This window comes from Mustela nivalis (assembly GCF_964662115.1).
Source record: "Mustela nivalis genome assembly, chromosome: 7".
NCBI classification, from domain to species: domain Eukaryota; kingdom Metazoa; phylum Chordata; class Mammalia; order Carnivora; family Mustelidae; genus Mustela; species Mustela nivalis.
Window position 1 is genome coordinate 147,072,616 of NC_139026.1, and position 61,917 is coordinate 147,134,532.

General features: G+C 49.5%; 1 protein-coding gene, 1 long non-coding RNA gene and 1 pseudogene across 4 annotated transcripts in view; all 3 read left to right on the forward strand.

Annotated features, from left to right (window-relative positions):
- Positions 1-17,162, forward strand: part of DIP2C (disco interacting protein 2 homolog C) — a 347,914-nt gene extending 330,752 nt beyond the window's left edge. For both annotated transcript variants that reach the window (XM_082739775.1, XM_082739776.1), the window contains 5 exons: positions 5,942-5,999; positions 7,585-7,659; positions 9,285-9,459; positions 11,037-11,160; positions 13,843-17,162. In XM_082739775.1, coding sequence (XP_082595901.1) covers positions 5,942-5,999; positions 7,585-7,659; positions 9,285-9,459; positions 11,037-11,160; positions 13,843-14,095 — 685 coding nt within the window. In that variant the 3' untranslated portion in view covers positions 14,096-17,162. The remainder of the gene's footprint in view (positions 1-5,941; positions 6,000-7,584; positions 7,660-9,284; positions 9,460-11,036; positions 11,161-13,842) is intronic.
- Positions 17,163-34,204: 17,042 nt separating this feature from the next.
- Positions 34,205-37,103, forward strand: LOC309869598. The gene is made up of 3 exons (XR_014314282.1): positions 34,205-34,249; positions 34,575-34,661; positions 36,740-37,103. It is a non-coding gene; the product is annotated as an uncharacterized lncRNA (long non-coding RNA).
- Positions 37,104-50,189: 13,086 nt separating this feature from the next.
- LOC309869170 (metallothionein-1E pseudogene) lies at positions 50,190-50,629 on the forward strand (annotated as a pseudogene). The gene has a single exon. The product of its transcript is annotated as a metallothionein-1E pseudogene (transcript).
- Positions 50,630-61,917: the final 11,288 nt, after the last annotated feature.

The window sequence follows — 61,917 nt, forward strand, 5'->3', positions numbered from 1 at the left end:
AGAGTCGCCCCCCTCGGAGGACGTGATGGACTACTGAGCAGCAGAAGGTCCATTGGAAGCGGCGTCCCCCCCTCGCCTTCAGAAAGACACACACACCTGTGTGTGTGTGTGTGTGTGTGTGTAATCCTGACGAAGGGATGATAGAAGGTTCTTTGCACTCCTTTCATTTTTGCAAGTTTTCTATAATTTTGAAATTACTTTCAGAGACATTTCCAGGAAATGACGCTCATAACGTATCAAGTCCAGACACTGTTCTGCAGGCCTTTCTGTTCTCAGGAAGGGAAGGGAGGTGTGCCCTAGTGGGACCGTCTGCTGGGAGGTAGCAGACCCAACGCCCGCTGTCTGGGGCAGATGCGCACCCACGTAGAAGGGAACAGGGTAGGTAGAAGCAAACACCAGAACACCCTGCGGGGCACTCCACACCGCCCTGTGCGCCCGGCACGGGCTCCGCTGGACGTCTCCATAGAGGCTCTTTGACGTCCTCGGAGGACGCCGCCAGCCCCAGCCGGGGTGTGGACAGGGGCAGGGGTCACACTAAGGGAGACACCTGATGGACATTCTTTTGGGAGAGAGGTCGGGCCAGCACAGAGGGGTACGTTGTGTTGAGTATGTGCCCTCGGCCGGACGTGGTAAGAAGGGCTTCACCTCCGTGGTCTTCCTCGCCAAACGCACAACCTCCGTCCCCCCGGGAGAGACACCAGATGGTCCCACAGACCAGCCCGCCTGGCTCCGCATGGCTATTACGGGCATTAAAATGGAAGTTGTGAGTGGCTGCACCGGCCCGGGGGGGCTACAGAGACGTGGGAGCTGGATACCCCGTGGGGTGCAGGAGAAGGTCATTGGCAAATACGATGACTCATGCACTCGAGGTGACAGAAAAGTGTCGATGCGGCTGGTTCCTTAGTGGGAGCGGACGTCTGTTCCCTGCCGCGCGCACCTCTGTGTCCAGGACTGCGGTTATCACTGGGAGCCTGGCGGGGCCACCCTGGGCATTCGGGTTTTTTGTGAATCTGAGACTGGCCTGGGGCACCTGGGGGCTCCGTCGATGAAGCCTCTGCCTTCGGCTCAGGTCATGATCTCGGGGTTGTGGGATAGAGACCCCTTTTGGGCTCCTTGCTCGGCGGGGAGCCTGCCTCTCCCTCTGCCTCTGCCCCTCCCCACTACTCACGTGCACGTCTCTCGTTCATGGTCTCAAATAAACAAAACCTTAAAAAATAAAATAAAACTATCCCAAAAATAAATGCTACTAGTTAAAAGGAAAAGTCTAGATGTCTGAAAAACAGACATTTTCCCTAAATTTAATTTGAATGAGTTTGCATCAAAACCTTAGGAATGGACACGGGGCCGGACCCACGCCCCGTCGAGGGTGCACAGACAGACACCAGCAGGGAGAAGGGGCCGCAGGGCTCCTTCAGCCTGAGGGGAGACGAGCACAATCCGGACGTCAGGAGGGCTGCCGGGGCAGGAGCACGCCAGGCTTGTGATTTTGCGGGAGGAGAGGCCGCGGTCACACGTAGGTACTCGGACGGTGGCTCTAGGCTGTAAGCGTGCTCCTCTGTCCTGCCCGCTGTCCCTCGTTTTGGGGTGACTTCTGCCAGGTTGGGGCTTCCGGGACCCCCAGGCTGCGGGGGGGGGCTGGAACCCTTTGCTGTCATCAGGGGCTGACCCGGGGGCTGAGCTTCCCTTAGAGCACCACGGCCTTTGGTGTGTGCCGCGGCGTCGCCCCTGCCGCGGGTATGACCGCGGCATCCCCGTCCTCGGATGCACTTCACCAGCCGCACAGGCTGCCGCAGGCTATTAACCAGCCAAACCCGCACAGTAAAACGGGTCTCCTGTTCCTCCCTCCGCCTCGGCTTCCGGGAGGCTGAGGACCAGACTCGGCCACGGCCCCAGCAGCGGGGCCCCACTTCCCGGAGCACCCATCCCCCATCGTTAGGGACCCCTCCCACCCGCCGTCTTCTGGAACTTTAAAAAACTCGTGCCGAGGGTGTCATGTTCCGTTCAGTCTCGTAGCTGCTTCAGACGCTGGAAGGATGTTCTGTGAAAGCCCTGGGCTTTCTGGTAGCACGTCCATGGCACGGGGGCAGGCGCAGAGCCACGCGTTTTCCCCGGCGACGACGCTGCGTCCTGTCCCTCCTCTGCGTCGGCCGTAGCCGAACGGGTTGTGGCAATTGAAGGTGCAGACGGTGCTCACTTTCCAGGTCACGGCGGCCACCAGGCAACCCGAGCTGGGCAGCAGCGTGACGGGCAGGAACGGGGACCCTGTCCGGACGCTCCTGGCAGCCCCGGGGCAGGTGGTGTGATGTCGCGCTTGGTCCGCAGGTGGCCAGCTGCGTGGGGCAGCGTTGGTGGGCCTGGCCCGGGGCAGGAGTCGTGGTCCACAGATCCATGGCAGATGAGGAAGGGGCGAGTGTGGGGGAACTCGGGAGGCTGTGGCGGCCCCCCCAGGGCACCCCCCGAGGCCGGAGGAGGTCCTGAGGAGGACCCATTGCAAGCGATGTCTTGCGGCAGCGACCCTGTGTCACGCGGACAGCTGCAGCCTGGCAGGGCAGAGCTCAGGTCAGGGCCAAAACGGTCCAAGTTCAGAGCACAAGGTGGGGTTTCATCGGGATCATAAGCCGGCCCCACGTTCACCGTCTTCCTTATAATCTCTTCTGGTGGAAGCCTGAGCGTCGCATCGTTAAGAAAGACTAGACAGAAAACCGTGGTTTGGGGAGCCCCGGCTTTGTTCTTGAGCTTGGGAAGGTCAGCGAAGAGCAGGGCTCCTCCCCTCCCGCGGCCCGGCCAGGTTAGAGGGGACGTGAGCCACCAGTGCCCCGAGCGAGCTCGTGAGCTGCTGAGAACCCGCGTTGGTTGGGAAAGGGGCTCGCGCCCCTCGGGAGCCGGCTCGGTGCACCGGGACGGCCGTGAGGGCAGCAAGGGCACCGGCAGGACATCCGCGTCCCGGGCCGGCGGGTCGGTCGGTGGCTGCGTCGCGCCCGGAGACTCTGCCGCGTCCGTCAGAATCCCCCCGAGAGGGTCTCCGCTGTGGGCTCGGTCTGGGCTCTCTTAGGAGACAGGACCACTTTCTCCGCCTGCGTCGCTGTGGAGGGAGCCAGGCCGCTTGCTGGTAGACAGCCTGTCCACACAGCCCCTCGCGTGTCTGCTGTGCGGCTGTCACCTTCCAGACCCCTGGGAGAGGCAGTGCCCACGGCGGCCCCACAGCCACGGGCAGCAGGCAGGGGCCCACGGGCACGCGGGGCTCCTCCGACCCGACGCCAGCCGGCCTCGTGAGCGGCGCCCTCCCGCGCCGAGGGGGCCGGAGACTGAGCCGGGCTGCACCCACACAGGCCGCCCTCCTAGCTCGCCGCGGGTCTGCCTTCATCTCTGCGTGCGCAGAAAACCGTCCCTTCCCGCGCGTGTTGCACACGCAGGTCGCAGCATGTTCAGGAGGCGGCGCTGCCTGCTGGTCCCGGGGGGCTGGGCTGGGTTTGGTCCCCTGTCGTCCAGTCTCTGGATGCCCCCCTCCCATGTGGACGGAGGGCCGTCTTACGTGGCATTAATGGCTGGTTCGTGAGCGATGCCGGCACCCTGTCCCTGCTCCCACGGGGCCCGGACACAGAACGCCGTTTCCATACTGGCCGGAGGAGAAACTTGCGAAAGAGCCTCTGACTCCACGTGTGGGACGAGGTCCCTCCTTTTGCATCAGACAGGGAAGGACGGGGCATAAGTAGTCCCTTCGAGCAGGACGAGGGCAGAGGAGGCTGACGTGTGTGTGGGGCCAGGAGCTCCGCTCGCGGGAGGAGAGCCTGCCCTGGTGCTGTCCCCTCCGACTGGCCAGGCCCAGGCCCGGGTAGAAGCCTGCAGGGACGGGGAGCAGGTCCTGAGCCCCCGAGGCCAGTCCGGGGACTTTGCCCTTTGTGTTCTAGTTCCACCCTTGACACCAGGTTGTCCTCTCCCACGTCCTCACGGTCCTGATGCAGTGGGCAGAGCTGCTGCGGCCATCCAATGTGCCCGGCAGGGCTTTCCGACGGCCTGAAGCAGCGACGGCTGTGCGTGCACAGGGGCAGAGCAGACGTGTGTCTGAGATGGCCCTCCTCTTTGGGTCAGAGCCGTGTTCCCGAGCCTGACTCCTGGCCTTGGGGGGCACCTGCCCTGGGTATGGCCAGCTGTGGACCCTGGACAGCAGCCCTGCTCCCACAGAGACTGGGGTGCGTCTGTTGACCCCGTAGCTTTCTTTCTCCATGTGCAGCAAACTACTGCTGTCCAGACGCCACTGTTGGGCAGCGAGCTGCCGGACACAGGCGCGCCCACGTCACCTGGCGCTCACTTGGCACCAAGGCCTGGACTCCCGACCCCATGAGAGCGGCGCGTCTGTCTGCTGTGCGCTGCAGCGAGGCCGGCCCCCGGGCCGTCAGTGCTGTTGCGAAGGCAGCCCTGAGTCCTGGCGCGGCCTACCTGGGCCGGAGGAGGGTCTGTGTCCCGCAGTTCTGGATGACTGCACCGAGCGCTAGCTTTGGACGGTAATGTCACTGGGCCTGACGGCGTATTCCAGAACTGTGCCTGAGGTCCAGGCTGGTTTTCTCGGATGACTCCTCATCTCCCACTTAGGTCTCCCCTAAGACAACCACCAGAGATCTGAGCAGTTCCCGTCAGATCCCAAATTGGAATGCTGAGTTTTCCGCCTCACCGGGTCACTGCCGGCTCCGGTCTGGCCCTCGCTTCCCTCCCCAGGGCTGCCGAAGAGAAGGTGTCCCCCCTCCTTCCTGCCCCCAGCCCCACGACTCAGCCCCACTCACCCCACGCCGGCTCCTTCCACCTGCGGCAGCAGAAGGCACCACACCCGGCCTGCCCACTGCCACCAGGTTTCCTCCTGCGGTGCCCCGGTGCCTCTCCCCCGGCCCCCTCTGTCTCTGGGGTACTTGCGAGTTAGGAGGAGGGTCTCCCTGATGGTGTGGGGGCAGGGGCAGGCGTGCCGAGCCCCCCTTCTCCCTGGCGTGGAGACACACGACATCCCCCCGCTCTGTGCTCCCAACTCCGCTCCACAGTGTCTGGCCACGTTCTGCTGTGCCTCCCTCTCCTGCAAGAACAACTGCCCTTTAGATGAGTGAACAGCGTCGCAGCCCACCGGACGGGGGCAGAGAGGGACCAGGCACTTAAGAAAACGGTGGGAAGGATTTAGCCAGCTCGGGCTGGGGTCACACCAGCGTTGTCTGTGGTTCTTTGTTGTTGTTTTTAAGATTTTCTTACTTGTTAGAGAGAGAGCATGAGCAGGGGGAACGGCAGGCAGAGAGAGGAGGAAGCAGGCTCCTCACCGAGCAGGGAGCCCGATGCGGGGCTTGATCCCAGGACCCTGAGATCATGACCTGAGCTGAAGGCAGAGGCTTAACCCACTGAGCCACCCAGGCACCCCCGCCCACAGTTCTTTAGACTAAATCGCCATTAAGTATTGTTTTAATGGAAAAGAGTTTCTTTTCTGAAAGACGTCTTTGCTCTCTGAGTTGGCCGGTCCTGTTCCCCCTGGGGCCCAGACACTCTGGCGTCAGACTCCTGCAGTCACCGACTGGGGCCTCCTGTCGCCTCAGCCCTGGGCAGCGCGGTCCCCACAACCGGCCCTGGGTTCAGCGCCGCGGCGTGACGTTGCCCTGTCCTTTTCTGCAAGTGCTGCGCTCAGTCCCGCGTCCTCTGGGTGCAGAGTCATTTTCCCAGCTGTTGTGCAGACTTGGTGGCTGGGGCGCGGCCTCTCTGTGGCCTGTGCCGTGTCTCCGTCTCCCCACCAGAGCCCAGCAGCCGTTTGCTGCTGGACCACTTCTTCTTTGGTTTCTGAGCTGTCTTTGCATTGGACGGTGCTCGCCAGCCGACCAAACGTTCCCCCGCCCGGCCCTGAGCAGGTGCCGACTGGAGGACGGGCGTCGTCGGCTCCCGGCACGCACGTCATCACACCTTCTCTCTCTGTTTGCAGAGTCCGCTTGGTGGAAAGAGGCTCTCCTCACAGCCTGCCCCTCATGGAATCGGGAAAAGTAAGTGCTGACGGAAGAAAGATGGATTTCTGCCGAAGTCTCGGGCTCAGCATGTGTGGGCTTTGACATTTCAAGAAATCCATCTTCTAGAATATTTTCTCCAAAAAGCTTTCTTAAATGTAGTATTTCAGAACTGGGTTTGGCCATGAGTCCAGAAACTCCAACAACAGTGTTTTAAACAAGTTAGGTGATTTTTTTTTTTCTCTCACGTAAAAGAAATCATGAAAACTCCAGAGTCCTTGCCCCCTTCTGTCTTACTCGAGTTTGCACGGATTCCGTTCCCAAGGGTGCCTCAGGGTTGGAAGTGCCTGCTGCGGCTCCAGCCATCACTTGCACATTCCAGCAGCAGCAGAAGCAGCAGGAAAAGGAAACTGCAGGTCCAGAGCTCAGCAAGGCTCCTAAGCCGCCTCACACCCACTTTGATACCCCTGGCCAGAATCGGGTCACACAGTCACACTGGCTGAAGGACAGTTGGAAACGCAGCATTAGTTCTGAATGTTCTGGGCCTGGGGGAAAAAAGCCAGGACCGATTGCCATGGAAGTGAACGAAAAGGGGCGGTCAGGGGACAGTGTAGTTCCTGTCACAGTGGGTGTGTTTTTTATGTGGGTTAGAGGGCAGGACCTGTATCTATGGTAAGTGAAGACCTTTTCCTGGTTTTGGCCCCGGTGTCCGGACTGTCCTCCATGTGGCGTAATTCCAGGAGTGCCTTATGTCGCTTCTGGACCTTTTATAATCTTCGTCTACATGAGCTCCACTGAGAGTTCCCAGGGGAGGATGCCGGGCTTGCCCGCCCTAAGCCAGCCGTTAGCGGGACGAAGGGGCCAGAGCTGTCATGTCTCACGTCAGACTGAAGGGACAGGAACGGGACAGGACAGGACGCTCACCACCGACGTTTTGCCGGATCTCAGTGTCTCCCGTTAGCTGCACACGGGCAGTCTCTAAATTGGCAGAACCAGCTTGTGCTGCCGTATGCATGTGGTTTTAGTGAAATTTGAAATGTTTCCAAACTTCCGCTGAGAAGGAAATGCTTGACACAAACATTCGGACACAAGACCCTGAGTGCCGGAGGGTGCTGAAGCGTCACCGAGAGCGAGAGCAGGACGGGCCTTCAGGTCAGAACACGCGGGACGCGCCAGCTCTGCCACCGTCCCTCTGTGGCGCTGCGCCGCACCCTCCTGCACTTTCAGGGCACATGGGTCTCTGAGAACCTGACCCGTGATGTGCTTGCCTCCGGGCCGGCCGCAGGCCTGCCTCCACGCTGGCGTCCCCTGACATCACGCAGTGTTGAGCGTACGTGGAGAGTCAACCGAGAGGCCTGCCAAGGTCCTGCGAGCTGAGTCACACCGTTTGTCCTGTTTTCATTCAGATGCTTGATTTTAAGGTCACATTAACACAGGCTCCGTCACCGTAGTAACAAATGCGGTAAGACGCAATGGCCGCGTGGTGATTACGTCATGCTGCGGTACGGGATTTTGATTGAAAGCCATAGTACTTTCTAACCCTGAAGGCAAGGTCAAGGTCAGGTCAGCTGGTGCACAGCCCGTACCTCTGTGTCCACTGACCAGAATGTCCTTTCCCACATAGATCCTTCCAGGGGTTCGGATCATAATTGCGAATCCAGAAACAAAAGGACCGTTGGGTGACTCCCACCTGGGTGAGGTGAGTTACTAGTTGCCCCCGGGAGAAGTGAGCCGCGGGGTGTCCCCCGGGGAAGCAGGACATGGGCCCCCCCGGTGAGGTGTGGGGTGTGCGGATGAGCGGGTCTGCCCTCCTGCTCTCCGCTTTCCGCCCTGCTGACACCAGCAAACGCCTCCCACCGCTAAGCCACCATGCGTGTGATCGGACTGGCCGGGAAGTGACGGGAAATGAGCTTTACTGCTTCGAGGGGTTGTGCAAGTTGAGTTCGAGAGGGGATCTTCTCTTGGAAGAGCTGGGGAGGAGAGACAGCGTGGGCTGAGGTTGCTCACGCCGAGGCTCGCGTTTCCCGTGGCCCGGCCGGTGCTGCCGAGAATTCATCGGAGGGGATGGAGCAGTGCGCACGGAGCCCACGGCCACGGCCACGGCCACGGCCACGGCCACGAGTCCTACGGTTCCGTGTCCGTAGCAAGCGGGTTCGGAACGACGGGTGTTTTCCGTGGTCGGAAGCCCTTCCGCTCGCTCACGTTCACCACGAGACATTTCCCCGCCGACCTGCCACCCGCCCAGCGCCCGCCCAGCGTGGCCAGCCATGGAGAACGGAGGGGACATCGCGGCCCAGTGCAAACACCCTCCTTCCCTCCCGCTCCTTCCCTCCCCTCCTTCCCTCCCCTCCTTCCCTCCCCCTCCTTCCCTCCCGCTCTCTCCGAGACCGAGCCCGCGTGTGCCCCGGGCAGCCCCTCTCCCGGCTGCGGGGTCACCTGCCCCGTAGGCGCTGACACCCCATGAGAAACCCCCACGCTCAGCAGACAGGGAGCCAGCTGGCAGTTGGCACAGGGCAGGAGGTGCGCAGGGGGAGGGGAGGGAGAGGAACGCGTGCGGCTGTGAGGTGAGTGAGGACGGGGAGTGGACAGTGCGGCTCGGGGAGTGCGGCGACGGGAGGCCATGATGTGCTGTGGGACTGGTCATTGCCCCGTCACGCAGACAAGGGTCCGGTCGCTCCACTGTGCACGGGACACTCCGGTGACCTCGTGGCTCGGGACCCTTCAGGGGACGCCTCTCCCGGAGGCCGGTGCCTGTGTATAAAGGGCGGCGTGAGTGTCGGGCGCTGCCCAGCTCCGTTTCTCTGAGGCTGGGCTTGGGCCCTCACTGCACATTCCCGGTCACAGGCGAGATCAGAGCGGAGGTGACGGCACATTCCCGGTCACAGGCGAGATCAGAGCGGAGGTGACGGAACTGCACCGGAGCCGCATTCGAGGATGCTTTTCCCGATGAGACAGGAGGACGGCGCCGCCCTGGGCGCCTGAGCGAGCCCCTCGCTATTGCTTTCTGCCCGGGGCTGTGTCTTACTGAGAAGACTGTGCGCAGGACAGCCGGGCGGGGTTCGATCTGCCCATGGGCCGTGTCGCTTCTGTCCCTGCTGATGCAGGCGCCCGGTTGGCAGCGGGGGCCCGGTGGCAGACACATTTGATGCGCTCACTTTAAAAACCCTCCAGGCGTTTTCACAGGCTCCTCGGGAGGCAGACAGACAGCGTCACTGTTTGATTAGTGGCTCTTGTCCAGGAGAAGCGGTAGCATCCGCGTCAGGCTCCTGCAGACCCCCCGGGCGAGCCCCCAGGCGAGCCCCGGCTCTGTCGCTTCCTTCACAGATCTGGGTTCACAGCGCCCACAACGCCAGTGGCTACTTCACCATTTACGGAGACGAGTCCCTCCAGTCAGACCACTTCAACTCAAGGTTAAGTTTTGGAGACACGCAGACGGTCTGGGCGCGGACGGGCTACTTGGGGTTCCTGCGGAGGACGGAGCTCACGGACGCAAACGGAGGTACGAGCCTGGGCGGTGAGTGGAGAGGCCGGCTGCGGCCCCAGAGCATGCTGTGTGCTGCCCAGAGCCCGGGCGGTGAGTGGAGAGGCCGGGCCGCAGCCCCAGAGCACGCTGTGTGCTGCCCAGAGCCCGGGCGGTGAGTGGAGAGGCCGGGCCGCAGCCCCAGAGCACGCTGTGTGCTGCCCAGAGCCCGGGCGGTGAGTGGAGAGGCCGGGCCGCAGCCCCAGAGCACGCTGTGTGCTGCCCAGCAGCGGGAATGCAGCCGAGCGGGAAGGAGCAGAGGGCCAGCGTGAGTCCACACGCTGAAGCCACATGTCCCAGACTCTGCGCTGTCCTGGAGCCAAGGACAGGTTTAAACCAGGGACAGGAGCCAGGACGCTGCCCCATGCAGCAGACAGACCCCTCGCCCACCGGGCAGCCGCCCCGTCCCACTGAGGGCCGCCCGGGACCCAGGCTGGACAGCGGCCGCGGGGGCTGTCCCGGGCCTGGCTTGTCAGGAAAGGGAGGTAGGGGGGCACTCAGGCCTTGGGCAGGCGGGTGGAGGCTGCTGCCCTCTCCCCCGAGTGGGGCTGGTGCTGGGCAGGAGAGTTCTGGAAGGTGAAATGCAAAGGCCTCGCGCCGGGGAAGCCTGAGCTGCCAGCGCCGCTGTGGTCCTCCGGGCTTGAACCTGGCCGAACTGGCATGTATTTAGGGGAAAACACAAAAATATTTTGGCATCACATCAGCAATTGGGGAAAATCATAGACTGTTTTATTTGAGCGCGGTCTCTGGGATTCCTGTGACGTCCCAAGTGAGTCCGGGCCGTGGCGATCCGGACCCCCAGGAGGTGGGACTGGCCCCATCCTGCCAGACTCGGGGGCTCTGGGACAGCACTGCTGCGGTTTCCTCACTTCGGGGACCCCCCAAAGGTGGGACACCTGCCGCAGTAGTAGAAAACAGCAAATCAACGTCTCCGTCTCATCCGACCTGGACTCCGGGTCTCCTGTCTGCCAATCACGTCTTCAGACTCTTCCTGATACACCTACTACCCTAAAGACGAAGGGGTCTGCTTAGCTTTAAGGGAAGATGGACTGACGTCCCATTGTCGTTGTCCAAGGTTTGCATGAGGGATTGCGTGAGCTAAGGGGTCTCTGTTCGTGGGCGTTACCAGAGACTGCGCACTCGTCCCACTCGGAGCCGGGTTTCTAGCAGCTCCGACCTCATGGGACGCCGTCCGAGGGCACGGGCTTTGGTTCAGGCCGTGCTGCGTGCTGACCTGTGGCCCTGGGAGAGCGCAGTGCCTGCCGGCACCCAAGGGGCGGAGGGGCCCAGAGGAGTAGGAGACAGTGTCCTGGTGTGCAGAATTGGGGCTGGATGCGCACAGGGCCCCGTGGTGCCAAGGTGCACGGCTGGCCAGGCTGGTGCCCCGGGGACCCCGGTGGTCCCGGTGGCCCAGACCCATGAGAGAAAGGGACGAGCAGCCTGCGCTCAGCAACCCCGTTCCTCAGCCACTGTGTCTGACTCGGGTGGTTGAACCTTCAGTCCTCACGACGCAGCTGCGTGGTGCGGAGACTCACACACGTTCCCCGCCCCCGCAGAGCGCCACGACGCCCTGTACGTGGTGGGCGCGCTGGACGAGGCCATGGAGCTGCGGGGCATGCGGTACCACCCGATCGACATCGAGACCTCGGTCATCCGAGCCCACAAGAGCGTCACGGAGTGGTGAGTGCGGCGGGCACGGCGGGCGTCCCAGGGCCCCGTGCGGGCAAGCAGGGTTTGTGCTCCACTAGCTCTGGGATTAAGAGCTCGGCCGGAAGGGAGTGCTGTTGGCCCGCAGGCCGTGTCCCACGCGTCCCTGGAGGACACGGTACTGACCCCTGCGGGGCAAGGCCCAGGAGGCCAGGTGGTCGCTGTTTGAGTTTTGTTTCCGAGAGCCAGACGGATGTGTACACACAAGCGGGCCCTGAAACGGGCGCACCCCATGGACGCCTGTTCCCCTGGGAGCTGTGACCGGTTCCCACAGGAGAAGGCTGAGCTGTGGAGAAGGGAACCCGCCCGAGTACAACCAGAGGCCAGTCACCAGGCAGGCAGGGCCCTCGGGCACATGGGGCTCGCCGTCCCAGAGCTCGGCTTCCTGCCTCCTGCTGCATGGGGCTGGCCTAGGGGCCTCGCGGGCCCTCACGGCCCATGCACGGTGGCCCTGGTGCAGGACACTGGTGCAGAGCGACTCCGTGCCCTCTGCTGTAGGTTCACTGGTCTGCTCGACCCCAGAGCTGCCGGGACCCATGTGCTCTCGGGCTCAGCTGCCAAGGGAGCCACATGCCAGAATGTCCCCCGAGCAGTCCCTCCTGGTGGGGACAGGAGCCTGAGTTCTTCACTGCTCCTGGGGAGCTGATAACGGGGCGGTATCTGTTGACGGCAGCTCAAACGCGTGGAAGAGACAGTGCGCTGGCGACCCCACGCGCGGCCCCGTGCTTCCGACGAGGCACTGTCCTCTCCCCCCGGGGCTACAGGAGCCGCCTGTGCACGTGAATGTGGACGGGAGCCAGGACTCCTGGAGACAGAGGCGCGCAGGGACAGCACAGGGCTCGCTCTGTCTCCGCGCCGCTAGCTCAACGCGCCAGCGACCGCCTCCCACACTTGTTCTACCTGCCCCAAGCATTTCCCTCTGGTGGCAAAGGGCTGTTTCCACCTTCGGGGTCTGTGACGGGGGCTCCCTGCCGCCCCCTGGGGTGTGTTCTAAGCCCTGCCGTGGCCTCCTGCCCCGTGGCCCACTAGCTGATGCGTGTGGGGCGTCGCACTCACCTTGCCTCAACAAGCGCACCCAGTCCCGTCCCGCAGGGCCCCGTCCATCGGAGCCTGCGCCACTGAACCTGTTGTCCCCGCTCCTTCTCGCCTCCCCTGCCCCACCTGGGCTCCCCCTCCCGCGCACCCCCAGTGACTCGCTCCAGGGCGAGGGCGGACGCTGCATCCCTCCGTGGGCCTGTTTCATGGAGGCGCGGGCCAGCTGACCTCACCCAGGCCAGATCCCCCCTTCTCATCCGTCGTGTCCAGGGTCGGCCATCTCTGGCCCTCGGGGGACGACGTCCGCCCAGCCCGTAGCTCCCTGGCAAACCCCCTCCTCCATCAAATGCAGAAACCCGATTCTTGATACTGTGTCGAAAGCGTCAGACGCTGTAATAAAATTATACCCCAGGTGGCTGCTCTGGTATAAAATCTGTGATGTCCCAAACTCAGTATGGGCTCACTTGGGCCACACAGAGCAATATTTTAGTGTCATAAAGGGCCCTAGTCCGGGAACGCGGCACCAGCACATGCTGGGAACGGACCTTGGCAGGGCCGTTGCTGAGCTGCACGCGTCGCGGCCGACAGCAGAAGCAGTCGCCTGGGGGACCCGTTCCTCAGTACTTCCCTGCCACGCTGATGTGTGTGTGGGTCACACTAAACAAAACGGGCGTGTTTTTCTGACCAGACCTACCCATACGGTCGTAGGGAAGAGTAGTGCGTTTCCCAAACACTTGCTGCCCCCTGGACCCTTCTCGTCCGCGGCCCAGCACAGGCCACCGGAGCCCGGCCGCCGACAGGCCTCCCCTGCCCCCACCAGCCCGTAGACCGAGGGCTCCATGAGCATCGCCTACTAAGGCCCTATAACCACCCGTTTACAGACCAGCCTAGAAACCGCAGGCGGCTTAGGCTCCCACACACTGGCCAGACCCAATCGTCCGGGCCGCCCTCCACTCAAAGATCCCAAACAAAGGGCTTCTGGGTGAGTCGCTGACCTTCTGGAGGAACTTCCGCCCGCACGGTTCCCCTCCCACTGCCGGACACCCCTCCCAGACCGAGTGCTGCGGCTGTCCGCTGCTGGGCGCCCCCCCCTGCCCCGTCTGCAGCTGACCTCTGCGGTATCTGCCCCAGCGCGACCAGGGCCCATGGTCAGCCGAACACAGAGCTGGCGGCGGTCCGTGTTTCTCTCCCTCCCCTGACGTCCTCCTCCTGCTGTGGCAGAGGGAGGTCAGGATGGGCCCCATAGCCCTGGCTGCTCTGCAGCCTGTGCCCGCTCTCCACTGACCATGCCCGAGGACAGGACTGCACCTGAGGGGCCCCATGCGCACATGCTGGGGCATCTGGGGTGCCCCGGCACCCCGTGTCCCACGGCCACAGCTGTCAGGGTGCTGCCGGCACGGAGATCCCCTGCGTGCACGGCAGCCGCCGTGAGTGCCGGCCGTTAGGAAACGCTGCCCACGGGAGTGAGCACGGCCACTTAGCGAGCTAAGGGCCACGGGCTCAGAGAGACCGTCAGTGCACGGGCAGGTCAGGAAAGAACCGGGTGGGCCTTCTCGGGAAGCAAACACAGTTGTCACAGAAACGCCTCACGGCCTAGCGACGGTTTTCTCTGTCTTGCAGCGCGGTGTTCACCTGGACTAATTTGTTGGTGGTCGTGGTTGAGCTTGATGGGTCAGAGCAGGAAGCCTTGGACCTGGTGCCCTTGGTGACCAACGTGGTCCTGGAGGAGCACTACCTGGTGGTGGGGGTCGTGGTCGTGGTGGACATCGGCGTCATCCCCATCAACTCCCGGGGGGAGAAGCAGCGCATGCACCTGCGAGACGGGTTTTTGGCCGACCAGCTGGACCCCATCTACGTGGCCTACAACATGTAGCGTCATCTCTGGCCCCGCAGACTCTCCTAGGGAAGTAACCGTTTCTCTCCGTGTCACTAAAGTTTGCCGGCACGGGGGCGACATTCGCCGGAATGGAGCCTTGTTGGCGCGGTGGTGAGACTTTCCGCAGCAGTCCTGATTGGCATGGGGGTGAGATGTGGAATGTGCGTTTACCACTGAAGCTTGCTCAGAAGGACTTTGGATTACTGCCTTCGGTTTGTTGGAAAAACCCATTTCAAAAACTTTCTTTTCTTTTTTTTTTAATTATTAAATAATAAGTGCTTTCTTCGTAAATGTGGTATTTTGTTAAGCCAAAATAGCAATTAAAAAAATATTCTGCCCTCCAGATGGGTTCTTTTAAACAATTTATGTAGTGTGACAAAGAATTGTTTTCTCTGTTTAATGTGTCATAAAATCTTAATGACATGGACCTTGTTACTAATTTAAGCCATTGCTAGATTTCATCCTTTTAGGAAAGTTTGTTGAGGTACGAGAAAACCTTCCAAATAGCACCTTCCAATTAGATTTTAGCAGCTTTCTCTGTCAGAAGTGTGCTGGAGAGACAAAGGCTAACATACGGCCTTTGAAGTTAGCATAGAGTGAGAAGAAATTATAAATAAGGTGTATTTCGGCAACTATCTTGCAGATATCTTTGTACTAAACTAAAAAGATAAAATAAGTTAACTTCACATGTAATTATGTACAAAACGTTTAATTTATTTTGATCTCTTTAGAAGTATAAAAGAGAAAAACATTCAAGAACATTAAAGTCTTGTAATGTTTGCTAATATAAAAAAAGTGTTGTATTATCTTGCGTGGATAGTATCACAACAAATATATATATATGAAATATAAATTCACTAATGAACAAAGGAGATTTTAAAGTTTAAAATGCAGAACCTGTCACTTGCATGGTGTCCCTCACTGTACTGTAGACAAAGCGAGATTGTCTCCCACCCACTCTGCCGACACGAGCAATCCCGGATTGCCTGTAGCCCGGTCTACCTGTGTCTTCTAGAACCAGAGACCAGCAAGCGAAGTTACTGCCATCTCAGAGATGGGGAAGGAGTCGGAGGCTAAACGTGCACTATTTTCCCTTGGCCGTGGGGGCGACGGTGAGCGGTCTGTGCGGGGCGGGCCGCGCCACGGAGCGCACCAGGGAAGGCAGGCGGACAGTGCCGCTGTTCCTGAGCCACCAGAGTTCCTTGTTCTTCTATCCCGTCACCCTTCCCGGTCCTGGGCATGGAAAGGACACTCTTCCGTGGCGGTTCGCACCCGGTGGCGCCGCTTCCCTCCGACGGCCGGCCGTCGTCCCGAGTGCACAGACTGTCCAGAGCAGCTTTAAGGGAAAAGACTCGCAGAGGAGACCGTCCCCTCGGCCAGCTGTGTGCGGCTCCCCCGCCCGGCGCGAGCAGAACCTGCAGGGACCCCTCCTGAGCGGCCGGGAGCCCTCGCAGAGCGCCGGCGAGAGCTTTCCTGCGAGAAGGCCCCCGGCTGTCTTCGTTCCTCCTCCCGTGGATGATGCTGATCTCCGTCTCGCTGCCGCCGCCGCCTCACACGCCTTCCGGTGTCCGCGTCTCATCTGTGCGCTCCTCGATCACGTTGGCCCCTCTGTGTCCAGCCCAGAAGAGGTATCCACTGTCCAAGTGTGGTTTCTCTTGTAACTGCCCCAGTAGGACCCTGCAGTGGCTCTCGTTGCTAGAAATGCATGACCAAGATTGTTGCTGGGCAAACCTTAGTCTCTCTTCATTATACCGTAGGCGATGTCTTCATCGGCCTTTGCTGTACGCGCCAGCAGTAAGCCCTTTGCTCAAAGAGAGTTTTGTTTGACTTCCAAGATCCAAGGCTAACTGTTTTTAAAAAATTTTAAGTGGCTTTTTAAGAAATTTGTCTGCATGTGGGGTGCATCCTTCCATCTCCACAAATTGTTTGATTTTTTTAAATATCATTTGAGTTCATCACTGTGTGTGACTCTTTCTCTACACGCTTCAGATACACATTCCTACAGTCTTCTGCTTCCTAAAGGGGGGAAAACCCCACCACACACAGGAAAAGACCTTTTCTTACACACACCCACCTTGTTTAAGGGGAAGGAGGTTTAAGGTGTCAGGTAAGACACTGACTAGGAAACACAGCTACAGGGTAATCGTGAGGTCGAGCTGGTGTCGGAAGCAAACAACAAATCAGGTTATCACTTCCAAGTATGAGCTTCGCAGGCGGGGAGGGGCGGTCGTGAACGTGGTGAGGGACGTCCTGTCATCTCTCATGTTAGCGTCGAGGTCCAGAGGGTTGGGGGCTGGGATCGAAGGTCGTTTGTGCAAGAGGAAGGAAATACTCAGCAATAAAGAAGGATTGTTCTGTATTAGAAATTGTGCCGTAGATAAATCATCCATGGGAATGTAACAATGTTTGTCTTGTGACCTTGTGCTTTTGAAGTCAGACAAAACCGTGTAATCAACTTGCACAAAGAAGGGTACACAATGAACATTGAAACACAGACCTAACCCAACAGGGCGGCTTCCTCATGGTGCTTGTTTATTATGTATATTTAATCCTGCTTGACACTTTACCCAAGGGAAACTGCCCCTTTTATCAGTTGAATGTTAGCAGCGTTATTTCATAGAGTGTGTGACTGGTTAGAGAAATCCATGTACTCAACCAATCACGGTTTCAAACAAAATTTTTATGTGCAAAGGACGGTAACCTTCTCGTATGTTAAACCACCGGTAAGCTTTGTACATCTGTGATAACGCCTGTTTTATATTCAAATGAACAAATAAAAGCTTTTATTTTTGTTGCTCTGAAAATAGCAGTTTCTTAATTGGTCCCTGGACACTGTCTGGGACGGCTTCCACCCCAGGAAGGAAGTGACTCCTGCAGGGACTGGGAAATGGATCTCACTGTTTACATACTTTGTTGCATTACTTACTAGTACGGATGATCATACTTTGAACGATGTTTAAATTTTGATGTGGGCATTTATTGCTTAAAAAATTCCTATGGCAACAAATGTTTTGTGAAATGTTTTTTTTTAATTCTTTTAAATATATCTAAATATATTTGTTCACATTTGCTGCAAGTGTACAGATTCTTGGTAGACTTGGGGACAAAGAGGAAGCCCGAGTGCCAACGCCTCCCGACAGCGGAGTGACGGGGAACCCCGCGTGTGGGCCGGGGCTGGGCTCCTCCGTCCCCGGCTCCCTGCTCGCCCGACAACCGCAGGGGCCGGGCTGCGGCCCAGGATCCGAGGGGTCCTGCAGCCTCGTCTCGCGGAGGGCGGCGGCAGGTGGACCTACCTTCGGCCCACGTGTTCCCCGGGGCAGGTGGACACCACGAGCTCCCGCGAACGTTACGAGGGGCTGGTGGTGCGCGCGGGGACACCGCGTCTGCGCGCGTCACGGGCTTCGCCGGCACCTGCGGTGAGGACGCGGGACCCGCGCCCTGCCCCGGGGCCCTCGGCCCGCGCTCCCCCACCCACGGCGGCTTCCCAGGCGCGCCGAGCGTCGGTTTGGTGGCCGCGGGGTCGCCTGCCTGCGGGGTCGTGCCCCGCGCGAGGTCCCGGGCGCGCCCGCGGGCGGTCCGTGCGCCTGGGGAGGGGCGGGGGCGCGCGCGGCGCAGGTGCCGGTGCGGGAGCCGAGCGCGGGCCGGACGGCGCCTGCGGCACACGCGGCGGTCAGCAGGCGGGTGCGCGGCGGCGGCTGCCTGGGGGCTGCGGGTTCGCTCCGGCTCCCCCGGCCGCCGCGACCTCCGGGCCAACGAGAGGGGCAGCCCGGCCGGGGTCCGGTCCCGCGTCGAGTCCGCAGCGGGCCCGGCCGCAGGAAGCCGGGGGCGGCCGGTCTCCTCCTCGTCCCGCTGTTCTCAGGGGCGCGAGCAGGCGGCGCCCGAGCCCCCCGGTGCCACCCCCGGCGCGGGACGGAGCCCGCGGGTGCGGCCCGTCCCGAGGCGACTGACCCGGAGCGAGCCCGGTCGCGGCCGCCGCCGAGAGGGGGGACAGGAGCGTGGGGGGCAGCGCCGTCCGCGGCCGCGGCGCCAGCCGGCTGCGGGCAGCCCCGTCGGCTCGGGCCCAGCTGTCCCCTCCTCCCGCCCCGGGCCGGCCGCGCTTCCCTGGGGCGCCCCCGGTGCCGCGCCGACCGCCGGCCTTCGCTGAGCCCTCGGAGCGCGGGACCTCGTCGCGGGTGAGCGGTGTCGGGGTCTCCGGGGCAGAGGGCCCGAGCCCCGCGGCGCGGATGTCAGACGGACGGACGGACAGGGCGAGCTGCTGCGAGCGGGTGAACGCGCGTCTGTGCAGGGCGCGGAGGACGCCGGCGAACCCGGTGCTCGCCCCGGACCTGCGGCCGAACTTCCTGACCCTGGTGACCCGCCGTTGGGGCCCAGGAGCCCCCGCCGCGGGACCGGTGTCCGGACGCAGCAGGAGGAGGATCAGGGAAGACGGGGGCCGGGGGAGGAGTTAGAGCTCTGCGGCCCGCGGGCCTGGGTCACTCACGGGCCGGGGCGCGGGAGGAAAACCCAGCGGGGAAGGAAGGTGCGGGGAAGGGCGAGGGCGCGGCGGGACCCCGGGAGGAGGCGCGTGTTCCTCGGCGGCGGGGGCCGTGCGGTGTCCACGCCGTTGCACGCCTGGCACAGAGCCGTGTGGACGCGCAGTGTTCCCCGTCGGCACTGCCTTGGGAAGGGAAGGTGAGGGCCGCCCGGGACGGTGCATCGGGGCCGCCTCAGGGAGACCTGGTCCTGCTCTGCCCTCGCACAGACCCCGGGGGCTTCTGGTCAGACGCAGTCGTGGGTCTTCGTGGGTACTCGGGCCTGCGAGGTGGGGCGGCATCTGGGCAGCAGGTCCCCGGGGTCTGAGCGGAGCTCCGCGGGGCTCCCGGGCCGGCCCCAGCGTTTCTGCAGGGGCTGGAGGTCCTGTCTCCGCCGCCCCGACCCGCTGGCGCCCGGCCCGGCAGCTCTCAGGTAAGTGGCTGCGCTCCCGCGCCTTGTGTGGACACAGAAGTTCGCGTCTCGTGTAACTTCCTCATCACAAATACGGTTCTGTTAGCCTGTTCAACTATTTAGAAGGATAAATGCTATTTTTAGCTTTTGGGTTCTACAGACAGTCACTGGATTTGGCCCCAAGGTCATGGTTTGCTGATTCCTGTTCTAGGATACAAAGTAATAGGGCAGACTTTGGGAGAATCAACTGTTGATTCTGATTTTTCCTTCAAGAGGAATTAGTTTCTGTGTCTGGTTATTTGGTCTTCAAAAAATTTAATGTTCCAAATTCTGTATCATTCACTTGAATATCTGAGCACCTGCCGCTTGTGGCCGCGGGGGTGACGCGAGGCTCTGGGTGACGGAGGCATGAGCAGGTGCCCAGTTCCACGTTAGCTGGAGACTTGGGCTTGGTCTGCTTCGCACGGGGGAGTCACCTGAGCTCTGCTGCCTCTGAAACGAAGGGGTAAGACGAGGTGATGTCAGTGCCCTCATCTGGCCTGCACAGACCACCGTGGGGACCCGTCTTCGGAGATGCGATCTCAAGCCGAGGGCCCCTTGTCTGTTTCTCGGCGCTCCTCCGACACAGGAGCCCCCCGGGGAGCTCTGACAGAAAGTGCCTTTTACTTCTCCAAGTAAACCCTCAGGGTCACTGAAGACATGCTTTGGGGGGGTGGGGCATTTTTTTGCTCGTACAGTGGTTATACGAGGGTGACCGTGTCAGGTAGTGGCATCTGGGCAGGTAAAGGAGACAAGCCCAGCCTGTGGCTCGCTCTCTCCCAGCCAGCGCCCGTCCTAACTCAGGAGTAGTGGTGTTGGGGGTCCAGGACTGAACCGAATACTCCAGGACTCTTATTTCCTAAAACAGCAACCAAATCCCCCAAATGTCAAGATGCTTTTTAAACAGCCCAGTTCAGAACTGCTGGTAGCGCTGTCACAGGCGGCCCTGTCTGCTGTGGGTCCCTAACTCTGTCACAGGTTACGGTCATGTGGAGAAGCACTTCAGAAGACGCTCTTCTAAGAGCCCCCACGGTTGTGTGTGATGTGAACGGTTAAACCTCCGTTTGGTTTGTACAAAGTCAGACGTTCAGGTCTTATGGCCAGTGTTTTGTGTAGAAAGAACACATAAAAGGATGGCCGGAGCGGTTCCACAGAAAACTCCTTTCCCCCCGTTGCCACCTCTCCGCCTTCAGAGATCTCTGTGCGCTCCCTCACGCAGCATGGACGCCGGCTTCCAGGCCGCCTCGCGGCTCAGAGAGAGAGGTCAGCACGTCCACGGCACTGAGGGCACTGGCTGTGCTCGCGAGCACGTGAGTGGGTCTCGAGATGGGGCCCCAGAGTCACAGAATTGCCAGGGACCACAATGCAGTCAGGGAAATAAGCCAGAGAGCGAGAAGTGGCCAGCACGTTGTGTGTGGTGTGAGGACCTCCCCTCAGAAGGGGCCAGTTGGGCAAGGGGAAAGGACAAAGATGGCCCCCGCCTGCCGACACGGTCCCTCCGCCCGCCGACACGGTCCCGCTGCTGACCACACGGGCTATTAGGAAAACGTTTTTTTTTTTTTCATTTTTGAAAAAATGAAACTTTAGAAAATGTTTGATTTTTATAGTGTGGCTGACCTGTGATTTCCGTAGGTTCAGGTGCACAGCGGCTCGGACCGCAGTCAGCGCGGTCGCCGTGAGCGCACAGACGTCCTGTAGCGCCCCGGACTGTGTTCCCTGTGCTGCGGCTCTCACGGCCCTGGTTTACTGGTTGTATCCCTGGACGTTTGTACCTCTGAAGCCCGGGCCCGTGTTTCACCCCCGCCCCCCGGAAACCGCAGCCTCCGTAGTCACGACTGTGCTGCTGGGGGTTTGTGCATTTGTTCTGTCTAGCAGGCTCCACATGGAAGTGACATCACATAGCGTTTGTCTCTAATTTCTTTCACGTAGCACAATACCCTATAGGTCCGTCCTCATAGTCCCAGATGACACGATGTCATCTTTCATGGCCAAGGGGTATTCCTGTGGCGTGCACCTGTGAGAGCTGCTTTCTCCAGCCCGCAGGCTGCTCCCATACCCAATACTGGAGTGAACGTGGGGTCCGCGTACATGTTTGTAGGAGCATTGTTGTTTTCTCTGAGTAAATGACCAGCAGGAGAAATACTAGATGGTGTGGTTGTTAATGTTTTGAGGAACTTCGGTACTGTTTTCCACCTTCCTGCCAACAGCGGAGGAGGGTTCCCTTTCTCCAGATCCTCGCCAGGGCCTGTGATTTCTTGTCTTTTCGGTGCTGTGCCTTCTGGCAGGTGTGAGGCGATGGCTCGGTGTGGTTCCGATCCGCATCTCGCCGGCGACGGGACGCTGAGCTCCGGCCCGCGCCTCTCTCGACCGTCTGCCCACCTTCTGAAAATAACATTCAGGTCATCTGGCCACTTTTAATCGGATCATTTTTGTTGATTGTATGAGTTCTTTATATGTTTCGGGTGTTAACCCTTTATTGGATCTATTATTTGCCGGGAGTGGCTCCAGTTCAGTAAGTTTGCTTTTTGTTCTGTTGATGGTTTCCTTTGTTGTGCAAAAGCTTTTTATTTTAGTGTAGTCTCGTTTGTTCGTTTTTGCTTCTGTTTTTCTTCCCTGAGGAGGTATGTCCTTGAACATGGTCTAAGGCTGCTCTCCAAGAGGTGACTGACTGCCTGTCTCACTCTTAGGGGCTTCTGTGTGTGTTGTAAGGCCACGGCCCCACGCCAGCCTGCAGGTGGCGGCCCCGTTCCCAGCACCGTTCACTGAAGAGATGGCCTTTTCCTCCGTTGTATTCTTGCCTGCCTTGTGGGGTATGAATGGACCATAGAAGCAGGGGTTTGTTTCTGTTCTCTCTGTCCTGTTCCGCTGACGCGTCTGTTCCCATGCTTACACCATACTGTTGGGTTTACTGTGTTGTCACGGTGTATCTTGAAATCTGGAAGTCTGACCAGGGTCTCTGTGTCCACACAATTTTAGGATTATTTGTTCTGGTTTTGTGAAACATGGTATTTTGAAAGGAATTGCATGAATCTGTAGATTACTTTGAATAGTATGGACATTTTAACAATATCAGTCCTTCTAATCCCTGAGCGTGATCGGTCTTTCCATTTGTGTTGTCTTCAGTTTCTTTCATTAACGTCAGAGTTGTCAGAGTGTAGATCTTTCACTGCCTTGGGTAACTGTATAGCTTTATTCTTTTTGGTACAGCTGTGAATAGGAATGCTTTCTTAATTTCTCTCTGAGTTATTTTGTTACTAGTGTATAGAAACACAACAGATTTCTGTATGTTAATCTTGTATCCTGCAACTTCATTGAATACGTGTATTCTAATAGTTTTTTGGTGGAGTCTTTAAGGATTTCTGCATATATATCATCTGCAAATAGAGACAGTTTTGCATTTTCCTTTCCAGTTGGATGCCTTTTCTTTCTTTTTTTTTCTTTTAAAGATTTTATTTATTTATCAGAGAGAGAGAGAGAGAGCGAGCACAGGCAGACAGAGTGGCAGGCAGAGGGAGAAGCAGGCTCCCCACCGAGCAAGGAGCCTGATGTGGGACTCGATCCCAGGACGCTGGGATCATGACCCGAGCTGAAGGCAGCCGCTTAACCAACTGAGCCACCCGTGTTTATTTTTTGAGGCCTTCCCTGAAGTGCTGGGCCCCCAACACTACCTGACCTCTTCTTCATGAAGCCGTTCCTTTCGAGAGCCAGAAACATAACTGGCTTTTCTCTAATACAGAAAAGAGGGCACAGACTTAGAATGTCAGGATGGAGGAATCCATCCCAAATGAAGGAACAAAATGAGATCATGGCCAGGGATCTAAGCAAAGCAGATATAAGGAACATGCCTGACAGAGAACTTAAGTCACCGATCGTACTGACACCTAGACTCGAGAAAAGAAGGCGTCAAGGAGACGCTGGTCCCAGACATCAAAGAGCTTAAAGAGTCAGAAACAAAGAATGTAAAAACAGACTGGAAACAGGTTTGATGCAATGAACAGTAGAAGAAGCAGAGGAAGACATTAGTGCTCTAGAAATAAAAGTGATGGAAAATACTGACACTGAACAAAAGAGAAAAAGAATTATTCAACATGAGACTAGACTCAGGGAACTCAGTGACTCCATCCAGTGTAAAATGTTCGTATCATGGGAGTCCCACAAGAAGGAGAGAACTAAGAGCAGAAATTTATTTGAGGAAATCATAGATGAAAACTCCCCTAATCTGGGAAAAGAAACACATTCAGACATCTGAACGTCTGTTCTTAAAGTCTTGGCTCTTTGTTACTAGCGCCAAGTAATAAAATGGCACCACACACATTTCTATCTCAATGTACATGGACCAAACAATCCAAAGGTCCACGTGTCAGAATGGATTTGAAAAACAAGAGCCGTCCGTCTGCTGCCTGCCAGAGACTCGTTCTACACCCAGAGAGGCCTAGACATGGAAAGTGAAGGGTAGGGAAGTAGTCACCATGCAAACGGACGTTGAAAGAAAGCCAGAGTAGCAACACTGACATCAGACAGACTAGACTTCGTTTTTTCTTTAAGATTTTATTTATTTGGGGCATCTGGGTGGCTCAGCAGGTTAAAGCCTCTGCCTTCGGCTCAGGTCATGATCCCAGGGTCCTGGGATCGAGCCCCACATCCTGCTCTCTGCTCAGCGGGGAGCCTGCTTCTTCCTCTCTCTCTGCCTGCTTGTGATCTCTGTCAAATAAATAAATAAAATCTTAAAAAAAAAAGATTTTATTTACTTGACAGAGAGAGAGAGACAGCGAGAGAGGGAACGCAAGCAGGGAACGAGAGAGGGAGATGCAGGCTCCCTGCCACGCAGAGAGCCCGATGCAGGGCTCGATCCCAGGACCCTGGGATCATGACCTGAGCTGAAGGCAGACGCTCACCGACTGTGTCCCCCAGGCACCCCTGACAAATACAACTTTAAACCAGACTCTAGCAAGAGCTGAAGAAGGGCACGGTGTCATCATAAGGGGCAGACCAACGAGACGACAGTAAATATTTATGCACCCAATGTAGGAGCACCCGGACAGGTAACACAGCAGCAACAGAAAGGGCCTGACTGATCGTGTAGTAATAATAGGGCTTTCCCCCATTGCACTTCCGGCAGTGGACAGGTGCCAAACAGAAGTCGACAAGGAGAAAGCGCTGGACCAGCTGGACCTGCTAGACCTGACAGGTATATTCAGAACATCGCGTCTTAAAAACAGCAGAAGACACACTCTTTCCACGTGCATGTGGGACATTCTCCAGAATAGGTCACGTAGTAGGTCACAAAATAGGCCCCAGCAAGACAGACAGAGGGAGGTGACACCGTGCATGCTTTCTGGCCACAGTGCTGTGAAGTCCAGCACCAGCAAGTCCATGCGCTACTCCACGGTGAGAGCCTGAGCCAACCTGAAAGTCAAGGAAGAAATTAAAAATTACACAGAAACATGGAAATGAACACACAACTGTCCTAACCTTTGGGATGCAGCAAAAGTGGTCCCAAGGGGGACGTGTGTCTGTGTCTGTCTGGTTTTCCCAGCACCATGTGTTGAAGAGACTTTTTTCCGCTGGACTTTCTTTCCTGCTTTGCTGACCGTTAGTTGACCATATACTGTGGGTCCTCTCGGTTCTGTTCCATCGATCAGTGTGTCTGTTTTCATGCCGGTACCCGACTGTCTTGATGGTCACAGCTTTGTCATCGAGCTTGAAGTCTGGGACTGGGAGCCCCAATGTCCATCACCTGAGGAATGGTAAGAAGATGTGTGCGTGTGTGCGTGCGCGTGTGTGCGTATATGTGTGATGTGTGTATGTGTGTGTGCGTGCGTATATGTGTGTGTGCGTGTGCGCATGTGTGTGTGCACGTGTGTGTATATGTGTGTGTGTGCGCATGTGCATGTGTGTGTGTGCGTGTGTGTATGTGGGGGTTCCCGGCGCCTGGACGGGTAGAACCTCCCAGGATGAGACTAATTGAAAAGCAAAGGAGGGGTGCCCGGAACACGGGCACTGCTCGGGAGTGTCTCGGCTGAACGTGGCCGGATTCTTCCTGCGGCTCCAGGTCTCATCCAGGCAGTGGACGTGTGATGCTGGCTGTGGGCACCTCTAGGGATCACGGCCTTGCTCGTGGTCTGTTAGTTAAACTCTCAAAAGTGGAGACAGAGCTTGGTTCGAGGCCTTTGGCCACTGGGGCATCTGGTCCCCAGGCCTCCCCTTTCTCCCATGAGGGTGTCTGGCGTCATCTTTTCCTTCAGTGCCTCGGGTTTTGCTGGCCGGACCCGACAGATACATGCAATGGAACAGGACTTCACCATCACAAAAATCTTGGCCATCTGCAAAGACCTGGGTGAAGCTAGTGTGTATTAGTGTGTACTAGTGTATTTGTGTGTACTAGCGTATCCGTGTGTACTAGTGTAGTGTGTACTAGTGTAGTGTGTACTAGTGTAGTGTGTACTAGTGTGTGCGTATGTACTAGTGTATCCGTGTGTACTAGTGTAGTGTGTACTAGTGTGTGCATGTGTACTAGTGTATCTGTGTGTACTAGTGTATCCGTGTGTACTAGTGTAGTGTGTACTAGTGTGTGCGTGTGTACTAGTGTAGTGTGTATTAGTGTGTGCGTGTGTACTAGTGTAGTATGTACTAGTGTAGTGTGTACTAGTGTGTGCGTATGTACTAGTGTAGTGTGTACTAGTGTATCCGTGTGTACTAGTGTGTGCGTGTGTACTAGCGTATCCGTGTGTACTAGTGTAGTGTGTACCAGTGTAGTGTGTACTAGTGTATCTGTGTGTACTAGTGTGTGCGTGTGTACTAGTGTAGTGTGTACCAGTGTAGTGTGTACTAGTGTGTGCGTATGTACTAGTGTATCCGTGTGTACTAGTGTATCCGTGTGTACTAGTGTGTGCGTGTGTACTAGCGTATCCGTGTGTACTAGTGTAGTGTGTACCAGTGTAGTGTGTACTAGTGTATCTGTGTGTACTAGTGTAGTGTGTACCAGTGTAGTGTGTACTAGTGTATCCGTGTGTACTAGTGACAAAGGCCGTATGATCTCAGTCGTGTGGAACTTACGAAAGGAAACATACGAACCTATGGGAAGGGGAAGAAGGAGCGAGAAAAGGTTCCTCTGACCAACGGAGGAGCGGGGGCCGGCGGAGGGAGGAGCCGGGGACAGGCTAGAGCGTGGGGGCCGGGCCCGTGGTGAGCCCCGGGTGTTGTATGTAAGCTGGGAGTCGCTGACTTGCCCAGAAACCAGGACTGCACGCTAACCAGAATTAAACAACAACAACAAATTCAACATTATACCTAAAGGAGCTGAGAAAGGAAAGACCCTAGAGCGAGCAGACGGGAAATCGTTAGTAAAGATTAGAGCAGAAACAAACGGTGTCGAGACACAACGCAGTCGCACAGATCGGTGAAACCAGGGCGGGTTCTCTACAAACCTTCCTGCGTTTGCTAACCCTCTACCCAGAGCTCTCAGAAAGAGAAGAGGACGGGCCCGAATGCGTGAAATCGCACACGAGAGGAGAAATGACCAATAGCACGGCAACACGACTGCGAGACAATGTTACGAGCCACGCACGGGACGGTCTGGATGAGACGGTAGGTCCTTAGGAACGGTAACCTCCAGCTCGGACAGGAGGACGTCGGGGACTTGAGCAGACGGGTCAGCGGCAGAGACGCGGATTCGGTAATGAGGAGTCTGAACCAGCAGGCCAGGGCTGGGCGGCTTCCCGGGTGAGTTCTAGCAGGAGGCTGAAGCAGAGGTGATACCCCCGGACTGGGACTCTCTCGCTCTGCCCACGTCGCGGCAGACAGCAAGGTTCCATTCTCTCTGTAGGTAAGCCACACTGCGTTGCACACGCGCGCACATGCACACACACGCATACGCTGCGTGTCTTTGTACGCTTGATGAGCTGGTGGAAATTTGGGCTTTTTCCGTAACTGGACTATTGTTGATGATGCTGCTGTAAACCCCAGGGTGCCTGTGTCCCTTCAGGTCACTATCTATGTCCCCTTTGGGTAAGTACGGTGTAGTGCAGTCGCGGTGATGAGCAAGGCTCAGAGGAGGGCCGAGTCCCCGAAGTCCGCGTGGCAGCTGGTGCGATGCCGCGTGTGCTAACGGCAGTTCGCAGGAAATTTCTGAAAAGTGCGGCCTGATTGACCCATGGAGTATTAGCGTCAGGCGTGCCCTGGAGCGACAGCTCTCCGATTAGCCAGGGTCCATCGCAGTGAGGGTTCTCGGTCCCTCTCACCTCCCCGCCCCGACTGCTGCCCCTCTACTAACTGTCACCACATTCCTGTGTCGAGGACTGCGTTCTTGGTCATCTCTTATTCTCTTGTTTGGTTTGTCGTGTGTCCTCAATTCCATACGTGCGTGCAGACTGCTGGGACTCCTTAGTGTCGCGTCCTCTGGACCCACCCACGTGGTTGCAGATGGCGAGACCGCATCCTTTCATGGCTGAGCAACGCCCCATCGTGGACACCACATCTTACCGCTCACTGCCGGGCAGGCACTGGGTTGCTTACCTATTCTGGCTTGTGTAAATAGTGCTGCAATAAACACAGGGCACAGGTGTCTTTTTTAGTTAGTGTTTTCATATTTTACAGGTAAATACCAGGTACTGGAATGACCGGGTTACGTGGTAATTATATTTTTAATTTTTGAGGCCCCTCCACACTGTTCTCTGGAGCGGCTGCACCAGCTTGTGTTGCCACCAGCCGTGCACGAGGGCCCGTTTCTCCGCACCCTCGCCAGCACCTGTCCTTGCTTGTACTGCCGATGCCAGCGTCCCAACAGGGAGAGGTGATCGCTTGCTGTGCTTTCCGTTTGCATCTCCCCGATGACGAGTGTTGGGTGTCTTCTCCTGTGTAGTTGGCCACCTGTGTGTCTCCTTTGGAAAACTATCTGTTCATATTTTCCCCCTCCCCATTTTTTTGAAGATTTTATTTATTTATTTGACAGACCAAGATCACAGGCAGCAGGGGTGGAGGAAGCAGGCTCCCCGCTGAGCAGAGAGCCTGATGCGGGGCTCGATCCCAGGACCCTGAGATCATGACCTGAGCCGAAGGCAGAGGCTTAACCATTGAGCCACCCAGGCACCCTCCCCATCCCCATTTTTAATGGAATTATTATTATTATTATTATTATTAATTTTTATCATCATTATTACTTGGTGTTGGGTTTTATACTTTATATATTTTGGATACGAACTTGCTCTCAGATATGTCATTTGCAAATATCTTCTCATCTTTTTATTTCAATGAAGTCCCAATCATTCATTTTTCTTGTGTTACCGCCGCCTCAGGAGACATCTAGAAAAGTGTTGCTATGACTCACGTCACAGAAATTACTGCCCAAGTTCTTTCCTAGGATTTTATGGTTTCAGGTTTCGCACTGAGGTCTTTGATCCGTTTTGAGTTTATTTCCGTGCATGGTGTAAGAACGTGGTCCGGTGTCATTCTTCTGCATGTGGCTGTTCAAGGTTCCCCACACCATTTGTTGAGGAAACTCACTCTCTATTGCGCATTCCTTCCTCCTTTGTCACAGATAAATTGGCCGTATAGTCACGGGTGGATTTCTGGGCCATCTGTCCGGGTCCATCCGCGCTCCTGTTTCTGTGCCAGAACCACGCTGTCCCACTGTCCGCAGCGTTGCGATGCAGCTTGACGTCCGGAACGGTGATGCTTCCAGCTCTGCTTTTCCTTTTCCTTTTTCTCCAAGATTTCTTTGTCTAGTTTGGGTCTCTTGTGGCTCCACGTCAATTTTCGGATCATTAGTTCTAGTTCTGTGGGAAATGCTTGTCGGTGTTTCGGTAGGGACTGCGTTAAATCCCTGCTTCGGGCAGGGCGGACATCTCGACGACGTTTGGTCTCCCAGTGCTGCTGTTGCCTTCATTGTCTCTCACCAGTGTCTAGAGTTCTCAGGCGGCAGATCTTCTAGCTCCTCCGTTAAGTCGACTCCTGGGCATTGATTATATTTGGGTCAGTTGCAAATGGATTGTTTTGTTGGTTTCTCTTTCTGCTGCAACTTCATTATAAGTGTATAGAACTACAGCAAATTCTCATATGTCGATTTTGTACCCTGCAGCTTTACTGAATTCCTTTACCAGCAGAGTCCTTGGGCTTTAATCTTTGGAAGTCTTCTAGACATAGTATCACATCACCTTCAAATCAGGAAAACTGTACTTCTTCCTTACCAAATTGGATGTCTTTTACTTCTTTTTGTTCTGTGATTGCCGTGGTTAGGACTTCCAGTACCGTGTCGGATAGAAGACATGAGAGGCGTGCCGGGCCGCTGCAGTTGGGTAAGCGACCCACCCTTGGTTTCAGCTCGGGACGCGGTCCCGGGGTTATGAGATCAAGGCCCGAGTCAGGATTCGCACTCAGCGGTCAGTCTGCTTGAGATTCTCTCCCTCTCCCTCTCCCTCTCCCCCGCCCTGACCCCTCTAGCTGCTCATCAGAGATGCTGGCTGTAGTCCTCTTTTCGGTAATGTCTTTATCTGGTTTTGGTATCAGGGTAATGTTAGCCTCATAGAATGAATTTGGAAATTTTCCTTCTTTTACTATTTTTGGAAGAGTTTGAGAAGAATAGATGTTAAGTCTTCTTTCGACGCTTGGTGGGATTCACCTGTGAAGTCCTCCAGTCCTGGACTTCTGTCTGTTGGGAAGTTTTATTGTTGTTGTTTTGTTTTACTGATTTTATTCCATTCCTGGTAATTACTCTGTTCGTGTTTTCTGTACTGACTGAGTCCGGGGAGCTCATATGTTTCTAGGATTTTTTTTATGTCTTCTGGGCTGTCCAGTTTGTTGCCATAGGACCTTCTACAGTTTTCTCTCATGATCGTCTGTATTTCTGTGCTGTTGGTTGTTATTTCTCCTCATTCGAGTCCTCTCTCACTTTGTTTTTTCGATGAGTCTGGCTAAAGTTTTATCAGTTTTATTCATCTTTCCAGATGATGGTTTCATTGATCTGTTTTGTTATTTCTATTTCACTTATTTCTACTCTAATACTTTTGTTTGTTTTTCTTTTTCTACTCCTTTAGGGGTAAGGTTAGGTTGTTTAAGATTTTTCTTGCCTCCTGAGGTAGCCTGTGTTGTTACTGACTTCCCTCTCGGAGTAGCTTTTGCTTTTTTCCGAAGTTTTAGACCATCGTGTTTTCAGTCTCCATGTGCTTTATTTCCTGTTTGATGTCTTGATTGACCCCTCGTTGGTTAGTAGCCTGTTACTTAACTTCCATGGATTTATGCTCGTTCTGGATTTGGGGGGGGGGGTGCATGGTTTCTGGTTTCGTACCATTGTGGTCAGAAAAGATGTGTGATCGGACTTCAGTGTCTTTGAATTTGTTGTGACTGGTTTTGTGGCCTGATGTGTGATCTCTTCTAGAGAGTGTTCCATAGGAACTTGCAGAGAACGTGTGTTTTGCTGTTCTGGGATGGAACGTGCTGACTGTATCTGCTAGAGCCGTCTGGTCCAACGTGTCACCTACAGCCCCGGTTTCCTTGCTGATCTTCTGTCTGCATCATCTATGCGTTGACTCCGTGAGGCGTTGGCGTCCTCCTGTTCTTTGTATTTCTGTTGATGACTTCGTATTTGTTAATAGCGGCTCTATGTGTTCGGGTGTCCCTGTGTTGGGTGTTTGAATATTTACATTTGGGATATCTTCTTGTCGAGTTGTTCCCATATGATCATGTAGGGTTCTTCTTTGTCTCTTTGTTGTAATCTTTTTTTTTAAGATTTTATTTATTTATTTGAAAGAGAGAGAGAGAGAGAACATGAGACGGGAGAAGGGCAGAGGGAGAAGCGGACTCCCTGTGGAGCTGGGAGCCCGATGCGGGACTCGATTCCGCGACTCTGGGATCATGACCTGAGCTGAAGGCAGCCACTTAACCAACTGAGCCACCCAGGCCCCCTCTTGTTATAATCTTTGTTTTGAAGTCTGTTTTGTCCCGTATTAAGTATTGCTACTGTAGCTTTCTTTTCATTTCCATTTGCATGGTAAAATTTTTCCATCCACTCACTTCTAACGTACATGTGTCTTTGGGTCTGAAATAAGTCTCTTATAGGCAGAAAATACATAGGTCTTGCTTTTTTTTTTTTTAATCCTTCAGTCACTGTATGTCTTTTAATTGGAGTATTTGGTCCATTTACATCAAAGTAATTATTATTATTAAGATTTTATTTATTCGTTTGTCAGAGAGAGAGAGCACAAGCAGACAAAGTGCAGGCAGAGGCAGAGAAAGGAGCAGGCTTCTCGCTGAGCGGGGAGTCCGATGCGGGACTGAGCTAGCCAGGCATCCCAGTAATTATGGGTAAGTATGTACTTACTGCCATTTTGTTACTTGTTTTAGGCTTGGTTTTGTAGCTCTTCTCTGTTTGTGGCTTTCTTTAATGATATGTTTTCTTTAATGATATGTTTGCATTGCTTTCTCTTTATTTTTTTACATATCGTAGGTTTTTGGTCTGTGGCTACTATCAGGCGTATATGTAATATCTTGTGTGTAGAACAGTCTCTGTTAAGCTGATGGTCTCTCAGGTTTGACCCCGTCATGGGATGACCTAGTACATGGGACTTTGTGTCCAGGCTGTCCATTCTGTTCCACAGGTCTGTGTTCTGTTTTTAATTACTGTACCTTTATAGTAGAGTTTGAACTCAGGAGGTGTGAGCCCTCCAGCTTTCTTCTTCTTTCTCAGGATTGTTTGGGCCCTTCACTCTTTTGTGATTTCATACAATATTTAGGAATTTTTTTCTATTTCTGTGAGAAATTCCATTGGAATTTTTTTTAACTTTATTTTTTTACTGCTCCAAGATCCATTGGAATTTTGGTGGGGTTGCATTAACCTTATAGATGATTTTGGGGAGGGAAGATATTTCAACAGTATAAATTCTTCCAGTCCACGGATGCAGGCTGTGTTTCTGTTTGTCCAGTTTCTCTCATCAAAGTCCTGTAGTTTTCATTGCACAGTTCCTTCCCTTCGTTAAATTTATTTTTTTATTGTTATGTGAGTCACCATACAGTGCATCATTAGTTCTTGATGTAGTGTTCCAAGATTCATTGTGGAGAACACCCAGTGCTCCATGCAATCCGTGCCTTCCTTAACACCCACCACCAGGCTCACCCAACCCCCCACTAAAAACCTTCAGTTTGTTTCCCGGAGTCCACAGTCTCACATGGTTCGTGTCTCACTCCGCTTCTCCTGCACTTTTCCCTTCCTTCTCCTAATGTCCTCCGTGCTATTCCTCATGCTCCACAAATAAGGGAAACCATATGATAATTGACTTTCTGTATTTGACTTATTTCACTCAGCATCATCTCTTCCAGTCCCATCCATGTTGATGCAAAAGTTCGGTGCTCAGCCTTTCTGATGGCTGAGTAATACTCTGTAGTGTATAAGGACCACATCTTCCTTATCCATTCGTCCATTGAAGGGCATCTTGGCTCTTTCCACAGTGAGGTGATTGTGGACAGTGCTGCTGTGGACATCAGGGAACATATGACCATTCTTTCCACTACATCTGTATCTTTGAGGTAAATACCTTATCGCGTAATTGCTGGGTTGTAGGGTACCTCTATTTTTAACTTTTTGAGGAACCTCCATACTGTTTTCCAGAATGGCTGCACCAACGTGCATTCCCACCAACAGTGTAAGAGGGTTGCCCTTTCTCCATAATGACTCCAACATTTGTTGTTTCTTGCCTTATCAATTTTGGCCAGTCTAACTGGTGTAAGGTGATATCTCAAGGTGGTTTTGAATTTCCCTGGTGACTAATGATGTTGAATATTTTTTCATGTGTCTGTTACCATTTATATGTCTTGTTTGGAGAAGTGTCTATTCATGTCTTCTGCCCATTTTTTGACTTGATTATCTGTTTTTTGGGTGTTGAGTTTGAGAAGTTCTTTGTAAATCTTGGTTATCAGCTCTTTGACTCTACTGTTACTTGCAAATATCTTCTCCCATTCTGTGGGTTGTCTTTTGCTTTGCTGTGCAGAAGCTTTTGATCTTGATGAAGTCCCAAAAGTGCGTTTTCACTTTTGTTTCCCTTACCATTGGAGACATGTCTTGAAAGAAATTGCTATGGGGGATGTCAAAGAGATTACTGCCTATGTTCTTCTCTAGGATTTTGATGGATTCCTGTCTCACATTGAGGTCTTTCATCCATTTAGTTTATCTTTGTGTACGGTGTAAGAGAATTGTCAAGTTTCATTCTTCTAGATATAGCTGCCAAATTTTCCAAGCACCATTTATTGAAGAGACGGTCTTTTTTCCATTGGATATTTTTTTCCTGTTTTGTCAAAGATTAGTTGGCTGTAGAGTTGAGAGTCTGCATCTGGGATTTCTATTCTGTTCCATTGGTCTATGTGTCTGTTTTTGTGCTAGTACCATACTGCCTTGGTGATCACAGCTTTGTAGTATAGCTTAAAGTCAGCCAACATGATGCCCCCAGCTTTGTTTTTCTTCTTCAACATTTCCTTGGCTATTTGGGGTCTTTTCTGGGTCCATAATAATTTTAGGATTGTTTGTTCCAGCGCTCTGAAAAAATGCTGTTGATATTTTGATTGGGGGGGCGGGGATTGTTGAAAGTATAGATTGCTTTGGACAGAATAGACATTTTAATAATGTTTATTCTTCTGAGCCATGAGTAAAGAATGTTTTTCCACCTTTTTGTGTCTTCTCCAATTTCTTTCATGAGTGTTCTGTAGTTCCTCAGTACAGATCAATTACTGAGGTTTATCCAAGGTATCATAGTTTTTGGTGCTATTGTGAATGGACTCAATTCTTTAATTTCTCTTTCTACAGTCACATTACTAGTGTCTAAGAAAGCAACTGATTTCTGTGCATTGATTTTGCATCCTGCCACATGACTGAATTGCTGTATGAGTTCTAGTAATTTGGTGTCAGGGTCACGCCCCTAAGATGGCACCAGTCACGCCCCTAAGATGACACCGGCTACATAGCCTGAGCAGCATGGACAGCCTGAAAAACATCCGCCCTGGCCACACGTGACCTTGTGCTCCTCACGTGAACACCTCTGTGATTGGCTGTTATGCCCTATATAAGGCAAGGGAACTTCCCCGCAGGGGGAGGAGAAAGATCGGCCAGGGAATAAACAAGAGCTTGTGCACCGACCTGTGTGTGTGTTGGTGTTGCGTCATCTCTGCAGGCATGGAGAGCGCAACGTTTGGTGCCGAAACCCGGGAACTGTGAGTATATTTAAAAATAGCAAAGATACAGTGAAGGTAGAAATTCTGATACTGGTTGAGATATCTTCTGATTTACTGATAATATTGAGGTATACTTAACTTTTTAATTTTATGTGCATTGATCTCACATTGAACAGTTTTGTCAGAGTGAAATACAATGTTTCCATTTTGTTTACTTGATTTTTAGAAGTGGTAGCTCTAACAGGAAGATTTCATGGAATAGAAGTTGTGCAGCTTTTTAAACTTAGCATTTTAGGGAGAAGGTAAGAGAAGGCAAATACATGAGTACCTTTTCCCCCTCGTCATATTGCACGTTCGTCACTAGGATGACCACAAAGGAAAGGTGAGAAGTTTGCTGAAGAGCAACCACCAAGGGACAGCAGCTGTATGTTCACAGATCGCGACTGTAAAGGTCAAGATAATGGGGTCGGAAATTTCTAGATTCCGAATGGAGAGCCCCTTGCAGGCACTTTTGAAAGCTAACAGAACCCCTCTTGAGAGTTATTTAAGACGTTGTTTTTCAGGAGGTGGGAATTTGAATAGTAAACCTGCGTCATCTCTGTGAGACCTTAAGATGATGAAATAGAACCTTTCTTTGTTCCTATTTCTTTAGTTATCACTGTCTTATCTAACACTTTGAACCAGTTAACTCAGTTGGAGCATGGTGCTAATGCGGCTAAGGATGGGAGTTCAATCCTTTCATAGGTCCCTTAACTTGACACACTTACACAGAACTCTTCATAGCTACAGATTGTCACTTCTTGTAGGTATATATCTCGCAATTCAGCTCTTAGTCACAGGGAAGGTGAGGAGTATAGCTTAGCATCAGCCTTTCATCTCAAATGGAAAGACAGCTTAAATAATTGGTATATGTGATACTATAGACTTTTAATATAATATTTAAATTAAACAAAATAATGTAATATCTAAAATATGTGTCACTATAATTTTATCTGGGTAAGACCATTTTCTAAATAGTATCTTATAAAAATTAAATTTCAATAAATTAAGTTTCAGTAAAAATTAGGTACAAATACAAATAAAACATAGTAAGAAAAGGTGAAATCCTGTTAACACTGAGTTCTTGTACCTAAGTTTGGGTTTATTAAAGGAAAGTATACTTGGTGCTATACAAGGCAGCAGAGTCTTCAGTTCACATATACTATTCAGTATCACACAACTCCTAATTTCTGTTCTTGGCCTTTGCAGTTTATGTTAGTACCAGTTCATGTTAGTACTTTTCTCAGTTATGAGTTATGATCAGTATTATTTTTAGTACAATTTTTTGGTAAAAGATGTTAGATAAGTAAATATTGTTAAACACGTCAGTTGCTCCTAAGCTCCTCACATGCTGTTTAATCAGAAGAGTGTTGATTTGATCTCCAGAAAGAACCCAAGAAAGAGTTTACGAAGTATTCTGGCTGTTGTACTGACCTAGGTTAGGACAGTTGCTGTCTGTCATTGCTCATTTGATACTGCGCTGCTACGCAGTATCCAGAACTGAGGGACTACCCAACATCTCTATGCCTTTTTACTTTTCTACCGTCTTAGGTATTCTATACTTGACTTTGTAACTTTGCAGGTCTAGGGATGAGAAGTTTACTGAGGTAGTGGAGGGTTATAATCAAGTAATTTGCTTCTGCTAGAGATAAAGTGAATGGGTTTTGCAATGAGTGGTCATGATCAGAATAAAGGTTAAAAGGAAGCAAGCATTATCCGATGGTTTTTAAAACTAATCTTTTGGCAGTAATTTCAAAAGTAATTGACACAGATTATTTACTTGAATCCTGAGATGTGAGGATTTGGATCTAAATCCTGTATCCACTTTGGGGAATCATTAATATCAGGACTAAACTCTAAGGACTATTGAGGAATTAAATCTAAATGACCTGAACATTCTTGATACATGTTATGTCCTAACCTTAAAAATGGTCATTTAGATTCAGACCTCATTTGTGGCCTTTGAAATAGGCCAACTTAGAACATTTCTGTATTTGGCAAGTTGTGCCCCTTATCCCAGCACCCTCCTTTGGAGTAAGCGAGGGACCCCCTATGCCTACTGTGGATACTCATCCTACTCTTCAGTGTTTTGACTCAACCATGGCAGAATAGAGAAGTACAGTTATGGGTCATGGTGCAAGCCTGGCCCGCTCCTCTGCCCCTCTCTAACGACTCGACAGTTTTTCCTTTGTTTTTCTCTACCAATGCAAGTACCGGCTTTCCATCTCTACCATACGAGAACACCGAAGCAGCTTACAACATCACTTCCTTACTCCTTCCTTCCCGGGAGCCTTTGCTTCTTTGTTCGTTTTAACTATTCTTCTTCCTTTCAACCCCCTAGTATATCACTCGTAATGATCCTCAATCAAAGGGTAGATCTTCTCCAGGAACAAATGAACCTAATGTCGCAAATTCTCTCCACCAGTTGTATCCAGCCCTTATGGGGCATATGCATCACACCTAACTTGTATTCTAATCTCTCCCGAGCAGCGAACCTCTCCCGAGAATTATCTCAGATGCTCAATGGCACCTGGCCAGCCAAATTCCACAATCTGACAGCCTCCCTCCAGATGGAGATTCTGCAGATCAGTGCCACGAGAGTCAACCCTCTCACGGCCTCCCAATTCCTACAAACTATGCAGGCAGTGGTGGCTTTTGGGAAATCCTGGTTTGGGACTATTGCACTTGGCTGTGTTGTGCTCTTCATCCTCCTCCTGGTGCTGTATTGGATAAGGGCCCTCCAATGCACATTAGCCAGAGACTGGCAGCTGTACATCAAGCCTTGGTAGCCACAGAGCATGGTAGCTCACCCCAAGTATGGCTTAGCATGCTGGACCGGTAGTCAATGACGGGTAATGAGGACGATAATGGCGTACCAATCTAAGACAGAAGCTGCAGCATGTTCTGCAGTATTTGATGACGGGTAAGGGTGCAAGTTGATCGTCCCAACCTAAGACAGGCACGGTCCCTTATCCATACAAGTAAATAAAGAAGGGGGAGCTGTCGGGGTCGCTCCCCTAAGATGGTGCCGGCTACATAGCCCGAGCAGCACGGACAGCCTGAAAAACATCCGCTGACCTCGTGCCCGTCAGGTGAACACCTCTGTGATTGGCTGTTATGCCCTATATAAGGCAAGGGAACTTCCCCGCAGGGGAGGAGAAAGATCGACCAGGGAATAAACAAGAGCTTGTGCATCGACCTGTGTGTGTGTTGGTGTTGCGTCATCTCTGCAGGCAGGGAGAGCGTGACAATTTGGGGTTGGAGTCTTGGGTTTTCCACACAGAGGATCATGTCATCTGCAAAGAGAGAGAGTTTGACTTCTTCTTTGCCAGTTTGAATACCTTTTATTTCTTTTTGTTGTTTGACTGCTGATGCTAGGACTTCTAGTCCTATGTTGAACAGTAGTGGTGAGAGTAGGCATCCCTATCGTGTTCCTGATCTCAATGGAAAGGCTCTCAGCCTTTTTCATAGATGGATTCTACAAAGTTGAGGAATGTTCCTTCTATCCCTATACTCTGAAGAGGATATTGTATTTTGTCAAATGCTTTTTCTGTATCAATTGAGAGGACCACGTTGTTCCTGTCTCTTCTCTTATTTATGTGTTCTCCCACATCGATCAATTTGTGAATGTTGAACCTTTGTATCCCAATGATAAATCCCACCTAGTCGTGATGGATAATCCTTTAATGTAGTGTTGGATCCTATTAGCTAGGATCTTGTTGAGAATTTTGACATCTGTATTCATCAGAGATATTGGTCTGAAAATCTCCTTTTTGATGGGGTCTTTGCCTGGTTTTGGGATCAACTAACTCATACAAAGAGTCTGGAAGTTTTCCTTCTGTTTCTATTTTTTGAAACAGCTTCAGGAGAACAGATACTATTTCCTCTTTGAATTTTTGGTAGAATTCCCCCAAGGAATCCATCCGGCCCTGGACTCTTGTTTTTTGGGAACTTTTTGATCACTGCTTCAATCTTGTTACTGGCTATGGGTCTATTCAGATTGTCAATTTCTTCCTGTCTCAGTCTTGGTAGTTCATAGGTTTCCAGGAATACATCCATTGCTTTGTTGCTTAACTTACTATCATATAGCTGTTGATAATAATTTCTGATAATTGTGTTTATTTCCTTGGTGTTAGTCATGATCTCTCCCCTTTCATTCATAATTGTATTAATTTGGGTCCTTTCTCTTTTCTTTGGGATAAGTCTGTCCAGAGGTTTATAGATATTAATTCTTTCAAAAAACCAACTTCTAGTTTTGTTAATGTGTTCTGCTATATTTCTGGCTTCTAATTCATTGATCTCTGCTCTAATCTTAATTATTTAGCTTCTCATTTGTTGTTGATTCTCCAGATCTTTAAGGTGTAAAGACAGCTGGTATATTCAGGATTTTTCTATTTTTTAAAGTGAGGTTTGGATGGCTATATATTTCCCCCTTAGTACTGCCTTTGCATTATCCCATAGGTTTTTGGATTGAGGTGTCTTCATCACATTGGTTTCCATGAATTAAATTCTTCTTTGATCTCCTGGTTGACCCAAACCTTGAGCAGGATGGTTTTTATCTTCCAAGTGTTTGGATTTCTTCCAAACCTTTTCTTGTGATTGCGTTCCAGTTTCAAAGCATTGTGGGCTGAGAAAATGCAGGGAATAATCTCAGTCTTTTGGCATTGATTGAGACCTGATTTGTGACCCAGTATGTGGTCCATTTTGGAGAAAGTTCCATGCATGCTCAAAAAGAATGAGTATTCTGTTGTTTTGGAGTAAGATGTTCTGTACATATTTATGGGGTCCATTTGGTCCAGTGTGTCACTCAAAGCTCTTGTTTCTTTGTTCGTTTTCTGCTTAGTTGATCTGTCTATTGCTGAGAGTGGAGTGTTAAGGTCTCCTGCAATTAATGTATTATTATCAATATGTGTCTTTATTTTGATTAACAGTTGGGCTTATGTAGTTGTCTGCTCCCTGGTTGGGGGCATAAATATTTATAATTGTTAGATCTTCTTGTTGGATAGACCCTTTAAGAATGATATAGTGGGGGCGCCTGGGTTGCTCAGTGGGTTGGGCCTCTGCCTTTGGCTCAGGTCATGATCCCAGGGTCCTGGGATCGAGCCCCGCATCGGGCTCTCTGCTCATCAGGGAGCCTGCTTCCCCCTCTCTCTCTGCCTGCCTCTCTGCCTACTTGTGATCTCTCTCTGTCAAATAAATATAATCTTAAAAAAAAAAAAAAAGAACGATATAGTGTCCTTCTGTAGCCCTAACTGCAGTCTTTAGCTTAAAATCTAATTAGTCTGATATGAGAATCACTACCCCAGCTTTCTTTTGAGGTCTGTTGGCCTGAAAGATGGTTCCCCATCCCTTCACTTACAGTCTGGATGTATCTTTAGGTTCAAAATGAGTCTCTTGTAGACAGCATGTGGCTGGATCCTGTCTTTTTATTCAATCTGCAGCCCTGTGCCATTTCATGGGAGCATTTAAGCCATTCACATTGAGAGTGAGTATTGACAGATAGGATTTTATTGTCATCATGTTGTCTGTAAAGTCCTTGTTTCTATGGATTGTCTCTGTATATTTCTATTCTATATCACTGTAGGGGTCTTTCTCTTTTGGGGGAGCCCCCTTCATACTTCTTGCAGGGCCGGCTTAGTGGTCGCATGTTTTTCAGTTTCTGCCAGTCCTGGAAGCTCCTTATCTCACCATCCGTTCTGAATGACAGCCTTACTGGATCAAGAATTCTTGTCTTCATGTCCTTCTCATTTAGTGCCCTGACTATGTCTTGCCAGCCCTTTCTGGCTTGTCAGGTCTCTGTGGACAGCTCTGACATTGTTCTTGTATTCCTCCCTCTGTACGTAAGGAATCTCTTCCCTCTAACTGCCCTGAAAATGGTTGCCTTTGTTCTAAGATTGGCGAGTTTTACTGTAACACACCTGGGCGTGTGTCGCTTCTCGTGGACCTTGCAGGGGTGGGTGTTTTCTCGGCCTCGAGGACATGACTGCTCGCTTCATTCCCCTGATGACGGAAGTTCTTAGCTATGAATTGGTCAGCTATATGTTTTAGAACTCTCCACCCTCTCAGGGATCCCAGTAATTCTGACATTGGAATGTTTCATGGCATCATTTATTTCTCTGATTCTGTTTTCATGGATTTTAAGCTGTTGGTTCCAGGCCTCCTCCTGCTCCTTTTTTTCTATCAGTTTGTCTTTAGATCACTAATTTGTTCTCCTACCTCATTTACCTGGCTGTTAGAGTATCTAGATTCGATTGTATCACATTGATAGCATTTAAAATTTTTTTAATCTTATTTTTTATTTTTTTCATTGATAGCATTTCTAAAGTTCTGCCAAATCCACTCTTCTTTCTGCCCTTAACGAGTCTGTTGACATTAATAGTTTTCTCCAGCCTGACTATTGTCTTCATAACTGTTACCCTAAAGTCTATTTCTGACATCTTGCTTAGGTCCGTATCCATTAGATGTGTGGGGGAGGCCAGTGTCTCTGGGTCTTTTCTTGGTTGAGAGTTCCTCCTCCTAGTCCTTCTGTTGAGTTTTGGTTGAGGAGATGTACAGCCGAAAATAACCATTATCCAGGCAAGGTGCACCCTGGGGAGGTTTGGAACAATCAGAAGTCACCACCAAAAAGAAGGGGGAAACAAAACAGCCAAAATGAGCTCCAAGAGTATGATTTATAAAGTACAAAAACAAAATCAAACAAACAAAAAGATAGAAAATTTTTAAAAAGGGGGGGGGCGACAAGAAGGTGGTTATAATCCCTCGATGGGCAAGGAAGGGCATTTCACTTCTTCTGGGAGTATTTTTTTATCTTTGCTGGAGAACTCAACTTCCCAGGATTACAGGGAAATTAATGCTGGTATAAATGCATAAAGGTAGTATTGAATGGGGGGAAAAAGGACTAGACTGAACTATATATCTATCTATATTTTTTAAAAGGGGAAAAATTGTATTTATGAAAAAGTTTAAGTTAGAAAGTTATTGTGGAAGATGTTGTATTAAACATGTAGTTGAAATGGCAAGTAGGTTAAAAAAAAAAAGATCAAGAATCATGAGAAAGAATTTAAAAAGAGAAAAGTTGTATCTCAGAAATATACAGGCTGTGCGGCAATACCAGGAGCTTTACGGTCTTGTTTTCTCCTGGTGTTAGGGTTTTAGGGTTTTACAGCTCTTGGGGACCCTGTGCTTGTCGTCCGCTTGTTCCTCCTGCTTGTTTCTGGGGGAAGGGCCTGCGCATTGTTTTTCCGTCGACCCTGCTTGGGCAGAGTCGCCCTGCCCCCTATCCAGGGACTGGGCTCTGTGGAAACCAGTTTTCGGGGCTTTTGTTCTCTGGAGGCTTTTGTTCTCTGGCAGCTTTTTGGGCTTTTTCGGAGGGTTCTTGCAAAGTAAACTGTCTGCACCCAGACCTCCGCCTCAGAAGGAAGCCACGGTCTGCTCCTCTCTGAATGGTCCAGAACACGCAGACTCCCCCTCTGCAAGCTCTGTTGCACACCACCGCCTCCCGCAGGCAGTGGGCACCCCCTGCCACTGTCTCAGCGGTCACCCCAGGCCCCCTGCTTGTCTCTGCAGCCCCGTGCCACCAAATCCGATACTGAGCGATACTGGTCTGAGTGAACTCCCTCCCAGCGGCTGCTGTTGCCAGGACCGTGGGCTCCAGTCCAGGCTGGCTCCTCTTAGCCACAGTGGTGGCGGAGGTGGCAGGGACCACTGACTCGAGTCCGTGTCAGGTCCCTTCAGGCATGGGCAGGTGGTGCTTGCTGCTGTCCCAGGACCGTGGGCTAAGTCCGCACCTGCAGCCGCTCCGTCCCAGCAACTGTCTCTGAAGTCCGTTTGTTTTGTTTGATTGCGGTTACCAGTCCCTCCCTCACAGCCGCCTGTCTCCAGCTATCACTGCTCTCCAAGCGCAGGGCACTTTCGCACTGTGGTGTCACTTTCCAGTAGATCGCTTCTGTTTCTCCCCCTCTGTTTATCCTCGATATCTGTCTGTGCACTCCCAACGCCGTCCCTTGAAGCTCTTGACTGATAATCCTCTGTCCCCGTAGAGACCCGCACATGTATAATCTTACAGCTCAGGCTGATGTCCTGGGTGTTCAGAGTGGCTTGGCAGATTTCTAGCTAAATTCAGAGGACCGGTTGAGATGGAGTCCCTCCACTTGGGAGTATTTTATTTTATAGTATTTTATTGTTTTTGATGCCATTGTTAATGGGATAATTTCATTTCTTTTTCATGTTTTATTCTTTTTTTTCCCCCCAAACTGGCTTGAGAGTTTTATTTTGTCTCTCTCATTTTATCAAATCTACAAACCTCATATTACATGAAGAAATTTCAGAGAGGTTCTTTAAGTAAGGACTTCTATAAGAGACTCCTAGAGATAACATCATTACAGGTGAACCAACTATGGACTAGTTAGTTTGATGGGCATAATTCTTTTTTTTTTTTTAATTTTTAATATTTCTTTTCAGGGTTCCAGAATTCACTGTTGATGCACCACATCCAGTGCTCCGTGCGATACGTGCCCTCCATAATCCCCACCACCAGGCTTACCCAACCCCCCACTCCCTTCCCCTCCGAAACCCTCAGTTTGTTTCTCAGAGTCCACAGTCTCTCGTGGTTTCTCTCCCCCTCCAATTTCCCCCAACTCCCTTCTCCTCTCCACCTCCCCATGTCCTCCGTGTTATTCCTTATGCTCCACAAGTAAGTGAAACCATATAATTGACTCTCTCCGCTTGACTTATTTCACTCAGCATCATCTCCTCCCATATTTTTGACATGACTTGTCTGTTTTATGTGTGTTGAGTTTGAGGAGTTCTGTATAGATCTTGGAGATCAGCCCTTTGTACTCTCATTGCGAATATCTTCTCCCATTCCGTGGGTTGCCTCTTTGTTTTGCTGACTAGTTCCTTTGCTGTGCAAAGAACTTCTTGATGAAGTTCCAAAAGTTCATTTTGGCTTTTGTTTCCTTTGCCTTTGGAGACATATCTTGAAAGAAGTTGCTGTGGCTGATATCGAGGAGTTACTGCCTATGTTGTCCTCTAGGATTCTGATGGATTCCTGTCTCACATTGAAGTCTTTTATCCCTTTTGAGTTTATCTTTGTGTCCGGTGTAAGAGAATGGTCGAGTTTCATTCTTCTACATATAGCTGTCCAGTTTTCCCAGCGCCATTTATTGAAGAGACTGTCTTTTTTCCAGCACTGGTGGGCACCATTTGGGGATCCTTCCTCTAGACTGCTAATGCCGGGGGGCACGTTCTGGTGAACATCCTGTGCTTTGGCTGCACTTCACACCTGACAGGATGATAACCCCCCTCTCAGGAGCACCCCAGAAGCAACCATGGCTCTGCCCCAGCAGGAGGCAAATACAGCTAACACAAGGGAAACCTCTGGAGCCCTGGGCTGTGGTGGCCAGGAGTGATTGCACTTCTGGGCCCCAGGGGATGTCCCCTGAGTAAAGTCAGGTACCTTCAAGACTGGGAGACATAGGTGAACTACCTAATACATAGAAACAGAGGGTCAGACAAAATGAAGAGACAGAGGACTATGTCCCAAAGGGAAGAACAAGATAAAAATCCTCAGGAAAAGAACTAAGCAAAGGATATGAGCGATCTACCCAATAAAGGGTGCAAAGAAATGGTCATAAGGATACTTACCACACAGAGAACAGTGGATAGGCACAGTGAGAACTTCCACAAAGAGAAAGAAAATCTAAGAAAGTACCAATCTGAGCTGAAGAATACAGTAACAGAAATGAAAAATATTCTTGAGGGGAAAATAATTGATTAGATGGTATAGAAAAATATGCCAATTATCTGGAAGATAGGGTAATGGAACTCATCCAAAATGTACAGAAAAAAGAAAAACAAATGATAGTTTGAGGGCCCTCCTGGGATGACATCAAGGATTTAACACTCACATTATAGAGGTTCCAGAAGGAGAGAGAAATGGGCAGAAAACTTAAGTGAAGAAATAATAGCTGCCCCGTTTCCTAACGTCGGAAGGGAAGCTTCGCATGAAGGAAACAAATGTGCAAGTCCAGGAAGCCCTGATGAACCCAGGGAGATCCACATCAAGACCGCTGTAATAAAACTGTCAAAAACTAAAGAAAGGATCTTAAAGCAGCAAGAGAAAAGCAGTTCGTTACATATAAGTGAATACCCATAAGATTGTCGGCTGATTTTGCAGCAGAAACTTTGCAAGCCGGCAGGAGTAGCACAGTATATTCAGCGTGCTGGAAGGAAAGGCTCTTACAACCCAGGGTCCATTACCCAACACGGTATCATTCACAACTGCAGGAGAGAGAGTTTCCCCACACGAGTGAAAGCTAAAGGAGTACATCATTGCTAAACCAGCTTTACAGTAAATACTTAAAGGAATTTTTTAAGCAGGAAAAAAAAAAGCCATAACTAGAAATAAGAACATGTGTGAGAAAAATAATCTCACTGGTAAAGGCAAACATATAGAAAAGGTAGTGGGTTGACATCTTATAAAGCTAGTAGAAAGGTTAAAAGACAAAGTAGCAAAGTCAATTAAACCTACAATAGTTAAGGCACACAGTAAATAAAATTATGTAAAATATGTTAAAATAGAAACATGGGGTGTTTTTTTACGATCTTATGTATATGAAAGAGAGAGAAGGAGCATGAGCTGGAAGAGGGGCAGAGGGGGAAGCAGGCTCCCCGCTGAGCTGACAGCCTGACACGGGGCTCAATCCCAGGACCCCAGGATCATGACCTGAGCCGAAGGCAGACACTTAACAAATGAGCCACCCAGGTGCTCCAGAATGTAGTGCTTTTAGGATGTGTTCAAACTTAAATGACCACCAACTTAAAATAGCCAGTTATGGATGTAGCATTCTCTCTATTGAGCCTCACAGTTAATACAAATCAAAAACCTCTAATAGATGCACAAAAAAATAAGGTGTAGAATCCAAATATAAGACTCAAAATGTTACCAAATCAGTAGAGAAGGGAGCAAGGGAGGAAGAAAAGAACAGAGAAGAACTACAAAAACAATCAGAGAACAGGTGACAAAATGGCAATAAATACATCCCTATCATTACTTGCCTTAAATGCGAATGGACTGAGTGCTCCCATCAGAAGACACAGGGTAGAGGAGTGGATTTTAAAGGATAAAAAATGAAAACAAGGCTCACCGAATGCTGCCTAGAAGAGATGCACTTTACCGAAAGACACATACAGACTGACATCTGAGCGATGGGAAATATATTACATGCAAGTGAAAACGAAAAGAAAGCTGAGGTAGCAATACCTATATTAGATTAAATAGACCTTAAAACAAAGGCTGTAACAAGAGACAAGGGGATTACATAATGATAAAGTGTCAGTCCAGCAAAAGGCTGGAACACTTGTAAATATTTTGAAACTTGACACAAGAGCACCTAAATAAATAATGCAGATGTTAACAAAAGCAAAGAGAAATTGACTGTAATGTGCTGAAATTGGGGGACTTTACACTGGATAGATTATAGAAACAGAAAATTAAGAAGGAAACATTGGCTTTGACCAATACATTGGACGAGATGGACTTAATATGTAGAGACCATTCTATCCAAAAGTAGAATAGACATCCTTCTCAAGTGCACTTGGAACGTTCTCCAGAACAGACCACACATTAGGTCCCAAATAATATCAATAAATCAATAAATTTAAGAAGATTGAAATCCTATAAAGTATCTTTTCCAACCACAGTGGTATGAAACTAGAAGTCAACTTACAAGAAAACTGAAAAAAAAAAAAAAAACACATGTTTTTGAAGTTTTGAAGACTAAACTAATAGTGGGGTCAATGGGGAAATTGAAGAGGAAATTTGGTGATGTATTTTGTGAAATAAATATGAAAACACAATGCTCCAAATCTATAGACAGAGCAAAAGTGATTCTAAGAGGGAGGCCTACTTCAAGAATACAGTATACAGGCCTACTTCAAGAAATAAGAAAAAGCTCAACCTGACTTTACAATTAAAAAAATAGAAAAAAATAAAATCTTTTGTGGAAGGAAAACAATAATAAAGATTAGAGCAAAAGTATGTAAAGACTAAAAACATAAAATATTAATGAAATTAAGAGCTAGTTACTTGAAAAGATAAACAAGTGTGATAAACCTTTCGGAAGATTTATTGGTCTCTTCCCTTTCATTCATCATTTAAAAAATTTGGGTCCTCTCTTCTTTTGATTAGTTCACCAGTAGTTTATCGATCTTACTGATTCTTTCAAAGAGCGAGCTTCTAGTTTCATTGATGTGTTCTACTGGATCTCTGGTTTCTGTCTGCGTGATCTCTGCTCTGATCTTGATTATTTCCCTTCTTGTGGGTGGGGTGGCTTAATTTGTTGTTGATTTTCCAGTTCTTTAAGGTGTAAGGAGAGCTGGTGTATTCTGGATTTTTCAATTTTTTTTTTTAGTAATGCTTAGATGGCTATGTATTTCCCCCTTAGGACTACCTTTGCCATATCCCATAGGTTTTGGACCAAAGCGTCTTTATTCTCATTGGTCTCCATGAATTGTTTAAGTTCTTCTTTGAGTTCCTGGTTGATCCAAACATTCTTAAGCAAGGTGGTCTTTAGCTTCCAGGTGTTTGAGCTCCTTCCGAAACTTTTTCTTGTGGTTGAGTTCCAGTTTCAAAGCGTTGTGGTATGAAAATATGCAGGGAATAATCAGGTGGGAATGCAAGTTGGTGCAGCCACTTTGGAAAACAGTGTGGTGACTCCTTAAGAAATTAAAAATAGAGCTTCCCTATGACCCTGCAATTGCACTCCTGGGTATTTACCCCAAAGATACAGATGTCGTGAAAAGAAGGTCCATCTGTACCCCAATGTTCATAGCAGCAATGGCCATGGTTGCCAAACTATGGAAAGAACCAAGATGCCCTTCAAAGGACGAATGGATAAGGAAGATGTGGTCCATATACACTATGGAGTATTATGCCTCCATCAGAAAGGACGAACACCCAACTTTTGTAGCAACATGGACGGGACTGGAAGAGATTCTGCTGAGTGAAATAAGTCAAGTCAAGCACAGAGAGTCAGTTATCATATGGTTTCACTCACTTGTGGAGTATAAAGAATAACACGGAGGACATTAAGAAAAGGAAAGGAGAAGGGTGTTGGGGGGAATCAGAGAGGGAGACAAACCATGAGAGACAGTAGACTCTGAAACAAACAGGGTTTTGGAGGGAAGGGGAGTGGGGGGTGTTGGGTGAGCCTGGTGGGGCGTATTATGGAAAGCATGGATTGCATGGAGCACTGGGTGTGGTGCATAAACAATGAAATCTGGAACACTGAAAAAAAAAAAGAAAGACTCAATGAGAAAAAAAACAAGAGGGCCTAAATAAATACAATCAGAAATGAAAGAAAAGTTATAACAAATGCTGCAAAACTACAAAGGCTCTTATTTTAAAATTTAACTTTTTGATTAATGTATAATGTATTAGTAGCCCCATGGGTACAGGTCTGTGAATCACCAGGTTTACACACTTCACAGCACTCACCATAGCAGTCCAATGTCCATCACCCAGCCACCCTGTCCCTACTCCCCTACCCTCCAGCAACCCTCAGTTTGTTTTGTGAGATTAAGAGTCTCTTATGGTTTGTCTCCCTCCCAATTCCATCTTGTTTCATTTATTCTTCTCCTACCCCCAAGCCCCCCGTGTTGCCTCTCAACTTCCTCATATCAGGGAGATCATATGATAGTTGTCTTTCTCTGATTGACTTAGTTCGCTAAGCCTAACACCCTCTAGTTCCATCCATGTCATGGCAAATGTCAAGATTTCATTTCTTTTGACGACTGCATAGTATTCCTTTGTGTATATATACCACATCTTCATTATCCATTCATCTGTTGATGGACATCTAGGTTCTCTTCATAGTTTGGTTATTGTTGACATTGCTGCTATATACACTTGGGTGCACATGACCTTTTGGATCACTACGTTTGTATCTTTAGGGTAAATACCCAGTAGTGCGATTGCTGGGTCGTAGGGCAGTTCTATTTCCAACTTTTTGAGGAACCTCCATGCTGTTTTCCAGAGTGGCTGCACCAGCTTGCATTCCCACCAACAGTGTAGGAGGCTCCCCTTTCTCCGCATCCTCGCCAGCATCTGTCATTTCCTGACTTGTTGATTTTAGCCGTTCTGACTGGTGTGAGGTGGGATCTCATTGTGGTTTTGATTTGTGCAAAAATACAAAGGCTCTTAAACGACAACTATGAGCAACTATAAGCAAACAGACTGGACAACCTAGAAGAAATGGACAAATTCCTAGAGACAAATAATTTTCATAGACTGAATCAGGAAGAAATGGAAAAATCTGAAAAGACCTATTATTAGTAGTAGTAATGAAATTGATTCAGTAATCAAACAAAAGTCTAGGACTAGATGGCATCTCAGGCAAATTCTACCTAACATTTTTTTTTTAATTCCAGTATAGTTCACATACAGTGTGATATTAGTTCCTGTTGTACTATATCATGATTGAACAATTCCATGCATCACCTAGTGTTTACCATGACTAATGCACTCCTTTTTTTTTTTTTTAAGATTTTATTTATTCATTTTACAGATAGAGGGATCACAAGTAGGCAGAGAGGCAGGCAGAGAGAGAGGGGGAAGCAGGCTCCCCACGGAGCAGGGAGCCTGATGCGGGCTTCCTCCCAGGACCCTGAGATCATGACCTGAGCCAAAGGCAGAGGCTTAACCCACTGAGCCCCCCAGGTGCCCCGACAAGTGCACTCCTTAATCCCCATCGCCTATTTCACCCATTCCCCTACCCACCTCCCCTTTGGTACCCATCAGTTCTCAGTAAGTCTGTTTTTTGCCTTTTTTTTTTCCCCCTTGCTCATTTGTTTTGTTTCTTAAATTCCATGTAAATTCTACCAAACATTTAAAGAAGAGTTATTAACTGTTCTCAAACTATTCCAAAAAACTGAAGAGGAACTAATACTTCCTGGCTCATTCTAAAGGCCAGGATTATCGTGATACCTACACCAGACAAAGCCACTGCAAAAAGAGAATATTATAGGCCAGTATCCCTGATGAACATAGATGCAGAAACCCTTCGCACAAAATTGCTCCAACAATACATTAAAAGGATCCCACACCATGATCAAATGAGATGTCTTCCAGGAGTGCAAGGATGATCCAGTATCTGCAAATCAATCAGCATGATGCACCATGTAAAGAACACAAAGGATAAATATGTGATATGTCAGTAGTTCCCGAAAACACATTTGACAAAAGTCAACATCCATTTATGAGAACAACTCTCAACAAAGTAGGTGTAGAGAAACTGTATTTCAACATAATAAAAGCCATATATGTCGAACCCCCAGATAACATCACATTCAACAGTGAACATATGAAAACTCTTCCTCTCAGATCAGGAAAATGAGAAAGATGTCCACTCTTGCCACTTTTATTCAACATAATATTTGAATTCTTGGCCACAACAATTAGGCAAGAAAAGAAATAAAAGACATCCAAATTGGAAAGGAATAAGTGAGAGTCTTATTATTTACAGGTGGCATACTATATATTGAAAACCCTAAAGCGTACATCAAAAACTATTAGAACTGATAAATGAATTCAGTAAAGCTGCATGATATGAAATCAATATGTAGCAATCTGTTGCATTTCTCTACACTGATAACGAGCTATTAGAAGAGAAATTAAGAAAATTATCCCATTTATAATGGCATCAAAAAGAATATAGTGGCATCAAAAATTATACCATTTATAATGGCATGAAAAATGATAAATTTAACCAAGGCAGTGAAAGACCTGCATGATAAAATAAAAAGTGTAGGACATTGATGAAAGAAATTGATGAAGATATAAAAAAGAAAGATATACCATGCTCGTGGACTGGAGGAATTAATATTGTAAAAATGCTTATGCCATCCAAAATCTACAGATTCAATCCAATCTGTATAAAAATATCAATGGCACCACGCTTCTGCCAAGTGCCTGGTTTTCGTTGTGCTACTGTCTACGGAGTCCAGTTGTCGGTTATTAACGCTATGGACCCCAACTGCTCCTGCGGTACAGGTGGTTCCTGCACGTGCGCTGGCTCCTGCAAATGCAAAGAATGCAAATGCAGTTCCTGCAAAAAGAGCTGTTGCTCCTGTTGCCCGGTGGGCTGTGCCAAGTGCGCCCAGGGCTGCCTTTGCAAAGGGGCGTCGGACAAGTGCAGCTGCTGTGCCTGATCCTAGGGAGCCTGTTTCCGATGTAAATAGAGCGACGTGTGCAAACCTACAGTGTTTCTTGGTGCTTTTTGTTTTGGATACAACCCTGACCAGTTTGCTACATTCCTTGTTGTTTATCCTTATAAAATACGTGAATTACATAATAAAAGCTGTGGACTTAAAAAAAAAAAATCAATGGCATTTTTCACAGAACAAAGAATCCTAAAATTTGTATGGAAACATAAAAGACTTTAAACAAATAAAACAATCGAGAAAAAAGAACAAAGCTGGAGGCATCATACCAACTTTTAAAGTAAACTACAAAGCTATTATAATCAAAAGAGTTTGGTATTGGCAGAAAACACACACACACACACAGCTCAGTGGAACAAACCATGAGAGACTTAACTGTAGGAAGCAAGCTGAGGGTTGCTGGAGGGAAGGAGTGTGGAGGGTCGGGGTCACTGGTTGATGGACATCAAGGAGGCATGTGATGTGACGAGCACTGGGTGTTATATGCAGCTGATGAATTATTGAACTCTACATCTGAAATGATGATGTACTTTGTTGGCTAATTGAATTTAAGTTAAAAAAAAAAAACCAATGGAACAGAATAGAGAGCCCATAAATCTATGCTTATATGATCAGTCAACAACAAAGGAAACAAGAATATGCAATAGGAAAAGTCAGTTTCTTTGAAACATGTGTTGGGAAAACTGGACCACTATGTGCAAGAGAATGAAATTCGTCTGCTTTCTTACACTATATATATAAATAAAGTCCAAATGGAACAAAAACTTATATGTAAGACCTGAAATCATAAAATTACCTAAGGAAACATAAGCAGTATATTTGCCATTGGTCTTAGTGATATTTTTTGGATCTGTCCCTTTGGGCAAGATGAAAAGAAGCAAAAATAAACAAATTGGACTACATCAAACTTAAAAGGTTTTTGCACAGCAAAGGAAACCACCAACTAAACAAAAGGGCAACCTACTGCATGGGAGAAGATATTCTCAAATGGTCCACTGAGGAGTTCACCTATCCAGTAAAGGGTTAACATCCAAAATGTAAAAAGAACTCCTACAACTCAATATAAAAAACAATGTGATTAAAAAACAGGCACAGGAACTGAATAGTTTTTCAAAGAATACATAGTGATGGCCAGCAGGCACATGAGAAGATGCTCAACATCGCTGATCACCAAGGTGACGCAAATCAAAACCACAATGAGGTCTTACTTCATCCTGTCAGAATGGCTATTAAAAGAGATAACAAGTGTTGGCAAGGATGTGGAGAAAATGGGACTTTGTGCACTGTTGGTGGGAATGGTAACTTGGTGCAGTCACTGTGGTAAACAGTATGGAGGTTCCTCAAAAAGCTAAAAATAAAAATACCATCTGATCCCCTAATTCCACTTTTAGGTATCTATCCGGAGAAGATAAAAACAGTAATTTGAAATGACATATGCACCCTATGTTCATTGCAGCATTATTTACAGTAGCCAAATATGGAAGCAACCGGCGTGTTTATTGAGAGGAACAGAGAGAGGAGATGCAGTGTCTGTACACAGTGGAGTGGTCCTTGGCCGTGAAAAAGAATGAAATCTTGCATTTTTGACAACATGGATGGACCTAAAGGATATTACACTAATTGAAGTAAACAGAGTCAGGGAAATCCCGTGACTTCACTTACACGTGGCCTCTAAAAACAAAGCAAAACAGGAATGGACTGATAAATACGGAGAATTAAACTGGTAATTCCCAGAGGGGGAGTCAGAAGGTACAGGGGCTTAGGAGAGCTGGTCTCCAGAGGGGAAATGAGTAAGATGCAGAGACCATGGACAGCACAGGGCATGCAGTCGCTAATACAGTAACCGCTGTCTGTGGCGTCAGATGGTAACCAGATCTGTCGTGATAACCCTTTCCCACTGCGTGTAAATATGCAATCACTGTGATCTCTACCTGAAACCAACATTTTATGTGAATTAGTCTTCATTAAAAATAATTTTTACCTCTAAATTCATTAGGAATGTTGGTCTGTTATTTTCTTGTAGTGTCCTTATCTGGCTTGGGTACTGGGGTAACACTGGTCTCCTAGAATCAACTTGGAACTGTTTCTTCTTCAGTTTTCAGAAGAATTGAGAAGGACTGGCATTGCTTCTTTCGATGCTTGTTCGTAATCACAAGTGAATCCATGTGGTGCTGGGTTTTTTGTGTAAGGAAGTTTCTGATTTCTGATTCAATATCTTTTTCCACTGTTGGTCTGTTCAGATTTTCTATCCTTATTCAGTATTGATAGTCTCTGTGCATTTAGGAATTAATCCATTTCTTCTAAGTCGTCTAATTTGTCGGTGTATGATTGTTAACGAGAGTCTCCTGTGTTCTGCTGTGTCAGTTTTGGTATCTCTTCTTCCATTCTTTGCTTCACTTGAGTCTTATTTATTGACTGACCTCAGTTAGCCAGCATGTCGTTCGGCATTAGTGTTCAAGGCTGTGTTCAACACTTCATTAGTTGCGTATGACACCCAGTGCCCATCCCCACACACGCCCTCCTGAATACCCATCATCAGGTCACCCCACCCCTTCACCCTCCCTTCTGTAACCCTCAGTTTGTTTCTCAGAGTCCAGAGTCTCTCATGGTTCATCTCCCTCCCTGATTCTCCCCTGTGGTCCTCCGCTCTATCCTTACGTTCCACATAAGGAAACCATATGACAACTGTCTTTCTCGACCTGACTTACTTCTCTCAGCACAATCCCCTCTTGTCCCATTCACGTCGATGCAAATGGTGGGTGTTCATCCTTTCTGATGGCTGTGGGATGTTCCACTGATATATGGATGGCGTCGTCTTTACCCATTCCTCTGTTGAAGGGCATCTCAGCTCCTTCCATAGTTTGGCTATTGTGGCCATTGCTGCTATGAACACTGGGGTGCAGGTGCCCCTTCTTTTCACTACATCTGTATCTTTGGGCTAAATACCCAGTAGTGCAATTGCAGGGTCATAGGGCAGCTTTATTTTTAATGTCTTGAGGAACCTCCATGCTGTTTTCCAAAGTGGCTACGTCAGTTTGCCTTCCCACCAACAGTATAGGACCCTTTCCCCATATTCTCACAACCTGTGTTATTTCCTGTCTTGTTAATTTTGGCCATTCAAACTGGAAGGTGGTATCTCATTGTGTTTTTGACTTGTGTTTCCCTGAAGGCTAATGATGTTGAACATTTTTTCATGTGTTTTCTTTGCCATTTGTATCTCGTCTTTGGAAAAGTGTCTGTTCATGTCTTCAGGGGTTTTTTGGCTGTTGAGTTTGAGGAGTTCTTTATAGACCTTGGAGATCAGCCCTTTGTCTGTACTGTCATTTGCAAATATCTTCTCCCATTCCGTGGGTTGCCTCTTTGTTTTGTTGACTGTTTCCTTTGCTGTGCAGAAGCTTTTTATCCTGATGAAGCCCCAAAGTTCATTTTTGCTTTTGTTTCACTTGCTTTTGGAGACGTGTCCTGAAAGAAGTTGTTGTAGCTGATGTCAAAGAGGTGACTGCCCGTGTTCTCCCCTAGGATTTTAATGGATTCCTGTTCCACATTAGGTATTTCATCCATTTTGAATTTATTTTTTTCTAAGAAAGTAGTCTGTTTTCATTCTTCTGTATATAGCTGTCCAGATTTCCCAGCACCATTTATTGAAGAGACTGTCTATTTTCCATTGGGCATTGTTTTCTGCTTTGTCGAAGATTAGTTGACCATAGAGTTGAGGGTCCATTTCTGGGTTCTCTGTTCTGTTCCACCGGTCTGTGTGTCTGTTTCTGTGCCAGCACCATGCTGTCTTGGTGATCACAGCTTGGTAACAGAGCATGGAATCGGGCAACATGATCTCTCCAGCTTTGTTTTTCTTTTTCAACATTCCCTGGCGATTCGGAGGCTTTTCTGGTCCCAAGAAAATTTTTGGATTGTTTATTCCAGCTCTTTGAAAAATGTCGATAGTACTTTGATAGGGATTGTTTTGAAAATGTAGATTTCTCTGGGCATTATAGACATTTTCACAATGTCTATTTTTCTAATCCTTGAGTATGGAATGTTTTTCCATCTCTTTGTGTCTTCCTCAATTTTTTCATGAGCGTTCTGTAGTTCCTGGAGTACAGATCCTTTAGCTCTTTGGTTAGGTTTATTCCTGGGTCTCTTATGGCTTTTGGTGCTATAGTAGATGACCTGAATGCTCCCATGAAAAGACACAGGGTTTCAGATTGGATAAAAAAGTGGGAATCATCCATATGATGTCTATAAGAGACTCGTTTTGAACCTAGAGACATTTCCAGTTGGAAAGTAAGCGGGTGCAGAACCACTTAGCACACTAGCAGACCTCAGAAGAAAGCTGGGGTGTCAGTCTTCATATCAGACTAATTACACTTTATTTTTTTAATATTTTATTTATTTACTTGAGAGGGAGAGAGAGAGAATGAAAGAGAGAGAGCATGAGAGGAGAGAGGTCAGTGGGAGAAGCAGACTGCCCGCGGAGCTGGGAGCCCGATGTGGGACTCGATCCCGGGACTGCAGGATCATGACCTGAGATGAAGGCAGTCGCTCAACCACCTGATCCACCCAGGTGCTCATTTGGTTTATTTAGTTTTATTTAGTTTAATTTGTTTATTTAGTTTAATTAGTTTAAGTATTAGTTTAATTAGTTTATTTATTTTAATTTAGGTTAATTTGGTTTAATTAGGTTTTAAACCAAATACTGTAGTAAAAGATGTAACGGGACACTGTATCATATTTAAAGTGTCTATCCAAGAAGAAAATCTAACAGTTGCAAATATCTACGTCCCCAACATGAAAGCAGCCAGTTACATAAACCAACTTAAAACAACAAAAAAAGGAAACATATTGATGATAATACAGTAATAGTAGAAGACTTCAGCACTCCACTCACAGTAATGGACAGATCATCTAAGCAGAAGATCAGAGAAACAAGAGCTTTGAAGGACACACCGGACCAGAAGGACCTCATAGATATACACAGAAGACTCCATCCTAAAACAACAGAATACTCGTTCTTCTCGAGTGCACGTGGAACCCTCCACATACTGGGTCACAGATCAGGGCTCACCCGATACCAACAGATTGAGACTATTCCCTGCGTATTCTCAGTCCACAGTGCTGTGAAACTGGAGTGCAACCACAAGGAAAGTTTGGAAGGAACTCAAACTCTTGGAGGTTGAAGGGCATTCTGCTAAGGAATGAATGGGTGAACCAGGATATTAAAGAAGAAATTAAACAATTCATGCAAACCAATGAAAATGAAAACACGTTGGTCCAAAACCTGTGGGATCCTGCAAAGGTGGTCCTTGGTGGGGAGCCCACAGGCACACAAGCCTCCCTCAGAAAACGAGCGCCTCGTCTCCTCTTTGACCTCACCAGAGCTGTGTCAGTATTGTTTATCTTAAAAAACAAACAAACAAAAAACCCGCTCTTACTTTTTTTTCCTGCTGTTTTTCTCACCTTTGTTTCAATTCTGATATTGGTATTTCTTTGCTTTTAAGTTGGAGTTTCATTTGTTCCTTGAGGCGCATCTGTTTGAAGTCTCTGCTCCGTGAGCATTCATCGGTCTGTGCCCCTGCCAGAACCGCTGTGTGCGGAGCCCAGGGCTTTGCTGTGTGCCACCTGCACACTCGTGATTCCCAGTTTTCTGTAATTGCCTTTTGATTCCTCCTCTGACCCGCCGATAGTTCCAGAGCGTGCTCTCTAGTTTGCAGGCATCTATAGATTTTCTCACTTTCTTCTTGTTGATTTTTACTTTCACACCATTGTGGTTGGAAAAGATACTTGTTATCTTCTTAAATTTGCTAGTAATTGTTCAGACCGAGTGTCCTGGGGATTTTCCATGCACGCGAGAGGAATATGTACTTTGCTTCTGTTGGATGGAACGTCTATAAATGTCTTTTAGGACCATTTGGTCCAGTGTGTATGGTTCCAGCGTGATGTTCACTGGTTAATTTTCTGTCTGCGTGACCCGTCGGTTGCCGAAGGTGAAGCATTAACCCCCCTCCTCCTGCCGTGTGGTCTGGTTTCCCTTCAGGTCTCTGTATCATGCGCAGCAGCGCCGAGCGCATGTGTATCTACAGCTGTCTCACCTTCTTGATATCTTCCCCTTTTGTATATTGGCCTTCATCGTCTCTGTTTATTATGTGAGTCGCCATACAGCACGTCATCGGTCTTGGTGTAGGTTCCACGATTCGCTGTGTGTAGAACACCCCGGTTCAAGACAACCCGTGCCTCCTTCATGCCCATCCCCGGGCTAGCCCATCCCCCAGGCCCCTCCGCTCTGAAACCCAGATTGTTTCCCAGAGACCAGAGTCTCTCATGGTTCGTCTCCACCCTGTGATTCCCCCCGTCATATTCCCTTCCTTCTCCTAATGTCCTCCATGCTGTTCCTTATGCTCCACAAATAAGGGAAACCATATGATAATGGACTCTCTCTGCTTGGCTTATTTCACTCAGCATCATCTCTTCCAGTCCCATCCATGCTGACACAAAAGTTGGGTATTCGTCCTTTCTGATGGAGGCGTTATACTCCATAGTGTATATGGACCACATCTTCCTTATCCATTCATCCGTTGAAGGCCTTATCCATGCATCTGTTGAAGGGCCTCTTGGTTCTTTCCACAGTTTGGCGACCGTGGCCATTGCTGCTATAAACATTGGGGTACAGATGGCCCTTCTTTTCACGACATCTGTATCTCTGGGGTAAATACCCAGGAGTGCAACTGCTGGGTGGTAGGGTAGCTCTATTTTTAACTTTTTGAGGAATCTCCACACTGTTCTGCAGAGAGGCTGCACCAGCTTGCTTTCCCAACAGTGGAAGAGGGTTCCCCTTTCTCCACATCCTCGCCAACGTGTGTTGTTTCCTGCCTTGTTAATTTTGGCCATTCTAACTGGTGTGAGGTGGTATCTCATTGTGGTTTTGATTTGAATCTCCCTGATGGCTAAGGATGTTTAAAATTTTTTCATGTGTCTATTGGCCATTTGTATGTCGTCTTTAAAGAAGTGTCTGTTCATGTCTTCTGCCCCTTTTTTGACTTATTTGTTTTTGGGGTGTGGAGTTTAAGAAGTTCTTTATAGATCTTGGACACCAGCCCTTTATCTGTAATGTCCTTTGCACACATCTTCTCCCATTCTGCGGGCTGCCTCTCTGTTCTGTGGACTGTTCCCTGTGTGGTGCAGAAGGCTTTGAACTTGATGACGTCCCAGTAGATCATTTTTGCTTCTGTTTTTCTTACTTTGGAGACGTGTCTTGAAAGAAGTTGCTGTGGCCGATGTCGAAGAGGTGACTGCCTGTGTTCTCCTCTAGGATTCTGATGGATTCCTGGCTCATATTTAGATCTTTCATCGTTTAGAGTTTATCCTTGTGTATGGAATGGTCGCATTTCATTCTTCTGTCCAATTTTCCCAGCACCATTTACTGCGGAGACTTTTTTCCATTGGACATTCTTTCCTGCTTTGTCGAAGATCAGTTGACCATAGAGTTGAGGGTCTATTTCTGGGCTCTCCGTTCTGTTCCACTGCTCTATGTGTCTGTTTTTGTGCCAGTGCCATACTGTGTTGGTGATCACGGCTTTGTATAGAGCTTGAAATCAGGCAACATGATGCCTCAAGCTTTTTTTTTTTTTTTTCTTTTTTGAACCAATCAGGCAATTCAGAGGTTTTCTGGTTCTAAAAAAAATTTAGGATTGTTTATTCCAGCTCTTTGAAAAATGTCATGGTATTTTGATAGTAGGCATTGAAAGTATAGATTTCTCTGGGCAGCATAGACATTTTTAACAATGTTTATTCTTCCAATCCTTGAGTATGGAATGTTTTTCTATCCTTTTTTAAAAAAGATTGTTTATTTATTTGAGAGAGAGAGAGGCAGAGAGAGTGACAGCGACCAGGACCGAGTGGGGAGCAGAGCGAGAGGCAGGGTCAGAGCCGAGCAGGAGGTCCAACGGGGGCTTGATCCCAGGGTTGACCCCGGGGTCATGACCTGAGCCAAAGGCAGATGCTCAACTCACTGAGCCCCCCAGGAACCCCTGTTTTTCTATCTTATTGTGTTTTCTTCTATTTCTTTCATACGTGTCCTGGGGTTTCTGGAGTACAGATCTTTTACCTCTTTGGTCAGGGTGATTCCTAGGTATCTTATGGGCTTGGTGCCGTTGTAAATGGGATTGACTCCCGAACTTCTCTTCCTACAGCGGCGTTGTCAGTGCATAGAAAACCGACAGATTCTGTGCGCTGATTTTATAACCTGCGGCATTACTGAATTGCTCTAGGAGTTCTAGTAATTTGGGCATGGAGTCTTTTGGGTTTTCCATATAAAGTATCATGTCATTTGTGAAGAGACAGTTTGACTTCTTTGCTGATTCGGATGCATTTTATTTCCTTTTGTTGTGTGATGGCTGAGGCTAGGACTTCTAGTCCTATGCTGAACAAGAACGGTGGCCATGGACATCCCTGTCGTGTTCCTGATCTTAAGGGACAAGCTTGCAGCTTTCCCCATTGAGAACGATCATCTCTGTGGGCTTTTCATAGATGGTTTTTATGACACTGAGGAACGTTCCCTCTGTCCCTGCACTCTGAAGAGTTTTAATCAGGAAAGGATGTTGTACCTTCGTCGTCTCTTGTTACCATTTTTACCCAAGGTCCCTTTTGTGTGATGAAAGCCTTCCTATTCCTGCTTTCTCTTATGTCACTGTCCATCCCTTCGGTTTGAGCCTGTGTGAGCCTTCCAGCCTGAAGTCGGTTTTCTCAGGACACGCGTGGCTGCGTCTTGTGCTTTATCCGTCCGGCTGCTCTGTCGTTTCTGGCTGGTCCGTTCAGTCTGTTCGCGTTCGGAGCCGCTGCCGTACGTAAGGTTCACAGCGGCATCTTACTGCCTTCGGGTGGCTTTGTACTTCCACGGTTTCTTTTTCACTGGTTTTGCCTCCTTTTGTAAATTTGTGATTTTCTCCTGTCTCCTTTTCTTTACCTTTGAGCATCTACTGTCAGATCTTGCTTGGTGGTAACCGGAGGCTCACGGAAGGTGTCTCCTGGACCCAGCGGTCCGCTGTCAGCCGACGCGCTGTGCTCGGATACAACAGCTTCACATGGTCTCTGCCCTGTGAATTACTTTGTCATCCATCACCTCTTTTTATCGTATGTATTCAGTGACAAATTACAGTAACTATAATTAGTTTTAATATTCCTTTCCTTTTTGCCTTTTTTTATAAATGGCTAAAACAGCATCCTATTCCAGAATTAGAGGATTTTTTTTTTTTTAGGTCTGACTGTGTATTTTCTTATATTTTTATGTTGTAAGTTGTGTCTTTTCACTTCAGCTTGAAGAAATCCTTCCAGCATTTCTTGGAAGGCGGGTCGAGTGGGGACGAACGCCCTCTGCTCCTGTTCACGAGGACCTTTATTTCTCTTTCCTATCTGAAGGGTGACTTCGCCAGCAGAAGTCTAGGCCAGCAGGTTTTCTTTCAACACCTTGTGTCCTCACACTCTCTCCTTTCTGGCCTGTAGGGTTTCTGCGGAGATGTCCACGGAGCGCCTACGAACGGTTCCTTTCTGGGTGATCATCTTTGTTGCCCCCGTAGCTGCTTTTAGAATTCGTTCTTTATGTTACATTTTTGACAGTTTCATTATAGTGTCTTGAAAATGTTCTTTTTGCAAGGAGGTATGAGGGTGCTCTATTACCCTCATGAACTCGTTAGTCCAGTGCGCTCCCTGGGCTGGGGAGGTTGTCTGACGTCCTAACTTCACACAAGTTTCCTGCCCCTTTCTCCCTTCGACTAGAACCCACTGCTAATACTTGTTCTTCTGACTGGATCCCAGAGTGCACAAGGGTTTTCTTTGGTCTTTTTCATTGCTTTGTTCTGCACTGACTGGGTTGAGCATCCCAGGCCCGGATTCGTTCATTCTGAATCCGTTTGCGCTGCTGCAGACGAGCTCTGTGCCTTTTTCGTTTCGTGGGTGTTTTTCAGTGCCACAATTTCTACTTGGTTCTTTTTTGGTGATTTTTATCTCCTTGGTAAATATCTTATTTTGAACTTGTATTTTTTTTTTTTTATTGAATTGTTTTCCTGTAGCTCTTTGAGTTTCTTCAAAATAGCTACTTTTTATTTCTTTATTACCTAGGTCACAAAACCCATGCTTTTAAGCTGGGTTACCAGGGAATTATCTTTTGATGGTAATGTTTCCTGGATTTTTTTCATGTTCCTTGTATTTTTTGCACTGTTGTCCTTGCATTTAAAGAAGCAGACACCTCCTTTGGTCTTCGCCAGTCGCCTCAGTATCCGAGCTGCGGCGCTTACTAGGAGGCTCACCTCTACCTTTGGATGGAGCCTCTTTCAGCCTTCTTGTTCCCGGGGCAGAATTGTTAAGCTTATGTCTTCTGTGGTTCTTAAAATTCGGTTGACTGGCTCCTGGAAACCTCTCTCCTGTCTTCCCAAAGGTAGTGCCATGTTTGTGGTTTCTCCCTTGTCCCTGATCCTGGGTCTTTTCTGACCTCAGAGCCTGCTCTGACCGCTGCACCAGAAGCAAAGGAGCAGCTGTGGAGCCGGGGTTGTGTGGGTTCTGCTCCGGGGCACGGGGGTGTCCTGGCCTGGTGCGGAGGCTGCCGGAGGGGGCTCCTGAGGGTTGCCGGGGGACCCGTTCCCGAGCGCGGCCGTCCGGAGCTCTGCCTGCTCGCCGGCCTCCGGTGCGTGTCTCCGCGTCCTTCTCCCTGCCAGCCACGGGCGTCCACGTGGGGACCTCTTGGGCGGTCTCCTGGCCACCTTGCCGCACAGAGGTCACTGCAGCTGCCATCAGGCCTGCGTGGTCTTTCCTTGAGCGTGCAGAGAACCAGACCGCTTTCAGGGTTCCCAGATTTCTGCGGGGTGTCTGTTTTCTGTGGGTATCTGCTCAGGCTGACACTCTCCGGGGGTTCTGGGGATTGTGGCGAGCAGCGATGGGGCTGGTTCTTGGCTGCACCGGCTGCACAGCGCACGGGGAGGTGCGCCGCCTGTCGCATAATGCTCAGGGGGACCGGCCTCTTCTGGGTCCTGGGCATGTGCTGCTCGACCCCATAGCAAGCAGACGGGCACCCTAGTTGCTGGCTAAAGGCCGGTTCGATGAGGACCATCTTACCCTCCACCGGGTTGACGGCAGTCTAGTGCGCTCTTCTTGTCCTGAACGGAACTTCCCGCATGTTTTTCTTTTCCCCGTTCATTAACCAGCCTCTCGAGTGGTGTTCTCGGACCGTGTCGCCCCAGCCCCGATCTGCAGCCACCTTCACTCGTCTCCGGCGCCACGAGCGCCCCCTCCGGCAGTCCTTCGGCCTCCCTAACCGCGGCGGACCCCGTTCTCTCCACGACCCTTAACCCTGTCGACCTCTTTAGCAGAGTGTTTTCCTAACTCTTCCTGATTTAAAAGTCATATGCACCGTAGAAGTAAAAAGGAGAAAGGGGAGTCCTCCCCAAATCGATTCTGGGTCTTCT